The sequence below is a fragment of the Syzygium oleosum genome, unplaced genomic scaffold (assembly GCF_021117445.2).
Source record: "Syzygium oleosum isolate NSW1041296 unplaced genomic scaffold, Sole_v2.1 Sole_v2.18, whole genome shotgun sequence".
Taxonomy (NCBI): Eukaryota; Viridiplantae; Streptophyta; class Magnoliopsida; order Myrtales; family Myrtaceae; genus Syzygium; species Syzygium oleosum.
The window spans coordinates 7,950,583-8,022,671 of NW_026607502.1; the positions used below are offsets into that span (position 1 = coordinate 7,950,583).

General features: G+C 39.1%; 4 protein-coding genes and 1 pseudogene across 7 annotated transcripts; 2 read left to right on the forward strand and 3 right to left on the reverse strand.

The window, feature by feature from the left end:
* Positions 1-8,446: 8,446 nt before the first annotated feature.
* On the reverse strand, positions 8,447-10,285 carry LOC130140375 (tetrahydroberberine oxidase-like). Its single transcript, XM_056319561.1, has one exon. It carries the CDS (start codon positions 10,191-10,193, stop codon positions 8,586-8,588), a length of 1,608 nt encoding a protein of 535 aa, XP_056175536.1. The 5' UTR covers positions 10,194-10,285; the 3' UTR covers positions 8,447-8,585.
* A 10,896-nt stretch (positions 10,286-21,181) lies between these two features.
* Positions 21,182-28,522, reverse strand: LOC130140382 (berberine bridge enzyme-like 26). The gene is made up of 3 exons (XM_056319590.1): positions 27,813-28,522; positions 21,467-21,628; positions 21,182-21,353 (listed from the first exon to the last, which is right to left on the reverse strand). Exons 1-3 carry the CDS (start codon positions 28,520-28,522, stop codon positions 21,182-21,184), a joined length of 1,044 nt encoding a protein of 347 aa, XP_056175565.1.
* Positions 28,523-28,739: 217 nt separating this feature from the next.
* Positions 28,740-30,494, reverse strand: LOC130140377 (tetrahydroberberine oxidase-like). Its single transcript, XM_056319566.1, has one exon. The coding sequence runs from the start codon at positions 30,419-30,421 to the stop codon at positions 28,814-28,816; it is 1,608 nt and encodes a 535-aa protein (XP_056175541.1). The 5' UTR covers positions 30,422-30,494; the 3' UTR covers positions 28,740-28,813.
* Positions 30,495-41,090: 10,596 nt separating this feature from the next.
* LOC115689437 (primase homolog protein) lies at positions 41,091-53,830 on the forward strand. 4 transcript variants are annotated; one of them, XR_008818429.1, is made up of 14 exons: positions 41,091-41,287; positions 41,419-41,564; positions 41,752-41,807; positions 41,901-41,952; positions 42,044-42,154; positions 44,122-44,202; positions 44,656-44,736; positions 45,801-45,866; positions 45,959-46,075; positions 48,934-48,981; positions 49,074-49,159; positions 49,607-49,667; positions 50,217-50,413; positions 50,540-50,687. XR_008818429.1 is itself a non-coding variant. In XM_056319745.1 (14 exons), exons 1-14 carry the CDS (start codon positions 41,143-41,145, stop codon positions 50,897-50,899), a joined length of 1,275 nt encoding a protein of 424 aa, XP_056175720.1. In that variant the 5' UTR covers positions 41,091-41,142; the 3' UTR covers positions 50,900-53,830. The 4 variants fall into 4 exon arrangements, 3 of the variants coding, with proteins under 3 accessions (XP_056175720.1, XP_056175721.1, XP_030471324.1); XM_056319745.1 differs by lacking the exon at positions 50,217-50,413 and adding an exon at positions 50,764-53,830 and having other exon boundaries at positions 50,540-50,628; XM_056319746.1 differs by lacking the exon at positions 50,217-50,413 and adding an exon at positions 50,764-53,830 and having other exon boundaries at positions 41,425-41,564; positions 50,540-50,628.
* Positions 52,340-57,068, forward strand: LOC115668560 (uncharacterized; annotated as a pseudogene).
* The last annotated feature ends 15,021 nt before the right edge of the window (positions 57,069-72,089 follow it).

Consider the following 72,089-nt stretch of genomic DNA (forward strand, 5'->3'; position numbering starts at 1 on the left):
GAGAATTACATGGCTTCTTTGCGAGTGGAAGAGGTATTCGTCAAGGAGACCCTCTGTCTCCATACCTTTTCACACTTGTTATGGAAATATTCTCTGGAATCCTCAATGCACAAGCTCGGCTCCCGGGGTTTAAATTTTACTGGCGATGTAAGTCCACTCGACTAACACACATGTGTTTTGCCAATGATGTCCTTCTTTTTTATGAAGGGAAACACCACCTCTGCCACCCTCCTTAAAGAAGGTATTCAACTCTTCTCCAAATGGTCGGGCCTTTACCCGAATCCTAACAAAAGTGAAGTTTATCTTTCTGGTGGGGCGGCAGATACTAAGGATCAGATTCGGCTTTCCCTGGGATTTAATGAGGGCATGATCCCTTTCCGGTACCTCGGTGTACCCATCATTGCATCGTGAATGACTAAAGCGGACTGTACTTCGTTAGTTAACTCTATAACGGCTCGGGCACGCTCTTGGTCCCATCGGTTTCTTTCATTTGCTGGTCGACTGCAATTGATCAGGTCCGTCCTCCATGCTATCCAAGTGTATTGGACTAATGTCTTCACTCTCCCTCAATCTGTACTGTCTAGAATAGAATTGATTCTTCGACAATTTCTGTGGAAAGGACCTGAACTGGGTATCGGGGGGGCTAAAGTCCCTTGGAGTGAAGTCTGCTTGCCCAAAGAGGAAGGTGGGCTGGGAATACGTAGGTTACTTGATTGTAACCGAGCAGCGATGCTAAAGCACATATGGATTCTATTCACAGATAAGGAGTCCTTATGGTGCAAGTGGATCCACTCTACTTTCCTCAAGAACGAAAACTTCTGGTTGGTGCCGAAACCCACTTTCTGCTCATGGGCTTGGAAGAAATTACTGGATATCCGGCTGCAATTTCGGATACATTTTCGTTGGCGTATAGGCGATGGCTCATCTGTATCTTTTTGGTTTGATAATTGGCACCCAATGGGCCCTCTCTCTGACCTTTTCTCTAATAGAGAAATCTACTCCTCTGGCATCCCAAGAAACGCATCTGTCCATGATTTCCTATCCTCTACATGGGATGATTCCTCTTTTATGGAAATTTTCAATTCGTGGACAAACCCGCTCCCCACGATTGTCGATATTCCTGATATATTCGTTTGGCAAGGCCATTCTTCTAGGACATTCTCCACAGCAACAACTTGGGAGTTGATCAGAATCAAGCGTCCAAAAGTGTTTTGGAGCTCCCTTGTTTGGGACCGTAGCATTGCACCAAGGTATGCCTTTTTGCTATGGCTCATCTCGAAAAATAGACTCCCAACTCAGGTTGTTTTACTCAACTACAACAGAATCCCGGAAGGACTATGTGCATTCTGTAAATGTAGACCGGATTCAATAGACCATTTGTTCTTTGGGTGCCAATGCACGGGTTCCCTCGCTTTGTTTTGGGCAAACACTTGCAATCTCTCCTGGCGGAATAAACCATGGATAGATAATCTAAGATGGGCTAGTAAATACATTAATGGTGACAATTTCCATCATCGGATAGCTCGGTTCTCTCTTGGCGCCTTATGTCATATTATTTGGTCTGAATGGAATCATATCCTTTTTCAGAACCATCCCCTGTTTCTACCGGCTATGCGCCATCATCTTGTAAAGGTTGTTCGGGACAGAGGGTTATCCATGAAACCTGTTCAAGACACTCGCCGCAACAGGAAGATCCAAACTAATTGGGGCATTTCATCGTCCATTTTCGCGTAACTTGTTTTTGCGTCATTCATTGTAACTTCTATAGTTAGTTGGCTGATGTTTAAGCCTTCTTGTTTTGCTTTCATACCTTGTTTAGCCGTAACACCTTTGCACCTATTGGGACACATTTAGGTGTCGCTATATGTGCGGGGTTTTTGTGTTCGGTTACCATCCTTGTAAGCATGGCTTTGAAAAGTTTATACAATACTTAACTTACCAAAAAAAAAACAAATAGATCTCTTCGCCAAAATGAACTCACTGATCCGGAAGATGGAGAAATTTAGCGCGCAACGCCCACATAGGCGAAGCGAGCTCTCGTGTTTGACTTTGAACTGTGGAGATTAAGCTCTGATGATGATGATGAATCGAGAAAAATGGAGATCCAAATGAAACAAGTGCATTGATCTTACCTTGGATACTTCGGAATGGCTTGAACGAGCTCTTATAAATCACAACGACAGAAAAACACAGGTCCAACACGTGCACACACGACTAAGAGAGAATGAGAGCAAGAAAATTAAAGATGGCCGAGAGGGAGAGATTGAGGATTCGGCGGGAAAATTACAAAATCGGTCCACAATTTATTGCACGAACGTTAATTCAGTCATAAACTTTTTAATTTTGCAATTGTAGTCCTAAATCTTTGCGCAAAATTTCAATGTTATCATTCTGATAGATTGTCATTGAAAATCACTTACGTGGCAATTCACAAATTGTCCATGTTAGTGTACCATGTAAGATGACCGGCGATGACTGGACATTACGGGAGCAATTTTTGGCTACTATTTCTAGAAGGATTACATTTGAATTTTGCGCAAATATTAAGTATTATATTGACAAAATTTAAAAGTTCATCACCGATTTGGTAATTATTCCGAATTCGGCCAAAAAGAGAGGGAGAGCAAGTGAGTGAGAAACAAATGTGTCCTTGCAAACTCTAATCTCCTTTTTCTTTTAGTACCTCAAGCCTTTAAGACAATTGTTGAATTGTTGATGAAAAATTAAGACAAAGTGAATGCCCCCTTCCCTCCTAGTTTGGCCGGCCATGCAAGGGCTCACCATCCTCATTAATGGATTTGTTCCCTTTGCCTGCATGAGGTCCTTCAATGCGTGCTCCTCTCTCATGCCTCCAAATTTCACTTGTTTCAATTCTTTCCAAATCCTAAATCTCTGTGGGTGGCCGACCAAAGCATGCTCATGGCTCTATCATTGGCCGAAATCACAATGTTCCTAATTGCAATGAAACGTAGCGAGATAAGTGAATGCTAAATAATACTGTCAATTTTTTGGGTTAGGGGTCAACTCATGTTTTATTAACAAATTAGATCCTTGATTTACATGAAACGTCATAGAGAAACATAGATGCAAATTTAGGTGTTGACAACTATCCAAAACTCCGGATTGCATTCTAGGAAGCCAGCTGGGAAAGTGTTGAGGAAGCCAAGGTCATCTACGAGTTGTGGGAGTAGTAAGCCGACTCGATATCGCTCATTTCATGGGGAGCCTTTAACCCGTGGAAAGGGAGCCTTAAGCCTATAGTTTACCTCACTCGGTAGGAGTCCAACATCACAAGTTCTTGAGCGTGTCTTATCAGAGCACTTTAATTCCTTTCCTTCTATTTAAGAACCCATGCATTTAAATCATAAAATTACCCAAGTGGGTCCATTTTGCAAAATCAAGTGCTGCAACTATTCCCAAAAAAAATTGCGTTGGACGTCCTTATTAGGTGAGGCCCATTTCAAAATTGCATTCGGCCTCAACTTTTGGCCTGTTTATTCAAAGAGAATTTTCCATATGGCTCATCCGACAAGACATGAGGCCCATTTTTTCCAGAATAAAAGTGAAGATTGCCTTCGGCCTATCTATCATTTGTAATGATTATTGTCCTTTAAAAATCCATTCGACCTTTTCATGCAATACTCTTGAAAACGCATTGCACCTCTATACTATTTGATGTAAAATCCGTTTTTTGACATAATATGACGATAGTGTATGAGCTTGCTCAAGACAAGTAAAGTACGGCGGTAAAATTAAATGGGGTTTCAGATATCCAGTGGGGCTTTAGGTCCATCCAATAGCATTCAGCTTTTATAAAAATTCATTTCCAAAATCTTTTTCAAAATTGCATTGGATCTTTATGCATCTCGCGATGGGTGAGGCCCATAGCTCATTCTGTATGGGTGCACTTGGGCATCTGACTTAGCATGTTTATCAAACCGTCCTTAATGATTGCTTGCATAACTAAACCTTGGCAAGAGATAAATTGAAGTCCTAAGTCCTAGATGTGTGCTAAAGCAGCAATGTATGCATGAAGGCAATGTGACAAGGCCTCCGGGGGACAAATGTCTATTGCCCTAATATCAGTATAAAAGAAGTCACATGGAAGTTTGCCTTTTGAATTTGATATGTTTTCTATTGAATGTCAACAATGTTGCCATGGTAGAGTCCCGTAGATCTTGGATTTGCACCAAGTCACGAATTTGATGATCAATGCCTAAAAATCATGACTACAAAATTGGTAGTGCAACATGGGGCAAAACCGCCTCGGAACATTTTGCCCTCCAAGATATGGGTTGATAAAATAGGATTGAGAATACATCTTCAAGAAATAGGGTTAATACCACGAAAAACCCCAAACTGATACACATGTGACAAATTTATCCCGAACTAATTTTTGGACCACCAAAAAACCCTAACCGGTACACTTGTAACAAATTTACCCTCTGTTAAATTGGATTAATACAACGAAATACCACAAATTGATAAACCTGTGATAAACAGAGGGGTAACACTCCAAACTAGTATACCTGTCAACTGCCACATGTCATCCAACTTAGCAATTTAACAGTATAATTTAACGAAAACTAACGGAGGGTAAATTTGTCACAAGTGTACCAGTTTGGAGTTTTTTGTGATAAAAAAATTAGTTTTGGGTAAATTGGTCTTAAGTATACTAGTTTAAGGTTTTTCGTAGTATTAACCCTAAGAAATAAAAGGTAATGTCTATTCCAACTCCATATGATTCTCATGATTGGATAATAACGAAGTACTTTTTTAAAAATCACCTCTCATGATTGGACTATAGATGACTAGAAAAGCATCCTTCATATTGCAAACATTGGATTTGTTGCATTCTCAGCTAATATGCTTCACTTAAGCACCCTATTTCGAACAAAAAAAAGTATATATTTATTATAGGTGGCAAAATTGGTCCAAAATTCATTCATTAACTCATTTGATAAATGAGTAGGCTAATTTAAAAACAAACAGATTTAAATTGGTTCAAGAAATAAATGGCTAATTACGTATGCGTCAAAATGGGTTTGTTCCTAACCCATTTGAGACCCATTTTCATTGTTGCATGATTGCCCATTAAAGACTCGCCTTCCTTGTCCTCTCCCTCCTCTACAAGCTCCCTCTACGTCCCCTTCTTCATTGCCTTCCCCTCCCTCGGCCTCATTTGGGAGCCCACCGTGTTCATTCCTAGAGACTGGGTCCGGCACCTTTGCGTCCTCACAGCCACCGCCGTCGTCCTCTGCCTCTCCATCGCCTGCAATTTCGACAGCATCTATGAGGGCAGCAAGGAGGGCACCGCAGCCGCCACTCCGCACTTGTTCCTCCTCGCAAGCCAGGTCATGGAGGGCATGGCGTTCTCGTCGCGGTTCTTATCGTTGATTGTAAAGAGGAAGAGGGAGAAAATTTTGTTTGATTTCCGAGGCTTGAGGTCATAGTGCTTTGCACGCCAGACACGCAACAATTTTAGTTTTTTTTTTTATCTTGCCTCTAGACAACCAAACAAAACTCCAAAATCCTCGACTCACAGCATCGCACCTCCGGACTCCCTCCCAGATTCTTCAGCATCTGCTAGAATTCACTCACAATTCCACTCGTGTGTAATAAATTGAATTTTGGTGAATTTTTTTACACAAAACAAAATTTGAGGTAGATTTGGAACTAGACTTAAAGTTTGGGGTTTTTTCTAATATATAAAAAAAGTTCGGGACAGATTTGAGACTTGACCTAAAGTTTGGGGTTTTTTTTAAGATAAAAAAAACTTGATACGGATTTGAGACTTGACCTAAAGTTTGAGATTTTTTACGAAATTAAGCCTATTTTCTTGAGATCGAGAGAGAAAGAGAGAATTCGATCATGGAGTAAAAGAGAGTGGACGCCCAAGTTTGTTTGTTCAAAAATTTTGCTGAGGTGGGGCCCGGTAACACGTGTCGCTAGAAGAATGACTTGTTTTTTGCTAGCGTAGAATCACAGTGGTACCCAATATTTTCTCCTGGATTAGAGTTGTTGGAAGTTGGTGGACCTGGTCAATTGAAACGTGGCAAGACTAAGCTTTCATTTTTCTTTTTTATTTCCACAATCTATTCACCGAAATATTCATTTATATATGTAAATATATAATAACATACTCTTCCCTAAACATTGCCTCTAATGATGACACGTAATATTCTGAATAGCCAAGAAACCTTCGTTCTTATTGCAAAGATTGGCTTTCTCGCGTTTTCCACAAAAAAAGAGTGACACCTAAGTGCTACTATCTAAGCTTATAGTTGAATAATTGCCCTTTTCAACTCAAGCATGCATTCAAAGGTAGTAACTTCTTCTTTTAGGCCCATTATAAACAGTAATTAGTTTCACGGTGAAAATTCTTTCCGATAAGTTTAATATCAAGTCAATAACGACCGGAATCAATGTGGTTTTTTTTTCTGATTAATAGTAATTATTTTTTGGGTTAATACCATGAAAAACCCCAAACTAATACATTTGTGACAATTTTATCCCAAACTAATTTTTTGACTACCAAAAATCTCAAACTGGTACACCTGTGATAATTTATTCCCGAACTAATTTTTTGACTACTAAAAATCCCAAACTGGTACACCCGTGATAATTTTATCCCGAACTAATTTTTTGACCACTAAAAATCCCAAACTGGTACACCCGTGATAATTTTATCCCAAACTAATTTTTTGACCACCAAAAATCCCAAACTGGTACACTTGTGATAATTTTACCCCAAACTAAGTTTTTGACCACTAAAAATCTAAACTAGTACACCCATCAACTATCACGTATTATTAATCTTAGCAATTTGATAATAAAATTTAATGGAAACTAACGGAGAGTAAATTTGTCACAGGTATACCAGTTTGAAGTTTTTTGTGGACAAAAAATTAGTTAGGGTAAAATTGTCATAAGCGTACTAGTTTAGGGTTTTTAGTGGTCAAAAAATTAGTTCGGGATAAAATTATCACAGGTGTACTAGTTTGGGGTTTTTCATGGTATTACCCCTTATTTTTTTCACGTAAGAGTCCAAACAGAGCGCACATCATTGGTCTTCTAAAGTTCGATATTGCTTACTTTCTCCTTCTCTCTAAGATTGAAAACACCAAATTAGACATGAAAAACAATTGGTCAATAATATTTTGTTGCAATCGGCGAAGAAGCGATTAAGATAATCAATTTTCGTATTTCAATATGGTCTCAATGAGATGACAAGAAATCGCTGTAGACATTGTTGCCCATTGGTGTTATACTTTGGAACTAGAAAAAAGTTATTTACTTCACACCTAGCTTCTTTGGAAATAGGAGAGGTCAGAGTTCCTCCTATGAAAAGATTTCTTTAAAAACCATGGGTCATCATACTGTTGTTTCAAGACCAACAAAAAGCTACTATTAGACAAGTATTAGTAACTATGAAGTTCATGATTAATGAAAACAACATATCGTATAAACATCGTAATCGCACACATCGCGCAAGCTTCTGTCTATTATTATTGCCAAAGAGATTTTTCTGTACAATTGATATATTTAGTATTGATGTGAGAAGTCTTTTCTTTTCCAAATAAAATTCTAGGTTTTGCTAAGAAAAGATATAGTATAAAGAAATATATGTGAGACATTAACCTAAATACGAATGTCTAATCATAGTATAATCGACTATGTTTATTTATGGAGTTTATACAGAGTGATATATTTTTAAGTATCTAAGTTTATCATGAGGCATATATGTATACACACACACACACACACACACACACACACACACACACACATATATATATATATATATATATATATATACATATACATAGTAAAACTAACTCAACTACGAACGGGCAAATAGCACACATCTTTATGCTTATACAAGTTAAATGTGAGAGCGAAAAGAACTTTTAGTTAATTAAGCGAAACTTTATAAAAAAAAAATGTCGTAAAAATCCATGTAAAGCATGCTTACAAGTACTAGCATCATAGTGAACTTGACCTTTGTTTTTTGGTTGCTTTGGTTTTCCCCCTTCGTACATTCCATTGTGTAACAAAATTGAAGGGAGCTTTTAGGAAATAAATCCGCTAATTTTTTGAAACATTAAGCATAACAGAAATACCCGATTCATTATTATTATTATTAGAAGCAAAATATACTTGAAATTGATTATAAAAAAGAAAAAAGAAACCCATGCCAAACATGGGTAAGAGCAATGGTTACCTAACAATTCATATAGGATTCAAGTAATCACTAAGTAGATAACTCTTCCCATTGCTTGAATACCACATTAATTAACAAAAAACAGAGAACTTGATCCCTTATTTATCATGGTACATATATAAATTTATATTATGCAAAATTTTGAACTCATTTTACTTTTTAATAATTCGTAATCTTATTTTAGTAATTGAATATTCGATATTTAAAATTTCAAACTAAAAATTTGAAATAAATAAATATTATTTGGCAAATAACCCGCACAAAGCTCGAACATCGACATCGTCAAATGTTCCATTAATTACAAAGTATCATCTTGTTATTGCGATGAATGCACCTAAACTCCACCGTTCTTCTTTTTCTTTCAAGATGAAAACGGAGGAATACTTTGCTCATGCCGGAAAAAGTTGCCCGGATCGACCGCGGTCTTCACACGCACCAACCTATCGAAATTGTTCTTGAAGTATTTCTTTCCCCAAACGCTCGCTTGCTTATAGCTCGTGTCGCCTTTCACGTTGTTCATTCCTATGTCGAGATCCCGGTAGTTGATGTAGGCCTCTCGAGGCGATTTCGACACATACCGTGCCATATAACTGTAGAAGCTTCGTATCCAACTCACATGCTTCGGAGCAACCTCGTTGCCTCCAGTGTTCCAGGCCGTAATGTGCTGGATCTTGTACAAAACCCCAGCTCTGTGAGGGAAGGGACTGGCAGATTCGGAGATTTCGGCCATCTTCCCGCCATAGGGGTTCCAAATCATTATAGGCACCCCTTGATCTTCCTCAAAGAACCTCTCCCACATAACCTCCAAGCCACTCTCGGGGATTGGCTCCTTCACATAATCCGATTTGTTCTTGAAGAATGTTTTGGTGTTGGAGCTCCTGTTGAGCAAGACTTCCAAGGGCTCTCCGCTCGCAAACCCTGCAAAGTTGACCACGGACTCGATCCAGCTCATCTCGGTGCAGTCCTGTCTCGTGATGTTAAGCTCCGGGAAGCTGCTTCTTGTCACCTCAAGGAGCGAGTCGACCCCGCCCAGGTAAAGGGTGTTGAAAATGGCTTGCATCGTCCTCGTCCCGTTGGGGCCGGAGTTGTAGCTCTGCAAGATCAGCCGTATGAATAGGTCGTCGGGGAGCTTGTTCGCAACAAGTTGCCACTGGTGCACGAGCCTCGTCGCATTTTGTTCCAATGTCCTCAGGACAGTGAACACAGTCACGGTTGATGGCACCGGGACCAGCTTGACTTTCCAGGACACTACCACGCCAAAGCTGCCGCCTCCTCCGCCTCGGATGGCCCAAAAGAGATCTTCCCCCATTGATTCTCTATCCAGGAGCCAACCTTGGGCGTCCACCAACTGCGCGTCGATTACATTATCGGCAGCAAGGCCATATTTGCGCAGCAGTGTGCCATAGCCTCCTCCACTGAAGTGCCCGCCGACGCCCACTGTGGGGCAGAGGCCAGCCGGGAAGCCTAGGGTTTTGCTCTTCTCAGCGATCCTATAGTAAAGCTCGCCGACCGTCGCACCCGATTGGACCCACGCGGTTTTGTCCTCTGCATCCACGGAGATCGATTGGAGATTCGCCAAGTCGACAATGACGAACGGGACTTCGGACATATACGAAAGGCCCTCGTAGTCGTGACCGCCGCTTCGGGTCCTCATTTGGAGCCCGTACCGTCGGGAGCAGATGATGGCAGCTTGGACGTGGGACACATTGAGCGGCGTCACAATGAATAAGGGTTTCGGAGCAGAAGGAGTCAAGAAGCGCAGGTTCTGTATGGTAATGTCCAAGACAGAAGAGTAGGAAGAGTTGATTGGAGTATAAACGAGTTTAGAGATTGCGGTTGCATTTTCGGAGTGAAGAGAAAGGCATTGCAGGAAATTATCAGGAGTGCTGATATCAAAAGCTAACAAAGGAACTACAAAGAGAAGGAGACATGCCAAGAGATGTTGCAAAGTGAAGTTTGCCATCTTCATTTGTGATTCTGTTCTCTTGAGCTTGCATTGCCAACTCTATCAAGCGTTCCTTATTTATAGTGCATGCGAGGGTACAGACGGCGAAACTTCGATCGTAGAATTCCACATTTCCCTTCCAATTGGTGGTAATCGAAATGGACGAAAATAGCTGAAATTTCTCCTACATAATGATAGGCATGAAAGTTGGCACGACAGTAGGGTTTGACTTTCTCATATCCCCGGCCATTGAAGACTTTGAATTCTATAGACTGTCTGGCACGTTGCTTGTAGAGATTATATTTGTTGCCATGGGAGAATGATGAAAATCTTTTTCTGATAATCGCACGTAGTTATCTGCAGCAGAAATATAAACCAAAGAAAACGTCAAAACTTGATTAGACAATGCCTTAAAACTGATGTTTCATATAGCAGAGGAGCCACGTGATTCAAGTATATTAGTCAACGTCTATCTGTAATTGATATAGATTTCTCTCATCTTGGTCAAAGTTTGCATCTGCCTTAGAACATAACCTTTGTACCGACTTGCGGGAATCTTCAACAATTAGACAATTTCAATCTTGCCAAGTGGTGTCTGTTATTACAGGAAAAAGTGTCAGAAAAGTCAAAACCTATTGCATTGATACCAACTTAGTCATAAATATTTAAATGATACTAATTTAGTCATAAACATTTTGACATAAAGCCAATTCAGTTCTTTCAACTGATTTTGATCGGATATTGTTGACGTGGATGTCGATCATGCCACATAGGTCGGATGACGCTGGTGTGGACAACTTTTATTAATATTAAAATACTTTTTTGAATTTATTTTTTTTATTTTTCCTTTCTTTTCTTTGTTTTCTTTCTGCCTTTTTTTTCCTTCCTTCCTTTTTCGTCCAGCTAGTCGCCGGACCTCGGCGATCAGCCAGAGGCGAGGACCAACAAGGTACCTCGCCAACAACAGCGAAGGCGGCCTCGCACTAGGCTGGCGAGGCTCGCCCTCACTAGAGGCCGCGAGGTCACAACCATAGACCTCGTGGCCTCTAGTGAGGGCTCGAGCCTTGCCATGGCCGAGTGAGGCTCGAGCCCTTGCTAGAGGGCACGAGCTTCTCGAGCCTCACCAAAGACTGGGCAAGGCACCACCTCACCGAAATTGGTGAGGGTGGCGAGGACGAGCCTCACTGGTCCCCACCTATGGCTAGTCAACGAGGTTCGGCAACCGACTAGAGGAGGAAGGGAGGGAAGAAAGGAAAAATAAATAAATCAATCAAAAAATCATTAAAATATTATTAAAAATTATTCACGTCAGTGCCAGCCGGCATCCACGTCAGTAATATCCATCCAAATTTAGCCAGACGAACTGAATTGACACTAGGTCAAAAAGTTTAAGATCAAATTTGCACCATTAAAAGGTTTAAGATTAAATTGGCACAAATGCAATAGATTTATAAATTTTCTTGCACTTTTCCTGTTATTACATAAAAAAAATTATTCACTAAATTGCTTTCTTGAAAATATCATAGTGATTATATATAATTTAGTCTGAAAAATATAATCGCTGACCTTTTTCCGGTCAATTAATCAGGTATTGTTCCATTGTTTTGACTTTGCTTTGTAGGTACGGCATGTATATTCAATATGGGCTGCTATTCAACATCTTGTTCGATTAATACTTCCGAAAATTCAAACGCCTAGAAGATTTTGTATGCATTTGATCCCAATAACTAAATTATTTTTGGCAAAGTACCCAAGGATTCACATTATTGAACCTTTTTTATTACGTGTCCGAGCATGATGCTTGGTTGCGCGGTCTGTCGTTTCTTTATTCTTCTTTTCTGGGCTTAAAATCAAATGATCCGTGTCAATTCTTGACTAACTACAAACATGTGATGAGAAGTATGACTTAGATGTACTCATCCTTGATTAGGATAAAATACTTATGGGGAAAATTAGTTGAATTTCTTTCCTACATTATTGTACAAAACTCATAATTCCACAAAAGAACTCCCACTTAATTAAGCATTTCCATTATTTCTCACTCGCCACAACTGCCATGTCATCATTGGACACGTGCCACATCAGCCTGCCAACTTTTAGCTTTCCGCTCACTCGACTCTTGCCGTGGCATCGGCATGTTTGCCACGTCAACGTCTTCTTCCTCCCGACCAATTGCTCTTGTAAATTTTGAAAATTCATTGCTAACTCAACTACTGACTGGCCGCTAGCATGTCTGCCACATCAGCGTCACCTTTCAGCCAAATGATTTCTCATGAAAATTTGTTGGAATGCTTGTCTCTCCCTCATCCTTGTGGCATAAATTTTATTTCACAAAATATGTGTATGATAAGATATTGGCCTCTAAAATTTTGGCTTTTTCAAGTTCGAGTCTGATTTTTTCACAAATCATTCAGCCAAAACAACTCAAGCTTTCCAACATTGATCAAGGACATAGTAGCCACAACATATGTGAAAATCATTAGGGGTGAGCAAGATGGACCGCCCAAATCGAGATCGGACCGAACCGGACCTGACTGGCCGATTTGGTCCAGTTCTCAAGAGTATCGGTCCAGTTCTCGGTTCCTAAAATTGGAACCGGTTTCCGAGCGGTCCGGTTCCTGGTTCCAAGGTGGGAATCGAATCGACCAAACCGGATCAGACCGGACCAATAAATATATATTTATTTATTTATTTACTTTTTAAATTTTTTGAAAAAATAGGAAACATAATCTAATTTCCCCAATTGCCTCTTGCCTTTACCAATTTCCCCAATTCCCTCTTACCTTTACCAGTTTACCTCTGCCTAATCCGTCACTCGGATTCATATATAGAAACCCTAATCTAATTTTCCCAGTTCACTCTCGCCCTTTCCTCTACCTAATCCCTCGCTCGCTCCGTCGTTCGAAGCCTCAAACGCCTTTCCCTCTCGCTGCCTCACCAGTCAGATCACGCCTCGCTCCACATCGATGCCTTTCCTTCTCGCCTCATGCCTCGCTTGACGTCGACGCCTTTCCCTCTCACTTGATGCCTCGCTCAACATCGACAGAGCTCAGCTCTCGCTTGACTCTCAGTCTCCAGCGGACAGCCCTTTCCTGATTTCCTGTAATTGATAAGTTTTTCTCACTCGACTTTCTATTGAAGTGAGGGTTTGTGTATAGTTTCTCTTGGGATCAAGCGATGGCATTCTTCTTTGAGATTTGCCCATTTAAAATCTATGAATGTGATTGGATTTGTTTTATTATATGGAAAAGTGAAGTCCTGTGGATTGTTTGGTCAGTTTGCTTTGCTTGTGCTCTGTGACTTTATGTCGCCTTGCTGAGGACATGCCTTGTGCGCAAACATAGGTTTAAGATGTAATAGCTCTCTCTATTCTAAGGCAAAGTAGCTAAGGATTGAACCTCAAAATATGAAAAAGTACAGCTAAAAATTGTGTAAATTGACCTTATCTTTAACACGAGCAAAGGCCTCTTTGGCCTCTTTCTTGAAGAGATGTGGACTTGTTGTGTATATGAGGAAGTATAACGTGAAGATAGATAATAGATACATCAGTTGAAAGATTTCATCTACAAATGCTTGCGAACTTTCTATTTACATAATCGAAGCCCAACTCATATCTAGTCACGCAAATAGTGCACATATATTCTTGGGATATTTGTGTGCATACACGTGTCGACAGTTCTTCTCCATTTAGTGGAGTTCTCTTTCCCAATATCCCAATCCATCTTTCCTTTAGAACCAGTTGATCAATTATGCCAAGAATCTGAGGAAGTCGTAATCTTCATAATCAGACACATTGATTGTATTGCTATAGGATTCAACATTAAGTTCGGGCAAGCAATGTTCACTTTACAGCCCAAACAAAAGTATATTGCTAATGGCAAGACAAGGTCCGACATAAAACTCGATAAAGATCATCAACGAGAAAAATCGTATGTGATAATGCTTAAATTCTTGATGCCAATCCTAATGGTACAATTATTACTAAATTTGGTGGGTGTTCCGGTTTGATGGCTCCAATTATGTTTGCTTGATTCAAGTGATCTATTTAAATGTCAATGGAAGTGGACAAATCCAATGATTCTATGAATCCAGTAATTGACTCACTGGAAGATGAAGGTGAAGAAGACCTTGTAGAGGGATCAGACACAAACAAGATATCTAATACTTGTCCTTCTGGTAAACGAAAATCAGTAGCATGGCTTCATTTTCGTAAAGGAAAAACTGAGAACGAGAAAGCTGAGATGTTTTGCAATTATTGTGGGGCACACTATATGTACAATGTTGATAATGGTACTTTTGCTATGTTGAAGCACTTGAAAAAGTGCAACAAGTATCCTTGCAATATAGATAAGAAGCAAAAATTTTTTGTTGTACGTGGAGTAGATGGGACTCAAATGACAAGGGGCATACCAGTACCAGTAGTGCTAATGTCTTATCGACATAAACATTTGATCAGGATCGTTGTAGGCAAATGTTTGTTCGGATGATCATAATGGATGAACAACCTTTTTCGATGGTTGAGCGTGTCAGATTCCATGATTTTATTAATTAGTTATAACCTCTCTTCAGTCACATCTCATGATTTACAGTGGCTAGAGATTGCATGAAGTTGTATCTTTGTGAAAAAACAAGTTTGAAGACTTACTTTCGCAAGCTTAAGTCTAGGGTCGCACTCACGACCGATACATGGAGTTCCATTCAGAATTTGAATTATCTATGTCTCACTGCACATTTTATTGATAACGATTGGAAATTACACAAAAAAATCATCAATTATGTGGTCATGCCTAGTCACAAGGGCAAGGATATTGGGAAAATGGTTGAGAAATGCATCTACGAGTGGGGAATAGAGAAAAAAGTGTCCACAATAACTGTGGATAATGCTAATTCGAACGATGCTGCCATTGGTTTTTTGAAAGAAAAATTATCAAGAGATAGGCTATTCATCTTAGATGGTGATGTTTTACACACGAGGTACACGGCTCATATATTAAACTTAATTGTGTGGGATGGATTGACCGAGGTACGTGATTCTATTGCACATATTCAAAACGTGGTTAGGTATGTGAGAGGTTCTCCCATGAGAGCTAAAATATTCCGAGATTACATTGAAAGTACAAGGATCACTTATAAGGGTTCAGTTTATCTTAATGTCACAACTAGGTGGAACTCCACTTACCCCATGTTAGACACTGCCTTAAAGTTCAGAAAAGCTTTTAAAAGGATGGAAGAGGTAGATCTTTCTTTCTTAACCGAGCTTAACTATGAAACTCCTAAAAATGAAAATTGGGAAAATGCCAAAATTCTTTCCATATTTTTGAAGAAGTTTTATGATGCCACCAACAAGATATCCGAGATTTTGTATATCACTTCGAATGATTATTTCAATGGGATAGCTACTTTATATAAAACTCTGAAACAAGCGGAGATGGTTTTGGATCCTAGGGGTGTGAAGATGAATGATAAGTTTGACAAACATTATGGGAGTTTCGAAAAAGTAAATATGATGGTGTTGATTACGGTAATTTTGGATCCAAGAAAAAAGATGAATTATGTGCGGTATTGTTTGAGACTAATCTATTATGATAGTGCGAAAGTTGATGAGATGTTCGATAAGGTGAGGATTGCCCTAGAACATTTGTTTCATTTTTATGAAAAATATTTTCTTGGTTCCGTCGACAGAAATTTGGGTGGTCAACTTTTGATTGATACTGGTAGTAGTTGGGATCCAGATAGTCATGTGGAGAGTGACAAGGATGAACTTGATTTGGCTGCGGATTTTGATTCGGAAAAGGCGTACGAATTCTTTCTTCACGAGGAGAAAAATGTGTTCGCGGGTAACTTATCTGAGCTCGATAAGTATCTTAAAGCCGAACATGAAGAAGGTCGTGATCTTGACCTTTTGACGTGGTGGAAAATTGCTGCCCAAAAGTTAAAAATCCTCTCTTTGATGGCTTGGGATATTTTGTCTATTCCAGTAATAACCGTTGCTTCGGAGTCAACATTCAGTACATCCGATCGTGTGCTTGATGGCTTTCGAAGTTTTTTGACTCCTAGAGTTGTGGAAGCTTTAATTTGCACTCAAAATTGAATGAGAGTGGTTACCATACCGATTAATGTTGAAGAGTGCATCGAGAATACGGAAAGGTTTGAGTGGGGTAAGTCATGAATATATCTTTTATCTTGTTATTCTTTTGTATATCTAACAAGTGAATGCTTTATTTAATATTTTGTTTTTGTTAGATATGGACAATGTTCACTCGAAGCTTACCGGTAAATAGAATTTGCAAGTTGAAGTGGAAGAAATATATGTGGTGAGTTTTTCCATTAATTATTTGAGTTCGATTGCTAATAATTCTAATTTAAAACTAATGTTCAGTGATGATATATAATATATTGCAGGACTATCAATGAGTTTAGCCGTGGTTTTTAGGCACTTGGCTTTGATCATATTTTGCTTACTTGATCAAAGAATCTGTTCTTCCAGGGGTACACAATTGTGAGTGATTCAGTGAGATACGTGGAATTTGGCAGTTTAATGTTGAACGTCTTTCTCTTGCTCTTATTGTAGAATTTGATTTCGTTTTTGACTCCTCGGAGAGTTTGTTCTAGATTAGTTATGACCATGTTTTCTTTATTGTCTGTACCGGTGATATGGTGATTGGGCTGATGCTTTTTGGGTGATTGTAGTATGTAATGTTGGGCATGAAGAGGTGGCTTTTGTCATAGATATGGAACTTAGCTCAGGGTCTCGTTTTCTGAAGGGAGAGAAGATCTCGAGCAAGCCACTGAATTTTAGAGGTACAAAATTATACTTGCAAAGTTCGGAGTCATGTCCACCTACACACACGCACACGCACACGCACACGCACACGCACGCATGCACGCACAACACGCACACACGCACACGCAACATGCACACACAACACGCACGCGCACGCGCGCACGCGCCCACACACACTGGAGGTAGAAAAGGTGGGTTGGTTTGGTTGATTCCCTTTGTGCTGTCATAAAGCAAGAACAAGATGAAGGTAAGATTCTCGATTCTCGTTATCCCTATGCTCATCAACAGCATAAGAATATATCGAAGTCCTGCGAAACTAGTAGCAACACTCGTTTATTCTGTCTTTCTCTTGCAAATCTAAGGTAGCTACTTGAACGAATTGAATCTAATCGTCTTTGCACTTGGCCAGCTTTTATACGTGATGCTTTTGAACTTTGGTCCTGCCTCAAGATTATCCAGCTCCATTGGAGGATAATTATGAGGGGGGAGGGGACGTATGTGTTTAATTGAGCTTCCTCTAGTTTTCTTCAAAATCTCCGGTAATGACTCCCTCTTCTCCAAATTTAGGATGTGGCGTCTCTGTAATGACTTCCCTTTTCTTCAATTATGTAGTCATGTCTTCCCTCTATTTCAAAGTATAGATATATCATCTATGAACATTGAGCAGCATATGCAGGTCCATCGTCTCTTCTGTTTTTTTCTTGCAAAACTGAACATTGATTTTCAGTTCATTCCAATAAGTATTGGTTCCATTGGAACCGGACCGGATCGGACCACCGAGAATCGGTTCCCAATTCCTAGTTTCAGGGACCGGACCGGGAACCGATCACTCTTAATAATCATACAAAATTAAAACCATTTTTGGAACACATTATTTTTATCCTTTGAGGTGTCGAACATGGAGTGTACGCTCAAAACATTTGGACATGGCATCTAGTGGATACATATGAAGCATGGGAAACAATCAGCATGCTCTGATACGTATTTCAGGTTTCACGGAATCATAACTCAAGTCCCAAGAATCCAGACTGCTCCACGTAATGTTGGTTCTCTCAGTGCCAATTGGAAGTGAGATCATAAATTGGACTAATGCCGGTACATTATCAATGGCAAAAGGACACTATAAGTGCCATAACTTGTGTACGGAGATCACTTTGGTGCCATAACTTTTTTTCGGATTACTTTGGTGCCAAGTCGGAGGAAAAACGATCACTTAAGTGTCATAAGTGTTTTTTGGATCACTTCAGTGCTAAAATTTTTGAAAAACGATCACTTAAAGTGCTAAAATTTTTTAAAAATGATCATTTAAGTGCTAAAATTTTTGAAAACGATCACTTAAGTGCCAATCTCCGGCGAGCCACGTCGCCTCAGAAATTAATAAAAAAAATGCCACATCGGATTTCCGGCGAAAAATTGTGTACGGCAGACCGGAGTTGGCACTTAAGTGATCGTTTTTCAAAAATTTTAGCACCTAAGTGATCGTTTTCAAAAATTTTAGCACTAAAGTGATCCAAAAAAAACTTATGGCACCAAAGTGAGCGCCGTACACAAGTTATGGCACTTGTAGTGTTCTTTTGCCCATTATCAACATATATTCCCTCGATCCAATTGAATGCTTGCTTGGATTTTCTCTATGGGGGAAATTTGGTGTTGCTTTTGGTTTAGGAAAATGACACTAATAGTTCCTAAACTTTTGCCGAACGTGTAATATCATCCTTAGACTTTTAATTCATTTAATATGATCCTTAAATTATTCCTAAATATTCAATGTAGTCCTTAAATTATTGCAAAATGTACAATTTAGTCCCTAAACTTTCAATTTGTTCAATTTAATCCCTCAACTTTCCATACAAAGTCAAATTAGTCCTTCCGTACTCGTCGCAAGTTTTCATAATTACACTATTGTCCAAATTTGCAATTTTTTTTTATTTCAATCCACTTCCTACATAAAAAAAATGCTACCTTTTCAATACCTTTTTACCTTTTTGGTCTTTATAAATATTATGATAGTTCCATTTACATATATTTTAGCTTAGGATCTTTATAATAATAAAAGTGAAACCCCTTTTAGAGTTGTGTTAGGTTGATATACCTGTTATTTGATATCAATAGATATTCTTACTTATATTAATCAAAATCTTGTTCCTAATTTTTCAAATCGACAAAACTTTCATATATTTGTATTTCGTGTTTTTTTAATTAAGTTTTCTAGCTTTTCTTAATTCAGAAAACACGAAACCTGAAAAAGCTGAAAATTTTAATCTTTTCAAAATTTTTAGAGCAAGATTTAGATTAATAGAAGTACAAGTATTTATAGATAAATTATCATCGTTTCAGATATTCTTATAAAAATACTTACACTTAAAATAGCAAGAACATCAATTTGACACAACTCTAAATTTAGTTTTAAATCATAGGCTAAGATATACTTAAATGGAACTATCATATTTATAAAGACTACAAAAGTGAAAAGGTAATAGAAAGGTAGTGTATTTTTTTGTTTATGTAGGAAATGGATTAAGATGAAAAGATTTTCTAAACCTTGATAATAGTGTAATCATGAAAACTTATGAATAGTATCGAAGGACGGATTTAACTTTGTATAGAAAGTTGAGGGACTAGATTGAATAAGTTGAAAGTTTAGAGATTACATGGAACATTTAGGAATAGTGCAAGAACTAAATTGAACAAATTAAAAGTTCAAGGATGACATTACAAATTGAACAAAAATTTAAGGATTATTAATGTCATTTTCCCTTTCGGTTTCTCACCATCACCCTGAGCACACCCACACCCCTTTTCACTGTGACTTCCATGCCCTCAAATGTGACTTGCACTGTCAATTCTTTTAGTAAAGAGAAGTTTCTATCTCAAATGTTCCTCCAAAGGAGCTTTTGAGGTTTGTGGATTGGGCTTCACTCAAGCTCATTAAGGGTGGCCAAGTCCAAAACCCCACACTTCGCATGTAGGTTATAATTTTTGTAAAATCCTGTTTGAGTTTTCACGAGACGGTGGTAAAATATGCACTTTTTTAATTGGTTAATTTTAACTTTTAATTGTAACTCCGGTAGATAATGAAATGTCTGTTAATGTTTATTTAAAGATAAAATATTTCCATTTAATTAATCTGGATTTTAATTTAACTTTTTCTTAAATTACGATAGTTTCGTTTTTTTTTTTTCATGTTTGGGTATTCTATTTTGTCCTTTTTTTGTTAAGTATGTGTGCTGTTGTCACTTATTATATTTTATGCTTACACCTTAACTAAATGTCAAAAGAGAATACATCTCACTCAATCCTCCAAATTACTTTTCCTTATAGATATATTGAAGAACTGGACATATTTTTGATGTTATGACGGATCTATTTAAAAATGCAATTGCTATTTTAATTGCGGGAGTATAATGGCCTAATTATCATGCGAATTCAAGAAATGAATTAAGCATTGCAAAGACCTAGAAATATGCATTTCTATGTATTAAATTGGATATTAGGACAACTTAGGGGTTTAGAACTCACAGAGCAATTTGATGGAGTTTCGGACCCGCAAAATGCCGAAAAACCAAGAGATGAACCACCAAAATGTTAAAGCCACTTCAAATCATCAGATGAGACAGAATCACAAATTAGAATGGCTTACTTATGGTGATTAGTTCCAGGGTGAGTAGGTTCCAGACGTGAAAAGACTTGAAACTTGGAACCTACCCTGTCAGGGTCAATTCCTAGCTATTGAAACTGAGATGCGACCCCATTGACCCGGAACCACTCACCCGCCAAATTCATTTCGCATAAAAATGAGACCATCACAATGTAACTCTCCAAATGTCACGCCCCGAACCCTAGGGCGTGCAACATCCCTGCCGAGGTCGAATTTGGTGCGACGTCCCAGGACGCGTCGCCGACCCATCACACATACAGAGATCATTGCACATGCCGAAGCAATATAAACACCCGTACAAATAAAACACTAGACCAAGGATAGCACAACCAAAGAACAGCATTATACAATATATACTTGCATTAACCAGAGAAACATATACATTGCCATTGAACCGAGCATACAACAGCATTACATACAAGCTTTAACAACACGAGCATCCAAAAACCACCAACACAACAAAAGGGACAGGTGGTTGAGTTAACTTAGCTCCACTACAGGCCGACCTATCTTTCAAAAAGTGACCGGTCAGACCTACTCTACACAACCCCTAAATTAGTTCGGTGGCATCTAAGGGTCATCCTCCACCCGGCCTTCTCCTGAGTCCTCTAACTCATGCCCCGGAGGAATACACGGACCACGGTATGGAGGGATCGCCTGCAATGGATGCACAGCCTGCGGCTCCACCGGGGGCACCATGGGCGGCTCCTTAACCGGCTCCTTGGGGTCAACAACTCGCCATCTGGAGGAATTATCGCCAAAGGGTCCCACTCACTAACACCATCAAAGGGGATGTCAAAGCTTCTTAGCAGACCGGACTCCTCTAAACCATCTCGATAAGTCCAAGCTATGTACGAGTAAAGCTTCAGGTATAATCCGCCTTCGTCAACCCAAACAATGCTTAAGTACTTGATATAAGCCCGGTCGTCTCCTAAAGGGTACTCCACCTCCTGAGTATCCACATGTCTAGGGATCCCAAAACGAGGAGGCGAACTTCCTAGATTCATGACTGGGGGTCTGAAATGTTGGGTTTTAACAACCATGAGACGAATCTCAGCGAGTAAAACCCCCTAAACCTAAACTAGGCTAACATGCACCTCCTGACAGGCAAACAATTACACACAACCAATAGTGATTAACTATTAAGTGACCTAGGCTCTCGGCCCCAGATCGAGCACACAATTGATTCTGCAGGTTAGGCATTTCATAATAATACTCATGGCACATACGCGATCACACTTAGTCACACGTACGCCATACGCATGCTCATACCTATTAGTGCCTGCCTCACATACGAGTCACCAATACGCACAACTGCCAATGCATTCTTGCATACATATGCCACCAATATGCCATGCTCATGGTCTGGCTCAATAATGCACACTGGCACAGTACTCATTTCTCAATTAGAGCTTGACACACGTAAAACGCATCAGGTCTATCAATCAATACCAATACTTTCAGACCCGCGTAAAATGCATCAGGCCCAATGTCTCTAGCCCGCGTAAAACGCAACAGGCGCAACACCGATCTCCATAAACGAGCCAAAACCGGCGTAAAACGCATCAGGCTGGCCGTCTTCCGGTAGAACCAGGCATCGTCCCACGTAAAACGCATCAGGACGGGTTCAACACCCCGCGTAAAACGCATCAGGGCTTATTGTGATCACACGTGCACACAGCCAATTTTATCTAAACCCCGCGTAAAACGCATCAAAGCAATTAGGGTGATCACATGCTCATGCCAGGCACGCATACTCGCACAATTCTCGTTTCAAGCCAATGCTCAGCATGCGAAATGCGTGACCATGCAATCCCGCACTTGGGAAATGATGCAACGTACAATGAGCATCAAATTCCAATCATAGGCACATAGACAATTATGCCAATTCAACATGCATCTCAACATGCCTAATTCACATCATGACGTGCTCAAATGCCACCAATAACTTGATTAAATGCCCCGACAACTCAATCCAACATTCGGGCAACAACACAATACATAATGAGTACTCAATTCCAATCATGGGCACATAATCACATTATGCCAAGTCATGCTCAACGATGCCACGACGTGTTCCAATAATAATATGACATGCTCAACTTGGTCATAATGTGTCCAACTAACACAATAGCATGCCCTAATAACCAATTCAAATCAATCTTACATGGCACAATATTGGCATCCGATCACGTATACTTAGTCATGTGAAATTGTACCATTAATGACCCGCTAACCTCCTCATTACTCGGCCACTCTCAAAACGCGACATGGCATCACACAATTGAGCAAAATCAAGCATCAATCAGCCACTAATCGGCCAATCTAAGCACTCTCAACAATTACACAATTTAATCCCAATTTTGTCTAACTTAATCTAATTCCGTCCCACGGGGACAGCCATGAACCAGCACATTCCAAGCTTCTGATTCGCTTCTAAATCACCATATTAGGCCAACCAAATCACCACAATATCAGCTGTAATTAACTAGCCACTAATTAAGCCTAAACACACCATGATTAACCCCTAAAATCCACTTAATCCCATATAGAAATGCTTAGTGGCTTAATTAGGGTTTAGGGGTAATTACTCACCTAATCCTAGGCTCCAAGAGGTGGCTGAACCGGCGGGGAATCGGGTTGGACGGCCGGATCACGACGGCACAAACGGCGGCCTTCCGCGGCGGCGCTTGGACAGCGGCGGTGACCGGCGGCCCTTGGCGGTGACCGGCGGCCCTTGGCGGTCACGACAGCGGCAAGGTGCTGGTCGGTGGTGATGGTGGACAGGGGAGAGAGAGAGAAAGGCGGTCGAGTGAGGCGGCGACGGCTCACGCGGACAGCAGCGGCAATCGGCCTTGGCAAGAGGCGATCCGGCGAGCGACGGCGGTGGCTCCTTCCACGCGGCCGAGGGTTGGTCCGGCGGTCCTTACACCGAACGAGGGAGAGAGAGACGTGACGGAGAGAGAGAGAGAGAGAGAGAGAGAGAGAGAGAGAGAGAGAGAGAGAGAGAGAGAGAGAGAAAGAATGGACGGGCCGGACGGGCCGGATGATGGTGGTGCACGACGGTGAAGCGGGCGAACGGACGGCACGGCTTCGGCGAGCGGCGGCTCACGCGCGGCCGAGAGAGGGGGAGGGAAAATTGGCGGGAGGGAGAGAGGAGAGGGGCTGGCTGGTGGTGAGGTGAGAATGAGGGAGAGAGAGAGAATTATTGGCCTGAAAAGGTGGTTTGACCAACTTTTCCTTAATTTCAATATTGCCCCTCATTCACGTCCATAAACTCCTAAGCCAAAATATTCAAGGGCATTTTAGACCAAATTTTGCTGAATTATAGGGCTGATCTTATCCATAATTTAATCCCCAAAATATTTTCCAATAAATCCCCAAAAATTCGGAATACCAAAAATAGGCCTAGGGGCAAAATCGTCATTTTCCGATTTCGGGCCGAATTTTCATTTTTCGACCGTACTGACCCCAAATATAGTTGGCCACACTAAAATGACATCGTCCTCGCAAAATAGTCACACACGACCCCGAAATTCGATGCCCAAGTCCAGATCCAATTTCACGATCAAAATTGCTCAATTACAATTTTAGGGTCTTTCACTAACGGGCGGCTGCTTAGGGGTTACGCGTATCGATCTAGGGTTACTCGAGTCATGATGGTCTCGATTACCGAGAGAACGCGAGGAATTATCACTAGTTTCGGAGGTCGCGATAGGTCGGATTAAGTTCGGAATTTGTTCGCCACGCGTACTCTCGGTCATGCGAAATCACCCGCGATCCGATCGTACATCATTGGCCAAACTAAATCCGTCACCTTCCTAAGACCAGCCCACATTGACCTAAAATATTTCCTCGTCGTTTCTCGGAATCGGTGCCCGATTCGCGATCGGGTCCTTAGTCCACGTACCGTTTTCCTAGTTAGTCATTCCCTTCCGGTTAGTATCCCGAGAGCTCTCAATTCCGGGCGAGACTTACTAAAATTAAATGAGAATAATATCAATTTCATTGATCTCGGAAATGGGTCGAAATTCAGGATGTTACACCAAATCACCAAAACAACTGCCATAATCCAGGACTTGATATGCCTACATTAATACCTCGGTTTGGTTGTGCTTGCATAAGTTTTTGCACAAATTACTCAATATCAAAAGTTTAGGGAACTTTCCCTTCTTTAATCATGAACGTAAAGATGGCGATTGCTAAACACTGAATTGAAACACCAGTACTAGGATAAAGATATCTTTTTGTCACCAGTTACAAGGAGCATTCAAGTAAAATAAAATAAACAATAAAAAATTCAAAACAAATAACAAAAAGTATGAATTATAAGACTTCATTTCTTATTCGTCCATAAAAGATTATTCCAAATTATAATCACTAGAAAACAAAACAAAATAACAAGCATAGTAAATTACTTAACAATAGTATTAAATAAAAGTCATTAGTCCTTGAAATAAAACAAATTAGTGGAAAACTCACCATATATATTGATTCCACTTAAGTCTTCAATTCATAAACTCTATTTATTGATAACAATCTCCTCGGTAAGATAATCCATATATGAAAAAAAAAAGATTAAATAAGGCATTCACTCATTAGATATACAAAGGAATTGCAAGATAAAATTAAATATAATGACTTACTCAACTCAAATTTTTCCTCATTCTCAATGTACTCTTCAACATTAATTAATACGGGAACGTCTCTCAACCAATCTTCATTGTAAATCAAAGCTTGCACCACTTAAGAGTCAAAGAACTTTGAAAGCATCAAGCCCAAGACCCAATGTACTAAAAGCTCACTCTAAGGCAACGGTAGTATCGAAATAGCCAAAACATCCTGATTCATCAAAGATGAGATTTTATACTATAAGCCGGTACTCTTCCATCACATCAAAAGGTCAAGATCAAAAACATCTTCACAATCAGCTTAAAGATAATGATAAAGCTGAAATTTGTTCTTATCAAACACTCTTTTCTCCTTGTTGATAAAGTTTTTCAACCGGCTTCTAAAATTGAAATCAACTTCGTTGTTACCACCATCACTATTGTCATTGCATCCACTAGGTACACTATCACTAGAACTCACATTTTGATCACCCAAATTTTGGTCGCTAGAATCAAGAGAAGATTGCTCATAAAATATGTACAAACACTACAAGTTGTCCTTAACCTTATCATGCATCTCTTTAGCCATCACACTATCATCATAAATTAGTCAACAACAATACTTCACAAAATTCAACCTTTTTCTAGTATCCAACGCAACAGCTCTCATGGGAGAATCCCTCACATACCTAACCATATTTCAAATACGTGCAACAGAATTATGTACCTTGATAAAGTCATCTCTTACAATTAAGATTGATATATGAGCCATGCACCTCATACATAAAAATTGCCATTTAAGATTAATAACATTTTTGTTGAAAAATTTTCTTTCAAATGATTAATGGTAACATCATTTGAACTACGATTATCCCTGGTGATTGTGGTACTTTTTTTTGTACTTCCAACTCGTAGAGGCATTTCTCAACCATCTTTCAATCTCCCTGCCCTAGTGACTAGACATCACCACAAAGTTGATGTTCTTTTGTGCAACTTCACCTGTGCAAGGACCATGTTCCTCATCTTGAAGAGTATGCTTCTCAAAATGCTTTTACATCACCTTCTCAGGATCCTATCTCGAGCACCCAATGCTTCATTTACGTGATATTTACGTATCAAACCTTGTAATGAGACCTTTCTAATGAGCTCAATATTGACGAACTGAATTGAAAAATCAAGGATTTAAGATTTTGGCTTAACCAGGGCAATACACTCAGGTCTATGAAATGAATATCGTATTAACTATCTGAAGCCATAAAAGATTCATTATTTGTCATAATTAAGAGATATGAAAATTTTCATGCAATTTCAAGAAATCTAAGTACAATTACGGGCATCGAGACCATATAAAATCTTAGAGAATGGAGTCATTTGGATGTTGGACAATGAAGAAATCGTTGGTCAAATGTTATGGAAAATGTTAAATAAGTGCCTTTTTTTTTTTGGTCAGAAAATAAGTGCCCTTTGAACGCTTGTTTATTGGATCTCATTAAATATGTTTTGGAAATTTCAAATTCACTATTTGACGTAAGTGATTTTTTTATAAAAAAAAAATGTGATTATTTCATTTTAAAAGTGCCATGAAATTTGTTATTTTCACTTGTAGTTAATTTAACTAGTGTCCTAGGGATATAACGCGTTTTCCCTTTCCTCTCTAGGATTCTCTCCTCTCCCTTCTATCCTCACACCGTTTTCTTCTTCAACTTCCATGGAGGGGAGGGTTCGAGCTAGATCTCCCTCCCTCCCTTTTTTCCTTTTTCTTTGGCTGATTTGGTTCTTTGTTCTCTTTTTCTTGCTTTCCTCTTTGAGGAGTTTTTCTCTTCTGATTTAGTCTAGATCTAGAAGTTTTTCTCTCTTGTTTTGGGGAGATTTCTATTCCGATCTAGTCTAGATATGAGGTCTTTTTGCGTTTATGATTTTGAGGTTTCGCATTTCTCGGGTTTCGTTGTTGTACAAGTCCAATTTCGAAGGATATTAGACAAGTTTCGTGAAGGTTTCCCTCTCACGGGTGTTAGATCTATGCATGTTCAACATTGTTACTCTGCACGGCGATGGTGTTAGAGATGCCGAACCTAGGCACGCACTGCCGAAAGGTAAAGCCGCAAAACCAAATGGAGATCTCTGTGTGTGCTCTTTACTAAAGACGAATTCGGTGATCGGCCGCCGATTTTGGTTTGAAGAAGTTCCAGATCTGCTCTTTTGAGCGTATGACCCATATCATTGCTCTAATGATTCATTTTCTTATATGGAACTTGTTGTGTTGTCTTGGTTTGCAGTTGGACTGCGTATTTCTATTGTATATTCATGGGAACGAATAAAATGTTTCTTAATAAAAACAAATAGTGTCCTAGGGACAATTATCAACGAGACCCTTAACAAATAGCCCGAGATATGATAAAAATTGCCATGTGAAGCACCCTAAGAAAACCCACACAAAGTTCAACCATCGACATTGTGGAACGTTCCATTTATTACAAAGCATCGTCTTATTATTGTGAGGAATACACCTAAATTAAAATGAAAACGGAGGAATACTTTGCTCGTGTCGGAAAAAGTTGCCCGGATCAACCGCAGTCTTCACATGCACCAACCTGTCGAAATTGTTCTTGAAGTACTTCTTTCCCCAAGCGCTTGCTTGCTTATAACTCGTGTCGCCTTTCACGTTGTTCGTTCCAATGTCGAGATCCCTGTAGTTGATATAGGCCTCTCGAGGCGATTTCGACACATACTGCGCCATATAACTATAGAAGCTTCGTATCCAACTCACGTGCTTTGAAGCAACCTCGTTGCCTCCATCGGTCCATGACGTTAAGTGCTGGATCTTGTACAAAACCCCAGCTCTGTGAGGGAAGGGAAGGGCAGATTCGGAGATCTCGCTCATTTTCCCGCCATAGTGGATCCAAATCATTTGAGCCACCCCGTCATCTTCCTCAAAGAACCTCTCCCACATCCCCTCTAAGCCACTATCTGGGATTGGCTCCTTCACGTAATCCGATTTGTCCTTAAAGTATAATTTGGTGTTGGAGCTCCTGTTGAGCAAGACTTCCAAGGGCCCATCGATCGGAAACCCCGCGAAGTAGAGGATCGACTCGATCCAGCTCATCTCGGTGCAGTCCTGTGTCGTGACGTTGAGCTCGGGGAAGCTGCTCTTCGTCACCTCGAGGAGCGCATCGACCCCACCGAGGTAAAGGGTGCTGAACAAGGCTTGCATCGTCCTCGTCCTGTTGGGACCGGAGTTGTGGCTCTGCAAGCTCACCAGCATGTTCCAGATCTGCTCTTTTGAGCGTATGACCCATATCATTGCTCTAATGATTCATTTTCTTATATGGAACTTGTTGTGTTGTCTTGGTTTGCAGTTGGACTGCGTATTTCTATTGTATATTCATGGGAACGAATAAAATGTTTCTTAATAAAAACAAATAGTGTCCTAGGGACAATTATCAACGAGACCCTTAACAAATAGCCCCAGATATGATAAAAATTGCCATGTGAAGCACCCTAAGAAAACCCACACAAAGTTCAACCAGCGACATTGTGGAACGTTCCATTTATTACAAAGCATCGTCTTATTATTGTGAGGAATACACCTAAATTAAAATGAAAACGGAGGAATACTTTGCTCGTGTCGGAAAAAGTTGCCCGGATCAACCGCGGTCTTCACATGCACCAACCTGTCGAAATTGTTCTTGAAGTACTTCTTTCCCCAAGCGCTTGCTTGCTTATAACTCGTGTCGCCTTTCACGTTGTTCGTTCCTATGTCGAGATCCCTGTAGTTGATATAGGCCTCTCGAGGCGATTTCGACACATACTGCGCCATATAACTATAGAAGCTTCGTATCCAACTCACGTGCTTTGAAGCAACCTCGTTGCCTCCATCGGTCCATGACGTTGAGTGCTGGATCTTGTACAAAACCCCAGCTCTGTGAGGGAAGGGAAGGGCAGATTCGGAGATCTCGCTCATTTTCCCGCCATAGTGGATCCAAAGCATTTGAGCCACCCCTTCATCTTCCTCAAAGAACCTCTCCCACATCCCCTCTAAGCCACTCTCTGGGATTGGCTCCTTCACGTAATCCGATTTGTCCTTAAAGTATAATTTGGTGTTGGAGCTCCTGTTGAGCAAGACTTCCAAGGGCCCATCGATCGGAAACCCCGCGAAGTAGAGGATCGACTCGATCCAGCTCATCTCGGTGCAGTCCTGTCTCGTGACGTTGAGCTCGGGGAAGCTGCTCTTCGTCACCTCGAGGAGCGCATCGACCCCACCGAGGTAAAGGGTGCTGAACAAGGCTTGCATCGTCCTCGTCCTGTTGGGACCGGAGTTGTGGCTCTGCAAGCTCACCAGCATGAATAGGTCGTCGGGGAGCTTGTTCCCGAGAAGTTGCCACTGGTGCACGAGCTTCGTCGCGTGTTGCTCCAAAGTCCTCTGGAGTGTGAACACGGTCACGGTTGACGGCACCGGGACCAGCTTGACTTTCCAGGACACTACCACGCCGAAGCTGCCGCCTCCTCCGCCTCGGATGGCCCAAAAGAGATCTTCCCCCATTGATTCTCTATCCAGGAGCCGACCTTGGGCGTCAACCAACTGCGCGTCGATTACATTATCGGCAGCAAGGCCATATTTGCGCAGCAACGTGCCGTAGCCTCCGCCGCTGAAGTGCCCGCCGACGCCGACCGTGGGGCAGACGCCGGCTGGGAAGCCTAGGGTTTTGCTCTTCTCAGCGATCCTATAGTAAAGCTCGCCCAACGTTGCGCCCGATTGGACCCACGCTGTTTCGTCCTCCGCATCCACGGCAACTGAACGAAGATTCACCATGTCAAGCATGATGAATGGGACTTCGGACAAATATGAAAGACCCTCGTAATCATGACCGCCGCTTCGGATCCTCATTTGGAGTCCATACCGCCGGGAGCAGATGATGGCGGCTTGGACATGGGAGACATGGAGCGGCGTCACGATGAGTAAAGGTTTCGGAGCGGAAGGAGTCAAGAAGCGCAGGTTCTGTATGGTAATGTCCAAGACAGAAGAATACGTAGAGTTGATTGGAGTATAAACAAGTGTAGAGATTGAGGTTGCGTTGTCAGAGTGAAGAGAGAGGCATTGCAGGAAATTCACAGGAGTGCTCATAGCAAAAGCTACAAAAGGAGCTGAAAAGAGCAGGAGACATGCCAAGTGACGATGCATGGTGAAGTTTTGCACCTTCATTTGTTATCTTGGTCTTTTCAGGTTGCATTACCAACTATCTGAAGGGTGCCTTATTTACAGTGCATGCGAGTGCACAAATGGCGAAGTCGATTTTTTATTTCACACTTCCCTTCCAATTGGGTGGACGAATTTGTCATAGATAACGACGTGCATGAAAGTTTACACGAAAGTGTACCGTTTGACTTTCTATCGTCTTCCAGATTAGCACGGCATTGATTCATGTGATCATGAATGGTGTAAGAAAATCTTAGCAATGACCTTTTTCCGGTCAATTAATCAGGTATTGTTCATTGTTTTTGCTTTGCTTTGTAGGTTCGGCATGCATATTCAATATGGGCTGCTATTCAACATCTTGTTCGATTAATACTTCCGAAAATTCAAACGCCTAGAAGATTTTGTATGCATTTGATCGCAATAACTAAATATTTTTGGCAAAGTACCCAAGGATTCACATTGAACCTTTTTCATTACGTGTCCGAGCATGATGCTTGGTTGCGTGGTCTGTCGTTTCTTTATTCTTCTTTTCTTGGCTTAAAATCAAATGATCCGTGTCAATTCTTGACTAACTACAAACATGTGATGAGAAGTATGACTTAGATGTACTCATCCTTGATTAGGATAAATATACTTATGGGGAAAATTAGTTGAATTTCTTTCCTACTTTGTTATGTGCATGAAAGTCGGCATGATAGTTACGGGTGTATTTATCTGCAACAGAGATATAAACCTAGGTTAGATAATGTCTTTGAAACTGAAGTTTTGTAAAAGAAAAGTCACATGATTCAATTATATTAGTCACCATCTATATCTAATTAAAATACATTTCGCTCTTCTTGGTAAAAGTTTGCATCCGCCTCGGAAAAAGAAAATCTTGCCAAGTTGTTTCTGTCATTAAATGAATATATTGTTCGATTGATTGCTTTGGTGAATCACGTTATCCGCGGACACGTATTAAGTGTGCATCCTTGCGTACAATGGGGACAAGTGCTAGAGCGAAACGAGATATCTTGAAAGTGTTAATCTTTAAAGTCAGATAATGACAAAATGTTTACAGTGGTTTGACTTTAATTAGGGTTGCGTGATATGTATTTATAGGACTAATTAATTATAGTCAGACTACATATAGAAATATCATTATAGACCCTATAAAACATATCAATTACATATTAATAATCCCCCCTCAATTCAAAGTATGAGTAATAACTTAGAGATTCGATCTCAATCGCGAACTAGGTAGTCCCTTGATGAAGATGTTCGCCAACTAATCCGCTATAAACACATAGCGAACATGTGGGTCGCCACAAGCAACTCGCTCTCGAGCAAAGTAAAAGTTCAACTCGATGTGTTTGGTGCGAGCATAAAACACAGACTTGAGAGCAAGGTAGGTGGCAGGTTGTCACAACATTAGTGAGAGGAACAAAAAGGGGACCCTTAGCTCACGAAGTAAATGGCGGATTCATGTAGTCTCAACAACACAGGGAGATATATAGCACAATACTCAGCCTCTAAAATAGACGGGCCACACTAGGTTCTTTCTTGGCATTCCATGAAACAAGATTATTGCTGAGAAAGACACAAAAACCTGAGGTGAACCGTCAAGTATTAGAGTACCTAGCCTAGTTTTCATCCGCATAAACAGTTAATGAAGTGGAGAACATCGCTCATAATAGGCAACCATGGGTGGATGCACCATCTACATACCTGTATTAGGGGTATTAATGGTTCAAGTCGGGTTTCCATGATACCCAAATCGAACCGAATCATATGAAAGTGTATGTGTTTTGACCTGACTCGAGACTTGACCATTGGTTCGGTTTTTAAGTTCATCGCACGAAACCCATTTTCGTTAACTCCTTTACTCTCTCCTCCCGTAATTTATCCATTCTTTAGAACCAAAGAATAAAAATTGAATCTTTTCAAACTGACCTCCTTCCTCTGTTTTTTCTTCACAAACGACGATAAGCCTCACAAATTGAGATGAGAAGTACAATTTGGATAGATTCCATCCTTGATTAGGATACAATATTCATATCTTATTGGTAGACAATACAAAAAAAAATGATAATTTTCATTAAATTTCCATCAATAAAGCGTCAAATTTATAAAATTAATAGAAACTTATTCTTTAATCTAGTTTAATTAAAGTTTCCAAATTTTGTATTACTAGTGGTACCTTTATCTCATAACAATTGATTTAGGTTGGGTGTAGAAAGTAATATTTTTTTAAAGATATTTTTATATAATAATCATAGTTCATGTTCTATACAAAGATGAACAGGCGCGGGCGAAGTAGGCGCACCCATGCCTGCCCATAAAATGAATTTTTCGACCCGTTGGGCGTACCTATGCAAAGTTTTCAAGCCCGGTCAATGGGTGGGCCGAGCTTAGGCAAGGAACCTGAGGCCGACCCTGTCCATATGCTTATGTAAAAAATAAACAATTATATTGTATTAATAATTCAACTTTGATGGTTAAAAAATTATCAACGGTAATATGATAACATAAGATTAATTATAATATAAAATAGGGAAATAGTATAAAACTCATAAGTTGAAGTAGCAAAATAATTATTTATTCATTTAGTTTATTCATATTTATTCATATTAAAAAGGCTCGATTCGCTTGGGCGGGCTTGGGCACTTGCCGAGACCCACAAGTTCAGGATTAGGCATTTGGGCCCAACGGCAGGTCTAATTTAAACTTTACATACAATATTCAGCAAAATTGTTAAAAAAATTATAAATTTATTGCATTTTTGCCAATTTAATCATAAACATTTCATCTTACTAATTTTTTTTTTGGTCAAGTTCATCTTACTAATTGAGTCATAAACATTTTCACGTTTTATCAATTGAGTCAATTCGGTCAATTTTAGCCAGAAATCGCTAACGTGGACGCCATTAGTCTTACGTGGCATGATCGGCGCTGACATGGATAATTTTTAATAATATTTTAAATATTTTATTTCGAATTTTTAATTTTTTTCTTCTTTTTTTTTCTTTTACTTTCTTTCTTTTTTTTTTCTTTTTCCAAGTCTGGTGAGGGTCGTGGACCTTTGCCTAGTGGCCGACGAGGGTCGGGCGGCCCTCACCTATGACCAGCAAGGGTCGGCCGACAACCCTTGCCAAACTTGAAAGAAGAAAAACAAAAGCAAAGAAAAAAGAAGAAAATAATAATTAGAAAATTATTAAAATATTACTAAAATTTGAAAATTTAAAAATTATTAAAATATTACTAAAAATTATCAACATCATCGCCGGCTGTCCTATGTGGCTCTACTGGTGTCCACGTCAACGATTTCCAATTAAAATTGGCCGGATTAACTCAATTGGCAAAACGTGAAAATGTTTAGGACTTAATTGGTAAAATTAAAAGGTTTAGGGCTGAATTAGCAAAAGTATAATAGGTTTATGACTTTTTAGATAATTTTTTCTACAATATTCACTGTGCTATAGTCATGGTCACACTAATCTTTCATAGATTGCTTGATTGTCGTCACATTCAGAAAGCATGATTAAAATTATCAGTCTACTAGCATGAATCCAAATTACTTTGGGTCATTTGAAAGTGTACTTATCTAGAATTTTGAGCCAATAAACGCATCTGAAATTTTTATTGATTTTCGATTATATCAATACAAATTGCCATTATAACTATGGTTGGTAAATTAAAGTAATATGAGTTGTTATTTTTTATATGTATAATTTAATGAAATTAACTATACATTAGGCATAGCATAGCAATAGTATTTTAATTATTTGGATAATTAGTTAAACTGTTATTGTTTTTGTCTGTTTCCTTTTTTTTTTTGATACATTTCTCTTTTACCGTTTGTCTCTATAAATGGAGAAAGAATTTTGTGGGACATCGCACATCACGTGGCAGCAATATGTAGTGTAACCAATCAATTAAAATGGAGATGCACACATACATACATGACACTATGTAGGATGAGATTCATAATGCGGACAATGGTGATTGATTAGTTACACCACATTATCACTGCCGCATGGGAAAAAAATCTGGCTGTTTAGACTGGTCGACTTCAATAGACACCATGCCAAATGCCAACCATTGTAAGAAAGATCTCAATCCTTGAAATTACTTTCTATAGATAAATAGATATTTACTTATCGGCATCGACATAACAAAAGACTATATTCATGGGGTGAATATAGCTTTATCGTTGTGATGCCAAAAATTATATCGAGATCAATAAATTATAAAATTAGTGCTTGAAAATTGTCTTAAGTACGTAGTGTTAGAATAAAGGTATAATAAAGTTACTTTTCCGAAAATGGAGTTTTTAATTGAACCACATCACCAGCAAAGGGACCTTCTACAGTCCTCCCATGAACGGACGAGGTATTTTACGATTCCAAATGTAATTTACGAACTTGAATTAGCAAAAACGATAAAAAAAAAAAAGGGAAAAGTTACTATTAATAGGAAATATACAAAATGGGAAGGTTTTTTATGCATTGCGTTTATGATTTTTTGCGAAACAACTGATATATTACGAATGAAAATGTAACTTACGCAAGGAAAAAGGTACATTACGAACCAGAAAGGCATAGTATGAACAAGAAAGGTTTTTTTTTTTTTTATGAAATGAGAATTTAGAAAGTGTATACATTACATACCATAAAATAAGAAATATTGATATTTGAAAAACAAAATGGCAATTTGTGGTGCTCAAAGTTATCTTTTGAACCAAAAGAAGTTAAATTCATTATTTGTTTACGAAAATGAAAGTTATCTTGTGAACCGAAAGAAAGACTTCGGCACATAATCGTCCTTGACAATAAGATAAGAATTATTACTACTTTAGCGACGAAACAGTAATTTATGAAATTAAAGGGTTATCTTATGAAGCTGAAAGAATAATTACGAATTACTTGTGTTAATTACGATATAATGAGGAGTTAAACTTTAGGATAAAGAAGGCAATTTTCGAATATGAAAGTTTTCTTATGAAACAATATGAAAAATTGCGCACATAACTGATTGTTAAGTGTTGGGTTTTGGACTTGGGCTGCCCATAATGGGCTTGACCGACCCAAGCCCAACCCATTTCTGTTTGAAAGTTCCCACTTCAATAATTTCTCTGATTGGAAAAGGTGTTCATGTGTCTGCGGAATTCTGACCAAGAAGAAACAAAGGAACAAGAGGAAAAAGAATAGTGATCTCCAAGCAAGTTTTGTGTGGATATTTGATTGTGAGCATATGGTGAGTCCAAGTGCATGATTGCACTTTCGATTGGAGGAGATACACAAATTTTGTATGGACCAATCTCGACTTTTGGGATCGAGTTACGATCCTATGAAACCCGCCATTGGAATCATAGCAACCAAATTGTCTCTTGCACTTTTCTTTTCTTTTCTGTATCTGTTAAATGATACATTAAAGTGTTTTGAGTATGCAATCCATGTTTGACACCTTGAAGGATAAAAAATGGCATGTTCCGAAAATAGTCTTATTTTTGTACGATTTTCAAGTATGATATGGCCAATATGTCCTTGAATAATTCTGGAAAGTTAAAAAGTTATTTTGGCTGAACGGTTTGTGAGAAAAATGGTCCCGAACTCGAAAATGTCGAGAATTTCGAGGCCTACATCTTTCTGTACAATTATATAAATGCAATGAATTTATACCTTCAGAAAATGCATGAAACAAGCTTCTCACAATATAAAATATATACATATATGTGTGTATATATATAATTTGAAATCTAGAGAATATTTTGTGAATTTTGTAAGTTCACATGAGAAATTGGCCACGAGGATAAAGACGCTAACATATTAGTCATGTCATCACCACATCTTTAGTTGAAACAATACAAACTTGGTCGTATCATGACAGCCTAACACGGAGTGTCGCGTCATCTAACGTAGAACGTTAGACAAGTTCACGACGTCATTGGAATGTGGACTGATGAGAGACTGACACGTGGTAGACGGACGCCACATCAGCGGCCGACTCAGTCGCACATGCCACGCACACGTCCCTTTTCACCACACAAGGCCCAGTCGCTGCCTAAGGCGCATGCATCGCTTGTGACCTTTATCCGATGATGTTTTAGGTCCCGAAAATTCTTGCAGATTCGTTTTGATCTACAAGATTTCTGTATCGACCCGCACTTGGTATGATCTCAATCATTGTGGTCATGATTGGTGGGACGAAATGAATACATTTCACTAGTGTAGTCTCTCTCTTTGCTTGTGGCATGTATTCTAGAAATTGTTTTCGACATGATCGTATATCAATTAGTAGCATGATCATTCCACTAGTTGTAAGGACAGTGCTTTGTCAAGACTTCTTTGAGTTTGCAGATAAATCTTTATTTAAGAAGCTATGTCACAACTTTCGGGTGATCTTTATTTAAAAATATCCTATTTATTTTTGGACATCGGTTTCACTTTTAGGAACCGGGAACCGAACAGATACTTCCGGGAACCGGACCCCACCGGCCAGTTCAGTCCAGTTCGGGCGATTCCCGCTTTAGGCGATCCATTTTGCACACGCTTAGTTTCCAACCAAGATCCTTATTTATTTGTTTCTTGCATTCTCTGTTAAATTCTTGAATTTTACCTCATTGGGTATATAAATTTATATTAAGTTCAATATAAATGTCCTCATAATATATAGAGTATGTGTGACTTTGTTTAGTGAAACCTATTCATGTAATAAGAACGACGTCTGTTCAAATTATAGACATTTTATATAATATCTCTTGGATGAATTATTCGGTTTAATTCTCCAAAAGAGTGAAATGAAATGCATCTCCTTTAGTTACACAACTTGTTACGTCCCGGGTTTTGTGCATACGTATATTGATAAACGTATTGTGACGCATGTTTATTCTCCTTTTTGTTATTAGTGCCAGTTATTTTAAATTATGTCATTTGAGGTTGTTTTTTCATTGAGCTTAGCAAATACTAAGTAAACATATTCGTCAGATAAAACTCACAAAATGCTGGTGAAATTTTTAAACTTAAATTTTTGCTAAAATAGACGTACAATAGAATTATTTTGGTACCCGTATAATAAAAAAAAAAGTAGAAAAGAAGACTTTGGTTACTACTATCTTCATTACAAATTCATTTTTATTTTTTTAAAAGTACATAGATTTATTTATTCTGTATTATGCTCTTCAATTGATATTTTCATTCAATCTTAATGTCTAAGTTTTAAACTCGTGTCATCTCTCCCCCGTCCATTATTTAAATCGTGTTTGAATTGTAAGATTAAAAACAAAAGGGGTTAAAAAATAATAAAACACATTACGAATTTCTCTCTTACCTATTTTATAGATTTATTTGTTTTGCTAGATATCAGCATATTTAAATAAGTGGAATTTTGAAGAAGAAAATGAAAAATCGACATTGAGTACGTATTCTTATTTGATATTTCCTAATTTACTGCATCTTAATTTAATGTTTCCTAGGTCCTATATCTTAGTCCGTCTATAAATGAGAGATGCATTCTCAATTGTAAGCAAACATATATTTTTTTTTGGTAAGGGTAAGCAAACATATTTTGAGTTGATAATATCTAAGAATTCCTCTCAATTGAGCGATTCCTTCAGGTCTCTATTCAATTTGTTGTGATGCACTTAAAAGTTTGTTATCCTTGGTTGGTGTAACTCTTCTATCCCAAATCTTTTTTTTTCCCAAACACATCAAATTCTTTTGATCCGTAAAAAATAAGTTCAGTATCCTCACTTAGTCACCACGCATCAAGTTGATATCAGAGCTTCCAAGTTGGGCTAGTTGGGTGAGTTCTTCCATTCACGTGTCACACTTCCATTTTGAGAAAGATAAGTAATCCGATTTCTAAGTCAAAGATGTAGAAAATCCTCAGCCTCCCCGATAATGAGGTGACTTTAATAATTCATATTATCAAGCTAGATTATATCGTAATTTCTACCAGTATCATAACACATTTCTAAGTATTTACATATTATGACGCCTAGTAATAAATTGGAATTATGACAATGACACGAGATTGGTACCACCAGATGGCGCATTTTTTTTTTTCTAGAAAAAACCAGAAATCGTGGTCAGTGTTACTCACCGAGACAATGAGAGGCAAAAACATAGTCAAGACTTGAACGAGGTCCATTTGTTTCGTGAAAAATTTATTATCGACAAACAGTTTCCTCATTTGTACGATATATAGCTTAGAAAAATGAGTTAACGGAAAGGATTAATGTCACGAAAAACCCCAAGCTGGTACAATCGTGATAAATTTATCCCTAATTAATTTTTTGACCTCTAAAAACCCCAAACTAGTAAACTTGTGATAAATTTATCCAAAACTAATTTTTTTACCACAAAAAAATCCTAAATTGGTAATTTATGACAAATTTACCTTCGTTAATTTCCGTTAAATTGGAATACTATGAAAAATCACAAATTGGTACACTTGTGACAAATGGATTGTAAAATCCCAAACTGGTACACATTTGTCAATAGTCACGTGTTATCAAACTTAGCAATTTGACGATAAAATTTAACGGCAACTGATAGATGGTAAATTTATCACAAGTGTACCAGTATGGAATTTTTTATTATTAAAAAATTAGTTTGGAGTAAATTTGTCTCAGATGTACCAGTTGAGGGGTTTTTCATTGTGTTAACCCTAACGGAAATTCTTTTCATTATCAACGGTTAATCATACTTAAAATTAGAAAAATGATTTCATCTTTTAAAAATTAAAAATCATTTTCCAACAAACGACTAGATCTCAACACTTGGAACTAAGACCTTAAAACTTGGGCATGGGGACCCCGACACTAGTGCTTGAATCCTCAGTGGCTGAGCCTGGGTCCATAGAGCATGAGCACTAATCCACTTAGCTTTGGATACCTCGAGGTCGAGCACGGGACTCGGTGCTCATGCCCACGCCCCTGGCTATGCCCAAGTCAATTAAGGTCGAGGCCAATTTCATGGATAGCTAGGCTCAAGTCTACATAAACTGGACCTAGATTGCTTGAGGCTAAGCCTGAGACCCTAATGCCTCCCTGACGGCTGTGCCTCGGTATGGTACTGGCGGCACCTAGCTCCCACGCCTAAGTCACTGGCGTTTGGGCCAAGTCCATTAAGTCACACCCAAGTCCCTGAGTCCATTGACTAAGCCCAAAAAACCCCGTCTCCTATGATTGGGAACTCGACTACCGGGCCCAAGTCCCCTGACGCCTGAATTGTGGTCCTCTACACTTGGGTCGAGGACCCTTAGGGTTGTGCCCAAGTCCATTGAGCTCAGACCCAAGACCTCGACACTCGTACCCAGGTCTTCGGTGGTTGTGCCCAAGTCCCCATAACCCCGATGGCTGAGCCCAGGTCTACTAAAATAAGATGAGCTTGAGCTTCATTAAGCATTCAAACTATACTGAAAACAACATATTCCATTACTTCAAAAGTTTAGTTAATGAAGAATGATGCAATAATGTATTTTATATTAACTTACTAAATTCTCACCTGTATACTAACAAAATTGCCAAATCTCAATACATGAATGTGTGCAACGTGATAGGTATGATGGTAGAACGGATGGTCTCCGTCATAGAAAGTTATATTAGGACTGTAAAATTATCTAGTTTTTGAATACATTTGGACTGTAAAAAATTTACTCCACAAGCCAAATTAAGATACTGACAAGTACATAGCTTGCCGTATTGGCAATTTTGTTCATTCTATTAACATATAAATGATCTTTCCATTTGAAAGACTACGCATGAGAAATTCGAATTTTTGTGTGTATGATTATTTTTTTATCAAAATCCTTTTTTCGTGGTCGAAACTTAGCTAACGTGTTTGGAATTTGGAAATCCACAGTTAACGAATTCAAAGTTTAAACCAACAAAAAAGTAAAAAAAAAATTAGGTATGCAAAACTTTTATTCTGTATTCATAGGTGATAAAAAAAAAGAATTAATAGACAGAGCTAAAATTGTAACCTAAGTGCAATTTCATTATTATCATTTATGCTGATTTCGTCAACGATTCTACACTTTCTTTACGAGATCGCTTGCGTAAAAGACCATGAACAATATATATCTTTTTAGGAAACTAAGAATAAGTTATTTCACACGATAAAAAATATTTGAGTTGATACTACGAAAAATTCTAAACTGATACACATATGACAAATTTACCATAAACTAATTTTTTGATCACAAAAAACCCCAAACTGGTATACTTTTGACAAATTTACCATAAATTAATTTTTTGACCATTAAAAATTCTAAATTGGCACACCTGTGATAAATTTACCCCATGTTAGTTTTTGTTAAATTGGATTAAAATCTCAAACCGGTACACTTGTGACAAACGAATGGTAAAACCTCAAATCGGTACACCCGTCAACTGTCACCTGTCATCCAACTCACAAATTAATGATAAAATTTAACGGAAACTAACGGAGGGTAAATTTGTCACAGATATACCAGTTTGAAATTTTTGATAGTCAAAAAAATTAATTTTAGGTAAATTTATCACAAGCGTACCAACTTGGAGTTTTACGTGGTATTAACCCAAAATATTTAGGCTTAGCCAATCACCGAAAAGTGTTATTATTTTCTCGAAATATTATTTTTCGAAAATGTTTTCAAAAATAATTCCAATTCTTTTTTTCTCGAAAGGAGCAAAAGGGCGCATCAAGATATGTCTCCTCCGTTCCATTTCCACACTCTCCAACCCTCCACACGAGTCGCGGACAATGCCCTTCGGTGTCGCGCCCCCGCACCATCATCTCAGTTCTTGCCCCAGATTGTTCGTCAGAATCAAGCCCGATGAATCTTTCGGTCTATCCACAGCTCTGCGTCGCTCTGTCCGCTGTTCCAGGACGGAGAGCGTACCACCCGGTACTTCTCTTGCCTCAAGTCTCTCAGATATGTGTCGTCTGCGAGTCTGCGAGTACCCTTCAGGGCTGTGAGCTGTGGCTCTTTTACTGGGCTCTCTTTTGTGGGGCGTGAATTTGATGCTGACATTGTAGCTGCAGAGGCGAGACCGCAGCATTCTAAGGGTGGGGCTGCTGATATGGCGAAACTGAGAGAGTTGGAGCAGAAAGTTGAGCTTCTTGGTATTGGCTGTGAGGATCATAGCAGACCCGGATTTTACAGCAACTTGTTTTGTCCAAAGGTTACTCATTTCGCCGTGGCCGTGTTATTTATTTATTTTTACTGTCCTAGCTTTCTAGAACTGCGCACTTATTAAGTCAAAGTGGGGGATGTTTATTCCGAGCATGTTGGTGCCTCGGTGTCTCTTTATGCTTGAGGATTCCGGTGGAATTCGGTTTGTGACCCGTTCGTCTTAATGTGCGTTGTAGTGCCGAGGGGGACGGAAAGTTGAGAGAAGCCTCTCTTTCCATATCGTCCAAAGCGGGTATGTTGATTCTATGAGTTTGATGTAAGTTTTCATCCGGCTGATGTGTATTGCTCTAGTCATTGGGATTTTGCTTCTGTATCTGTCTTGAAGGGAGTTCGCAATGTGGAGGTGTTTCCGAATGGAATGTGGATGGGCTGGTCAGGTAATGTGATTGTTCTTGATGGATTGTCATGAGTTTGTGAAGCATTAATATGAGTGCTTGGAGTTGGACCCAACAGTGACTTCTCATCTAGGCCTTTGCAGACAGTGGAAATTCATGTGATGGAGACTATGCAGCCCTAAAGGTCAGATCCACTGTACAGATGACAGAAGAGAGCCTAAGGTTGGAACCCTTGAGCGATAAGGTACACTCACTAATTCTAATTTGGCATTGTCAATTATCTCTTTTAGCATTTGGGGAAAATTGTTTGTACAATCCTGTGTTTTGGTCTTGTGTAAATTATTGCCAAACCTGCATTATGAGTACTTGTGCTTTGTGGCATTTGAAAACTCATCAGAAATGTCTGACGTGGCATCCTGCTGGCCGTTAGACACAGCTGAATCTGAAGTAACATGCTTGGTTTGTAATGTAGACAATACATCAGATTTTTAGATATTGAAATCCCAGTGCACTTAAGTTAGGGCTCTGGTTTGTAAGAAATGCAGAAGAAAGACTTGGAGAATCGAATCTTTCACCTTTTCTTTGGGTCTGGGAAAGGTGACTCAATTGAATGGATGATTTAAAAAATCTCATCAAAATGATTGTTTATAACATGCAAGCTTCGGATTTGTGAGAGCATACATCAGCCAACCTTGATTCAGCTACCAATAACAATCATGATGTGCTCCAATTGCCAGATCTCTCAATCTGTTGTAAATTTTTTATTGGAAAGCATGGTTTTATCATCGAAGTTATGATCCACACAGTAGGCCGACAGACCGTTTTCCCATGTAAACAAGTAGAGAACTCCTAGCCTTCATCACTTGCCATCAACAACCACAAAAGTGGAGTCTCTAATGATGATTGGCCGTGGGTACCTCTTTACTTTTGGGAGTTTGAAACTTCAGTTGTGAGGTCAAATGAAGGAAGCCTATCTCTCTCTCTCTCCTTGATTTTTTTTAAGAATAGTACAATATTGTTCATTTTTGTTAGCTTTTATCTTCGGATGAGTCTCGTGGGTTGTTTTTGATGAAGATGTGCTAGCCCAATATCATGTCCAATATTGCTTACAAAGTTTGTGAACAATAGACGCGTAGAGTTGGTGTTATACTGATCTACAAAGTAGGAGGACCAAGAATGTCTGTTTTATACTATGGGTCAGTAATATGCCCTCATATCAAACTGTGATCAAGGGTCACGGGTATGGTAATTTTGTTTAAGTAATTTATCACATGAAGAGTCAAAACTTTGTATATTGATGTCTAATTCTTGGGGAGACTTTGTACATTAGCATTGACCGTTTACAAAATAAAAGTCATTCGGCACACATTCCCATTGACATGATGCCACAAGTTTGATTAGTGCTATCACCTTGAGAAATCTTATGTTTGCACGGTGGCACTAAATGATAAAGAATCTCAGTTCTTAATCTCATAGCGAGGAATTATATCCATGTAGGCTTTGGATTTGTCCTTAAAATCAACGTTGGCAAATGATGGCAATTACCACCCAACAATCAGTTGGAGCTTTCTAGTGGTTAGAATGTAGAGTTTAGAACATGAACAATTTTTGCTCATTTTAAAGAAAGTCTAGGTCAAGCCACTATTGATGAGGGTACGAGCGACATATCTTACTGCATGCTACAGACTAGTATGCAAAAAAGTACCGGCGTCTATAGGGTACATTGTACAGCTAATTTTTTAGGTCAAATTGTGTTGTTGTCTTGTTTAATAACATGGTCAACACATATTCGTGGATTCTTTTTCAATGGAGTTGAGCATAGTTTACATGCCAATAACTTGATTTACTTTCCTCATTGTCTTCCTAGATTTTGACATATTGTGTTTGCATGGTGCTTCCTTATTGTCCTTACCAAAAATTTGACATTTGTAGCTAGCTCAAAGTCCTCACTAATTGCTAGTGTGCATAGTAAAACATTTTCCCAGCTGATTGATACTGTTAGTATTAGTAAAGGAGCATCTTATTCACAAATGACAACCTTTTCCTTTGTTCCTTGTTTTTTTTTCCTCACTTTTGCAACCGTTGCTTTTGAGTTTAAGCATTTATTATGTTCTCAGGATTTGTTGAATTGGTTCTTGTGTTTATCTCTGATGTGTGGGTATAATTCCTTGTGATGAGTGCTACTTATTTTTAAGATTCTGTTCCCTTCAGATTATTGGGTACTTTGCGGAACGAAAAATATCGGTGGAAACTCTTCAACGAAATGGAGTCAAACAACTATCAGGCAAACAGGTTCCCTATTTTAATTGCTTCTGCTATTACTTGCAATGTGATTCAGGTTAGACCGAATGGATCCAGAAGTTTCTGTTTGCCAAAAGAAAAAAGGGCGGCTATTACGATTGGTTATACTTATCTACTTGATTAATTATTATTTAATAGATGCTGTACTTGATAGAAAACTTTACCATCCCCAAGATGTTCTCATGCAAATTGTGGAGTTTGCCTCTTACTTATAGTGCTGGAGCAATGGACTTAAGATTGAGATGTTGTATCAGCTCTCACTTAGCTTAGATATACTGATATCATTTTAATAATATGGAAATCTTGCACGGTTTTTGGTCACACTTTTTAAAGCCTGTACTGATAATATATTTTTTAAGAAACTAGAAGATAACAGTTTTAATGTTTATTTCTGATCTGAAATGAGTATCAGATGAGACTAACCACTTTGAAACTTTCTTCCAGAGTGCTATTTCTTTTCCTTACAAAAGGAAAGGAGAACTTGTTGGTTGCAAGTATCGGACCTTGGACAAGAAATTTTGGCAGGTAGATTCTCTTGCCTCTCGGTGTCGTAGGGACATTTCGGTTTAGAGTAATAAAATTCCAGCATGCATCTTAAATATATTTTGGTATGTTGAACTGAAGAAATGGAATTGCTTATGGATGCTAGTTTACGTCTACTGAAAACCGAGAAGTAAATAACTGAAAAATGAAATGGAAAATCATTGATTAATAGCATTTGGGAGATTTGATGTCACATATTTGGGATAAAGTAAATAATTTCAGGCTGTGAGAAAAATCTATTCCTTGGTGGCATAGATTTCCAATCAAGTCCTTGAACTTTTTAATTTTCTAATCAAGTTCTTTCAGCTCCAAATCTGGTTTGTCAGAGCTGACATAGATTGTCTTTACCTGCATTTGGAGAAGAACCCAGATAATCATTTTTTGGGTACCTACAACGGGTGTGCTCTGGTGATTATCCAGTGTGCTTTGAAACCTAGGGTTTTTTTTTTTTTATATTAGTCAAGGTGACATGACATGGATGTGCTATGGATATTGCGCCCGTAGTAAACATTTCAACTCAATACCCGCTCATACCATCTCTTCAGTTTATTTAGTACTGCTTCCATTGAAACCATTTATGGTTTAACAGTTTAATATAAACTATCAAACATTTTTGGTGAAATGGTAAAGTATCTGAGAAAGTATGCATGTCTAATGTGTATATATATCATGTATTGGTGCTGAAAGTCTTGTTTTATTTGAATATAGAAGTACTGGCTCAGTATTTTGTTTACTTAGTTGCTCAATCTGTGTATCTAGATATAAAGGTCTGGACAAGCCAGAAATTAAGATGCATACGAGCATCAGAAACCGGTTTTCTAGTCCGAATCACGTGGTGTTTCATATGTTTAGGACTCTATGTGGCCTTCATTAGAGAGTAGACGGATCTTTTCATCTGCATCGAGAAAAATGTTCTTCATGTTTCAACAATGGACCTTTCTGTCAATACCACATATCAGTTTCCTTCTGGTCATGCTTCAATATTTAAATTTAAGAGATTTCTGGAAGTTTCTTACAAGAGCTGTCTTTCTGCTATGGACTTTCAGGAGAAGGGTACCGAAAAGGCATTATATGGACTAGATGACATATCAGAAGCAGATGAAATTGTCATTGTAACTTTTTGTTACCCTCTCTCTCTCTCTCTCTCTCTCTCTCTCTCTCTCTCTCTCTCTCTCTCTCTCTCATATATGAATGTCGGTTATAGGTTGAAGGTGAAATTGATAAGCTCTCATTGGAGGAAGCTGGTTTTATAAATTGTGCAAGTGTTCCTGGTGGTGCCCCAGGAAAAGTTTCCAACAAAGAATTGCCTTATCCGGACAAGGTTGGTTACTAGTTTTAGGCATATCCTATTTTGGTTTGAATTTAAAGTTACTTTAACATGCTGAAACTTAGGTCTTTCCAGTTTCCACAACTGACCATCTCTTATCAAGTGAAAGTCTCCTATTATTGGTTGTATGCTAGTGAATCATATCCTTTTATGGTAAACTTAGATTTCACAGATGGGAGTGTGAAAGTATACTAATGATATAGCAAGGTCCCTTTGCCAAGACAGAAAATCTGATAGTTGTCTAGCATCTGTATCGCTTTCTCCATCTTTATATTTTTCAATGGCCATAAATATATAACCTGAGGAACATCAAATTTTTTTCTCGAGTTAAGTTTCTATATCTTGCTTAATTTTTCAACCTGCTTTTTCCCTCTCTACTGCTAAGAAAGACACTTGTGATCCTGACAGTTTTCATCATCTTGTTGTGTCTCTTCCTGGCTACTTTGAAAGTCTGCCGATTAATCTGCTTTCAAGAATTAGAAACATGTAAAAGAAATAAACTACTGTAGTTTCACGGCTTTTTAGAAAAAATTTCCTCCTTATTTCGAATGAAGATTGTTGGTGGTAAAGAGGCTTTTCCTTGGAAAGCTATTTGGAAAGTAAGAGTACCGATTAGAGTCTTTTGTTTTGCTTGGGACAACTTGGGAACGTATTCTCACCTTAGACAACTTGCAGAAAAGAGGGATCGTGCTGCTTAATAGATACTATCTTTTGGCAGAGACTGTGAGACATCTCCTCCTTCATTCTTCCAGACCTCTTATTCCTGCATTGGACTATCTCAGGTTATAGAAGGTTCTCTGAACAAGAATTATAGGCTTCGTAGGGTCTGTTTTGCCTTGTGTTTAGAAAAGGAATTCTTCGACCTGTCTTGCTGCTTTTTGGTTGATGTGGAAAGAGCAGAACAAGAGAATTCTTGAATAAGAGGAGATGCTTATATTTTGGAATTATAGAAAGCTTATGTATATGCTTTGTCTTGTAACTGAGCTCTTTTAGTTTTGAGTTCCTTTGGTAGATGGTTTTGGCACCCTCTTGATGCCTTTCATTACAGACTTATTCACTGCCATTCGCCCTGTAGACTTTGACCAACACAATAACTACATGGAAGTTGGTGAATATAAATAAGGAACAACTCCCATCAAATGGACAAGACAACAGTTTTGTCGATGCTGAGTATAGTAACATCAAGCGAGCAAATTACCATTCCACTAAGCCAATAGGGCATTCACTTGCTGCATACAAGAAAAGAAGGATTTCTTCAATTACTCTCTCCCTTTTTTGGTTGATACGTAAAGAGAGGAGCAAGAGAACCTTTGAAGAAGCAGAGCCTTCCCTTTTTGTAAATTTTGAAAATTGGGTTGAAGTTGAAAATTAGGTTAAAGTTTTAATCTTTTGGTACAGTGAAAATATGCATATGGATCTGCTCTTTGATTGACATAGTACATGTTTTGTCTTGTCACTGATTACTTTTTTCGTTCGTTGAGCTCTTCTTGTGTATGGGTTTGCAACCCCATGGTGTCCTCTAGTCGAATTGCTTTTACCTATCAAAAAAGAGTAAAACCATTAGACATTCCATTCGTTCACACTCGTAACCCTTTTAATCATCTCCCTTGGATTTGTCATGTGATCAAAGCTAATGGTCAACACATCTCTTCAGCTAATGAGCACAATCCCAAGTAGCTCTTGAGATTGGGATTCATTCCATTACATTAAGAAGTCTGTTCTCTATATTCCACTTTTTATTATGTTAACAATCGACACTGCAAGGAAACTTCTGACATGATACACATTAGGAATCTTTGCATCTGATGGCTTTGTTTCTGGTTTGGGTGGGGATGACTTGTGTTAGGTTTAAAACTTTCTGGAGTATTTAGCTTCCACCAGTGCTTGTAAGCTACTTGTCTTATCCTATCTATCTGATACTTGAAATGGCCTGTAGTACCTTGCTGAAACTTTGAGTGCTTGCCTAGTTGCAAGACTAGTTCATTGACAACGTTGAAACTAAGGGAAATCTAATCCAATGAATCCATTCTAAATCATGAAAATGGCGGTTGGCAGGTAACGGGGGAGATTTGTCCAAACAATCTGCACAGCTCCTTTGGTAATTGGCTTTGTTGAAATGCTAATGTCACCTATCGATCTCTCTTGCCATATAGCCTGAGACCTTTTAGTCAGCTTTTGGAGTGCGAAGCTTATATGAAGTAGGTTTATTTGGTCTTAACTTCTTATATCAAGAATGACTGTTGACACGTGAAGGTCGCCTATCACATCTCTCTTGCGATAGTGTGAGACTTTCTGGGTCAGCTTTGATAGTGTGAAGCTCATATGAAGTAGATCTATGTCAACTCAGTGTCTTGTATCCAAAAACTTGCTGAAGCAAATCAATTGGTCTTGTTTTGCAATGATTGATGTGCTGACGAGTTGCGACAGCGATATTTTCGAAGAGGCAGAGAATCATTACTGTTACAGTAAGTTTCAGTGGCTTTTTGAGTGATATGGAAGATTTCATTGCAGAAACTTTGGCAATTGAATGAGAACTTCCTTTTGAAGGATGTGTGAAAACTGTAACTTCGTCGTATCAGATAATCGTATGGCTTTACATCTGGCAGTGGTGATTTCTATTTCCATCTGCATTAGTTCTGATTGGTGGAGGCCATACAACTCATGTAGTATGTATGAATGTGGTTGTAAGTCAGGGTCCCACTATCAGAAATAAATGATTTTCTAGTGTCGACACCAGTGTTGCCTTTTACCTGCATTGCTACTAACTTTTTGCTGTTACATTGTTGGAATTTGATTATCATAATTAGTGAACTATTTGTTACTCATTCCGCTGTTCATGTGAATTTTGATAGGACACGGCTTATCAATACTTATGGAACTGCAAGGATTACTTGGATAAGGTGTGTAAACTCCGTGTGTGCCTTTCTGGTGCACATTTTCATTTCTAAAAGATTGCTTCATGTATTTCTTTCTGTTGTCTAAAACATCTCAGGCTTCTCGAATAATCCTGGCAACTGATGGCGACGCACCTGGTCAAGCTTTGGCAGAGGAGCTTGCAAAGCGCCTTGGAAAACAAAGGTCAAAGTTGTTTGACTGATTATTTATTTTATTTACAATTCTATGGTTAACCCGGTCCTTTTTTTGGCATGAGCTGCAAACTTAGTTTCCATATTATGATAAGTAAACTGGTAGGTAGAACTCTATTGGCATTTTGTGTTAGTGCAACCCTCTTGAGGCTATTTAATTGGTGAAAATGCTCACTCTACTGAATCACCCATATTATTAAAACGAAAAAGAAAGCATGAGAAGTTATCTAGTGAACAACAAGTGTGTGCAATATCTCAACGTACAGTAGTTACTAGCTATTGCTTTGTCTTCGAGCAAGCCTGGGCTTAAAGACTAAGGATATCCATTTGTGACCAGAAGTTAACAGGTTTTGGTCATGGAAACCACCTCTTTGTGCCAACTTTATCAGTTCTTGTTTTCACCTGGAAAACTTACTCCTTTTATATTATGAATGTTTAGATGTTGGAAGGTAAATTGGCCAAAAAAGGACGACTTCAGTAGATTCAACGATGCAAATGAGGTTACACTCTCTCTCTCTCTCTCTCTCTCTCTCTCTCTCTCTCTCTCTCGATATTCCAGGCAAGGCCTACATCTGAATGTTGTAGTACTGTTACCGTTTCATCTTTACCTCATCAATTAACCAAGAGAAAGAGTAGCACATGTTGGGGAATGGGAGTTTACAGAATGCCAGTTCTGTGGAGCATGCATGTTCCAAAAGTTTAGGCAAGAATCCTGGAACTTGGGTAATAAGCAACATAGTCATTGCATGTCCTGTATCTAGTTAAATCTCACTAGCTATCTTCTACCACAGTAAAATAGCTTTTGGTTTGTCTCGACTGATGAAACGCTTTGATCTTTGCACAATGGCAAGGAGTCAATTGCGTTCCGCACAGGGTCTTAAACATTGGACATTCAGATTGTTGGCATCTAGTGGGCATTGTTGTGAATCCAGAAAGCCCAGTTTTTCTTCTCTCTCTAGTGTTTCGAGAATATTTCCTCAGTCAAAATAATCTCTGACTGATAAGATAGTTTAATTTCAGTGATTATGAAGCATTTTGGGTTTTTGCAGTTTGTCATGGTTTCTATATATACAGTCGCCGTGGTTTTTGTCTTCCATGCGACAACAATTCAATGTAGAATGCAAAACTTTTAGCAATCGTAATGGTTTGCTGATGCGATGCAAAGTGCAATATATGTAAACACTTTATGCAAACTGTCATTACACCTATACTACTTGCAGAAAATTGTATTTCAAAATGTCAAAAGGTGTGTCGTTCGATAATTTATACTCAACAATGTGTTTCCCTTCTTATAATTAGTTAACTTTGGGATCCTCCGTGAGTCTAGAGCGAACTTCTTCTGATGTGTTGTTTAAAAATTGTTGTGTGCTAGGTTCTCAAGCATCTAGGACCTACTGCTCTCATGGAAGCAATTGAACATGCAGATTCGATGTCTCCCACATCCTCCGGACCAAGTAACAAGTAAATATCAGAGCGGATCATTCTACTGGAAGTTATGAAGTCTTCTCTAGTCTTTCATCTGATAATGTATTACAACTCTCTCTCTCTCTCTCTCTCTCTCTCTCTCTCTCTCTCTCTCTCTCATATTGTGGATAGGGGTGTGCAAAAGAACCGGGAACTGCCCAGAACTGGACCAGATTGGCCCGGAACCGGCGGTTCCCATGGGGACCGGTCCGGTTCTCAGTTTCAATTTACTAGAACCGGTGAGTACTGGTCCGGTTCTCGATTCTAGACGTGGAACTGCTCACCTCAGACCGGACCAGTAATATATATAAGATTTAAAAAAAAAAATTTCCAACCTAAAAAAAAGAAATTTTTTTAAAAAATGAAAACCTTAACATCCCTAATCTAAAGCTTAATGCTCGTCAACTGAGTGCTCGTCTCGTTTCACATTCACTTTGTTTGAGTCCTCTCACTATCTCTCACTCATGGTCTCGACTCTCAAGCTCGATGCCCATTGACTCACGGCTTTGACTCTCAACTCCCATTAACTCATGGCCGTGCCTGACCATTCATCACCTCCCTCACTCACTCTCGGTCATTTTCATTTGCGTGAAGTTTGTTGGGATCGGGTCCATGGAGCTAACGAGTAGTTCCCGATTCCAATTTTTCGAAACCGATATTTAGTGGGCGGTTCCCGATTCCAAAGTGGGAACTGCCCACCTGGATCATGCTCACCCCTAATTGTGGATGCCATTGTTGTCGTTACTCAGCAATTGATTTTATTTCTACTTTCATGCGTTATCCAATTTGCCAACAGAAGCATTTCTACTCTTGTTCGTCCATTTATCGATGGTTTATGTACACGTCATCTTTGTCATGTAGTTAGCTTATGTGACTGCATTTGGACGAAAATAAGGAATTTGTTCTAAAAATATTAGGGAAAATTAGTTTAGAGACCGGATCTTTTACAATAGAGAGGGACAAGTGCACCAAAAGTTATAGAACTTGTCCTGAAAGTGTCATTGAGTCCTGAAACTTTTTTATAAAGTGCAATCAAGTCATACAACTTGTTAGATTGGTGCGATCAAGTGTTGCCGTCCTTTATCCAAATTGACGGCCGGAAAATAATGAGGTGCTTTCTTTTTTGTTCATTTATCTCTCCTATGTGGTAGGAAACTTAATTGAGACTTCCGTCTGTGCATAGAGACGCCGATTTATTGACCTTTAGTGATGCAAAATAATGTCATATTGAAAGCATACCTCAAATTGAGTAGATAAACAAATTGTCTTTTGGGTGTTTTCCCCAAATTGAACCAAATAGCCCCAAATTCCAAATTCCCCTTCTTCGGTCGAGCCCTAAATTCCTTCTCTTCGTTTGATTGCACAATCAAATACGGTCGTAGGAAAGAAGCTTGCAAAGTTGACGGCAGTGCATTACAATTGATGAAGCTCATTCCGTTGGACATTAGTCAAACCAAATAGCCCCAAATTCTTCTTCTTGGTATGATTGAGAGACAAGTGAGAACCGAAAGAAAAGGACTCGTAGAAAATTGAATGCATTGCAAATCACGGAGCTCTTTCGTTTGGAGGTTGTTTGAACCAAATATCCCAAATTCCTCTTCTTCGTCCGAGCCCTAAAGCTCTCTTCTTCGTTTGATTGCACAAATACAGAATCGAAGGAAAATGATTTTGAAAAACGAGGGCATTACAATTGAAGAAGTTTGTTCTAATGGAGGTCGTTGCAATCTCTTTCACATAACACTAGACAAAAGAACTGCATTTGGCTTTGAGAGGATCGATAGTTGGCTTTGAGAATATTGACATTTCGCACAAGTCCTATTTTTGGTTTTGAATGATCGGAATCTTTAATTTGTTTGGATCACTGGCTTTATTTGTTGTGCATTATTAAAAAAAATGGTGCTCATCAGATTTTTTTGTTCTCTCGACAACAAAATCCTTAACACAGTTTTCTTTGGAGGTAGCTTTCAAGTAGGACCACCCTTTGAATACAGAGGTGGAAGGGTCATTGTTGAAATAGACTTAAGTAAGAATTCACTCTCTCGTACAACTAAAACTATTGAGGTTTTGGTTAGGTGTAAAATACACAAACTCTATTGCAGAGTTCTTGGAAGTACCGCTCTCAAAGGTGATCTTTGGTTTTTATGGGATAATTATGCTATGATAGATCTCTTATATTGTGAAATCCTTGACCTGTATGTGGAGTATTATGGTGATGATGAAGTGACAAGTGTTGAGATAGGACAGCTGAGATTGTAGATTGAGATAAAAATTGAAGATTTGTATGATGTGAATGTAGAAAGGGTTGATAATGTGGCTAGAAATGTGTTTGATGTGATTAGGAATATTGACGACGATGGCAATCGGGCTGTACTCACCTACGCTCTAGGCCTAATGCAGGAAGCTCCGTTCCTCAACGAGTTATTCCCTGTCTGGGCAGCGTTCCTGATGATCAACCTCGGGAGCGCCAATTCTATCTCCGCATACAGTCTCGAAGACAACGAGCAGTGGAAGAGCTACAATTGGCAGATCATGATCAAATTGATTTGGTTGTTATTTTTGATAGACTGGCACTTCCGCGACACGTCCAACACGGGGTTTGGGACCCCGTACCTCGTCCTCGTCTTGACCTTGAAGGCCGACGAGAGGGCTTGGGCCTTGATGGCGGTGAGCTGCCAGTCTTTGGAGAGGGATACAAAAGTGGTTGCCGATTATATGAGCGTGGAGCACGAAAGTGGTGAAGTCGATCCGGTTCGCTTGAGAGGGTATACGTATTTGGTGAGGGGTGAAGAGGAGAGATGGGTGAATGGCTTCGTTCGTACTAAGCAATTTATCAAGAGGTGTCTAGGGAAGGAGGAGGCTGCGCTGGCATGGGACCATCGGACCCCATTGGACAACGTCGGTGGTCGCAGGTTGCTTGACTCCGCCACAGGCCACCAGGCTTTGTGTAGGTAGCCAGACTTTGCCATCGATACTAAGTTGCCAATCGCTAGAATTTACTTTCGGCCACTAGATGCATTCCCCGTTGTTAATGACTAATATTCTTTCCTTGCGACCAAAATTTTTACAATCCAAACAATTGAAAAGGAAAGAATGATGCAATCCATTTGAGAGTTCCTTGTCATGGAACCAAAGGAGACTTATTTAGTGAATTTGGGATTTATGATACAAAATACGTGGTATTTCTCCTATTTAGCTCTTAGGTTACCCGAAGATCAAACTATCAACTTTGAACTCTTTACCTTCTTTATATGCTCTTTATTTACACGTAGTTTATGGAGTTTATATGTTTTTTATATACACGTGTCTCCTTTTACATATTAGTTTAAGCATTTAGACTAGACTTTCTAACATGATATCACAACTAGGTTTTGTCCTAATTATTTTGCGTGTACAATCCCCATTCGTCATATTACACGTGTTGTTTCTAATTTGGCTTGAATGTGAGAGGGGTTGTTAAAGTATTCCACATCGCTTGTCTACAATGTTCATATATTTTTTATATACATATAGTTTCCATCCACCAGTTAACTGAAGTTTTTGGGTTCTCCTTTCCAACATGAATAAAGATCACTCAAAGAGAAAGTCATAAAAAGCATGAAAGGGTAGTACAAAAATTAAGGCTAGGCCTTCTTTGTATTTGTAAGTCCCTATTAGTACTGTCTTCATGGACATGAGGTTCATGAGTCTTTTTTATTTTCCTTCGAACTCATGATTGCTAAGAGAATGTCTACGCCCCTATTTATGGACTACCACAATCAGGTGGCCTCTAACTCAGAAAGATACTAACAAGAAAATCAAAAACCGAAGAGGATTTCTCTCTTCAAGAAAGTAGTTTATGAATCATTTATATAATTAACATAAAGAAACACATACTTCGTAATTCAACAATGTGATTATTGTTTATGGGGCCGAAATCTATTTTTGAATTTTCAAATTCCGCAGAATTGGGATTGTTTGGTGACAAGATATAAGTCTTACGTTCTTACCATTACTCTGCACTTGGATTCTCAGGATGATGCACATGCGCTTCAGCCAGCGACTCGTAAATACCAAACGATGGCTTGAAAATTTTTAAGTATAAATAACGGAGTGCCACCGTTTCCAACCCATTTTCTGAAAAGGTCTAGATTTCTTGGCTCTCTCTGCACACCCAAAATACAAAATCTTTCGTCATACACCAACACGAGGGGCTTGCAAAGACGCCAAATGGGAGCGGGGAACAAGACCCTCTCTGAGGCCACCGCGGTCATAAAGAATCTGCGCACTCCGAAGGCAAATCTGGCCAAGATCGAAATTCTCGTGTACCTCACAGCCATTTTACTAATCTTGCTCAACATTTTCGGCTCATCAAGGCGTCGGCACAACAAACGGAAGCTCAGGATCCTGTTATGGGCAGCATACACCCTCTCGAGCTACCTCATCGCATACACGCTCGGTCTCATAACCGAAGCGCCGTTCTGAAACGAGCTGTTACCAGTTTGGGCCATTTTCTTGATGATCTTCTTTGGGAGCTTGGACTCCTACTCCATCCACAGCCTCGAGGAGTGCCAGCGGTGGAAGAACTACGGTTGGCAATATGTGATCAAGTTCACCGGGGTAACCATTCTGTTGTTCATGTACGGGATCACGCCGTGGATGATTTCGGCACTAATTATTCTAGGCTTAACGGTGCCGCTCAAGGTCAGTAATAGAGCAGAACCTCTCCTTACTGCGAGCGGGTATGGCCGACAGATGACCACCAAATGGGTGGCTGACTACATGAGCTCTGAGCACCACTTGTCGGAAGGCGACCCTGGCCAGATGAGAGAATACAACTATGTTGTGCGAGTGGGAAAGACAAGTTCAACGTCATTAAAGAAGCCCAAAGAAGAAGAAGCTGCAGCACGATGGGAAGCGCCGAACTACCGGGAGTCATTGGAGATCACTGACAGAGTCATCACCATCGAGAAGGTGTGGAAATACCAAGGATGGCTTTTGAGATCGGACGGTGGGGACAAAGACAGCAAGCTCAAGGATATTTGCCTCTCGTTTTCGCTTTGTAAGCTTCTTTGGTTATTTGGCGGCTATTCACTGCCCAAAAAAGCTCACGAAAAGGCGTGGAAGTTGATTCAGCACTTGTACGACAAAGGAAATGGCTACGAGCGAGCATTTAGGGTCGTTGAGCTAGAGCTTTCCTTTCTTTTCGATTCTTTCTACACCAAATACCCGATCATCTTCCTGCCGACCGGTTGGAAACTAAAGGTTATAGAGCTCTTGCTTTTGGTCACTGGTTCTCTGCTAACGATTGGATTTTGTTTCAAGTACAACTCGGATAGACATGAAGATGAAGTTCAACTAGCTACTCGAGGAGGGTTGAGCATCGACGTTCTAGTGACGGCACTTATTCTAATAGTACTTACATGTGGGGAGCTCGTGCAGTTTTTCTTCATGGCCATCTCGGATTGGGCAAAAGTGTCATTGCTATGCAACTACGTACAAACTCCCTCGTGGCACGGGAAAAAACGGATCGAGAAGCTGATAGGACTAATATGCCGGATGCAATTACTGAAGCCTTGGGAAAGGAAACGTTGCCAATACTCGCTTCTCGAGTCGTATGATTACACCCCTCCGAGGTGGCTATACAATTCCTTCACAGTTATGTTCATCAATCTTATAAGGGACGGTCAAAAACACAGTGCGCTCGCCGAATTGTCCTCGGAAGTGAAAAAAGCTGTTTTCCGTTCTTTAATGTCGAATCCCGGGGTGTTGGAGAATGGACAAGCTTCTTTGAGAAGAAACAACGTGGCAGATAAGCTTGCGTGGGCATGTAGGCTCGAGATGCAAACTCAAGTGATAACTGTTTGGCATATCGCCACAAGCATTTTCGAGCACATGGTGCCGGTTTCAGATTTGATTTCACATTAGAACTTCCTCGTAGCGACCAGCTTACTCAAATATCTCGCTTACTTGGTAGCGTTTTGTCCGAACTTATTACCTGATCACCCTTACGATTCAGAGTATGCTTTCAATGAAATCATTATTGAAACAAGATGCTTGCTCAAAGGCCGCAAGACAAGAGAAGAAAGAATCCAAACATTGAACAGGATCCGCAAGACGACGCATAAAAGCGGTAGAGTGATAATCCAGGGCGCGCAGTTAGGGCAGCTATTGCTGAAAGAAGAAAAATGTCCGAAATTCATTTGGAAGGTATTGGCCGAGTTTTGGGCGGAACTTGTGGTGTATGTCGCTCCATCGGACAATGAGAAAGCACACGCGGAGCACTTGGCGATGAATGGGGCGTTCGTGACTCATTGTGGGCTTTGGTCTCTCATGTCGGCATCAAGCGAGAACCTCCTGTTGAGCGATCTCTACTCTCAATAAAAGTTGAAGCTGGCCCATTTGATTGTGATTGTGATTGTGCATGTGGACAGACCGTAGTGTGTCTCCTTTGGGATTAGTCAAGACAAAAGTTTGGATACTCTATTATAAAAAAAAATATAAGTAAAATGAAGCAAGTGGCTAGAGTTATATTATTTGAGTGGTTTTACTATGTACAAGTTTATAAATAAGAGGGTCCATGCTTTATGTAATTGAGATTGGATGGGTCATGTTTCATTAAGTGTGATTAAAACTTTTTTATCTATCTCTCCTGCTTGTTCGATGTTTTCTTCTTAAGCTATATCTTTTGTAAGGATCTGTCCGAATGCTTGGTCCTTAAAATGTTAAAATTTCCATTAGTGTTAATTTGCTACTTTTGGTTACTCAAAATGATGGCTCTGTACCTCTTGTTTACGGTCTTGCCGACGTTGACCAATAAAATGAGTCGAAGAACAGAGCATAAGAAAACTATCTTAGGATTTACATCACATATTCGCCATATCCTAACCTGTCTCCATTAAATGCCCCGTACATATAATGAAACATAATCATACATGATCGGGCACACCATATGAAATACCCACCAAACCTTAAAATGCATATCTATTGACACTTGTATTTATACCGATGAGTCAAGCATGCATCTTTGTAAAAATAAAAGTAAATAATGAATAATAGAAAAAGAAAAAAATGAAATATTCATAAATCAGATAAATAAGTCAATAAAGAGAGAAAGAACCAACTCAATTGGGCCCCCAGCCCATCAATCATTTTGGTCAAAATAGAGTTAATTCAACTCGACCTAGAGACCAATCCATGGAGCTTAAGCTCGCGCACCTCTGCCCATTAAACAATCTCTCTCTCTCTCTCTCTCTCTCTCTCTCTCTCTCTCTCTCTCTCTCTCTCTCTCTCTCTCTCTCTCTACAGAATCTGTAAAGTGGGAGAGGTAAGGATGAGCGAAACAAAATCGGTGCATGCGGTCGACCATGTCTGGGCTCTCTCTAGTTTCTCTCTTATCAACGACCTCAGATTCTCATATTAAAGGATCACTTTGCGCTAAGGGGGAGGACATTAAACGAATCAATAAAAACCAATTTTGAAAATACTTCGTAGAGAGAAAACCGAGAACATTCGAGAGTAGAGAGACACTCTGCAGCTTTTTCCAATGGTCTCGTCGTCGACGCCAGCTTTAGATTCGAAAGAGCACTAAGGTGGTATTAATGTAATATATATGTACTATGGGGTCTTTTTGTAATTATGTTTCTATTTGTACCGGCCTTAGATTCGAAAGAGCATTAAGGGTGGTATTAATGTAATATATATGTACTATGGGGTCTTTTGTAATTATGTTTCTATTTGTATCCTTGCTTTGATTAATCACTCCTATAAATACATATTATTCAAACCTAATTGGGGTTGAACCACTATAAATATTTTGTCGTTATTTTCTCTTTGGCTCTAAAAATTAACATGGTATCAAAGCAAAAAAACAAATCAAATTCTTCAATATCTCTACTCCAAATCCATACTTCCTTTGCTTCAATTGCTATCTCAATAATGTTCGATACATCCCCAGATTTTTCTTCTTCTTTACCACCTCTTTACCCATCATCTTCTCTTTCCATTAATCCCAATTTCCCATCACCCCTCAACAACATTGCGCCCACTTTCACCTCTTCTTCCCTCTTCTCTGCTGCTCCGATTTATGTTGCTACTTAAATTATGACCGTGCAATCAATCCCACCGTCTCTCGTTCTTCCCAATTTGACAAGTCTCATCTTCATTAATCTTGATGGAGACAATTGCCTCCCGTGAAAATCCCAGTAAATACACTGAAATCCGGTATTTTGTATCCCCTCGGGTAATGAACATTATCGATTGAGTCTAGATATAGTTTTCGATACATCGGTCTGGGTACACCTCCTTCCGAGCCCGTACTGTCATATCACCAAACCAGCTGTTTGTTCGATAATAAGCTGGTCCCTCAATGGGTCTTGCACTTGATTAACTTGACCCAATTGCCTCCTAAGCGGTGAAGGATGTCTGGCTACAAAGTCCCTCCTATACTGTAGTCGATATGGCTAACACCCCGGAATAGGTACAAGAATAGTTCCGATGTTTATCAAGTTCACTACTCAAGTAGGGAAAGCAACATTGCTATAAAATTGGCCTAACAGTTTTGGTATAAAGTGGCCATGTTTCGGCTCCCTAAATGTCTATTCCCAATATCGGCGCATTCATATTCGCCGTCGCAACACTACTTCCGTTAACTTCTTCGTGTACGTGGCCTAACGGATTAGCCGTCCCACTAGGACCAGGCTTATCTGTGTCATTATGATCATTCTGACTCTGGTCATTGGTAGCGTCAGGTCTTTGAAGTACCCTGACCGCTTGTGGCATTGTTTGGCATATATTCCCACCAATAGTAAATTGAGAAGAAGTTGAAGGTACATACTTGGGATATATGATTGACCTGATTGACCTGATTGCCCTGAATAGGGAGCGGCTGGCTTGGCTGTCTTACCTTTGACACAAGTTCCGCCACCAAGTGGGTAATCATCAGACTAATCACCCCAGATATATGATTGACTATATGATTGGTCAAATCATTATGTTGCTCTTCAAACATCCTCGTCATAGTGGCCACCATGATAGGATCTGGGGCCAACTGTCTCCTTTGGTCTTCGGTGAGATTCTGGGGAATGTCCATCGGCACAGCACCTATATTGACGTCGTCTACTGGATCAGCCTTCGATGCCTTAGACAGGGATGACCTTTCATCAACTTGCTGTGGAGATTGGTTATCCTCGACAGCGGCGCTACAAGTCTTTTGATTCCTTATTTTTTCCATCAATACTTTCTCAAAGCGGAACACAATAGTCTTACCAGGTGTGCTAAAAAATATTTCGGCGAGAATGATCTCCGACGAAATACCTTTCACCGAAGTTGGCTCTTTGGCTTTTTTGTGTGTATAAGATTCTGTGGTGGTTCGGAAAGGAAGAATTCGGTTCTAACTAAACAAAAACTAAGGATAAAGTAAACAACAAGTGCAAACAAAAGGGTAAAGGTAAATGCGAATGCAAAAGATAACTTGTGAGATTGAAGATGTGTTGTTTCATTGATTGATTGCGAATCCTTTACAACAATACTCCGTCGGATGTTTATAACTAGACTAGACAAATAACCGTTGCGGCGGTTATTCTTTCAAATTCAAACTATTCCCAGAACACTCGGGATGTTTTCCTAGCAGCCGCATTTTGTTATCCACATGGCGGTTGAATTTTAGCCTCCATGGATTCTTTGGTAATTTGTTTACTGTTCACTTATCCTGTTTTTCTGAATCAAGGTTTGTGCTGAATCGTCGATAATCACAGCCATCCTTATCCACGGACTTCCTTTAACTCATGGGCCGACTTTCTGATGGCACTTCTAGGTTCTATCGGTTTGCCGCGGCCCATGAAGGTTATTTATGGGTGTCAACAGATCAAACCGCGGGCAGCGTCTTAGCCGAGTTTCTCCTACAGTTACAGCAAGTGCCTGGAGTGTTTTCGATAGTCCGTAACGATCCTTCGCTTTGTTTCTCGCAGGTTCCATGCGGTCCCAACAATTTCCAGCGAGCCGACATAGCAATTCCAACGATCAGTCTCATGAGCGCAGGGGCAACAATTGACACAAGAAGACAAAACTGAAGAGTAATCGGTGGAGAGTTGTTCTATTGCTAAAGGGACTTCAAGTGCTGGAATTTGGGAGCTCACTATTCGGTCCAAGCTTAAAGAGAAAAAAGCCAAAAGTTGACATCAGCCGCTACCAGTTCAAGCCGTCGTCCCTGCAGCACCTTCTACGGCTTGATATCACCAGCAAGGCCTCGTTATTCCCTAAATTCTCAGTGTCCGTTTTCGCAGGTTTCGTGGTGAGCGACTAACGAGTAATTGGTGATTCTCACCGGTTCCCAGTCGAGCACCGTGATTGTCCAGCATCTTTGGTGCTCTTTGCCTCACCTTGACACAAGAAGCCCTTGTCACCGATCACCGTAAACCCCCTCGTCAGGGACCGAGAATCCCATATGCATGAGCAATCTTCTCACTGAACAACACCGCGAGCCCCGACCAACACCAGCCCACGAGCCTCACCGTGAACACCATTATCAGCAAACCTCGACTGAGAGATCCTCCAGACAAGCCGCCAGACCACCAGCCACAAGCCGTGAGCCGCCTCATCCACAATCCGGTTAGATTCCGATAAGATTACGCAACCCAAATTAGATAACGATTCTATCCTATTTGATTTGAATTGTTCAATTGCTATTTACAGATAGACTGTGTTATATAATTCATTTGATCGAGATTTAGGCATTATCTGATTAGGGCGTTATTGAATAGAGTCAATTTAATTATTTATTTGATCCGTAAAGATTTCAGATCATTTTTTAAGGGCCGCCTTTTTTCCACTTCTAGTTTGGCTAAAACACTCTCCAACAAAGTGTTTGGACTATTTCACCCATTGTGGGTTCCACCCTTCAACACTTAAACCTTCTCTTGATGTCTTTTTTGGTTTTTTTTTGTGGGTCCCACTTTCCTTCCTCTTCATCCTACGTTTCAGCATCTTTCTCTCTCTTGTAAAGAAAATGCCACCATAATCACCTCAGTAAAAGCACAAAACTCAGTTGAAGGATATTTTCTTGGTCTAATTGGTGGTTGTGCAACATACGAAAGCCCTTCTCTATTCAAAACCAACCCAATATAATATAGAGGAGGGATTCAACCAGACTTTGCACCATCACCAATAGACTTTACTAGCTAATATGCGAAAATGCGTTTGGCGTGCCCACTTGTTTTCCACTTTATCAAAAACCGCAAACAAAATGGTAAAAGTTTCAATAAACCTATTGAAATGAGAAGAAAACTGAAATTTATTGGATAAAATCCCTTCATTTTTTACTGAGTCCGAACTATAACTAGACCAATATGTGCATCTTGAAATCATTATGCCAAATTGATTGTAGAAATGAAAGAGGTCAATATAAACCAATCTAGGGAAATTTTCAATGAAAAGAATGCTCAAAATTCGCAAAAAAAAAAAATAAAAAATGCATGCTCTATTCGAACAGAGTCAAAGAAATCACTAAGTTCAATCGTTAGATGTTAATGGGGTGATAAACATTTTTTCGTTTGGTGAAAGCAAAACTCTTTAGGATCGAAAATTTCAACTAATAGAATCCTCAGAATGAGAGAAACTCGGCAATGCCAAAAGGCCTCACTAAAGATTATCCTCAAAAGCATAAACTTTAATCAGATTCAACGGTGAACAAGGAATGAATCAATACCTACTTTTCCTAGACATAAAAAAAGAGATGAAAAAAGAAAAAGAAGAAACAACACCTTAGACTTCATTGACCTAAACCCATCACAAGGAAAATTACAACATTACTCAATACTAACCAACACTTTGAATTTAATCGATTTATCCGGCACCCACCATGAAAAACGATGCAAAAACCACCTGAAACATCAAAGAAAAGAAAGTAAAAGAAGAGAGATAGAGAGATGGGTGAAGATGAAGGAAAATGGAATCCGCAAAAGAAGATTCCAAGAAAAAGCACACTAAGAGAATGGAGATGAAGTTGAAAGGTGTGACCCATAGTGGATAAAATTGTTACAATATTTTGTTGGGGAGTGTTTTAGTCAAAATAGGAGTAGAAAAAGCGCGCCCCTTTTTTAATTACTTGCACTTTATATTGGATAATTGTTGTGCCTAAGATTGCGATAATCTTTAATTTAACCTGTGAGATGATGGGTTATTTTTTAGATTATCGTAATCTTTTATTAAAAATCTTCGTGGATGTCGTGTGCGGATTAAGTAAGATTCTATCTCTAATTTAGATAAATTTCCATGTTTTAAAATATCAAAAAATCCAAAAAATATTCTGTGCATGTCATATAGATTAATTGCATTGCATCATCACTATCATGTCATCATCACGCGTCACGTATGTTGTGTTGCATGTCATCTCGCTATGTCATTCCCATATGCTATGTCGCATGTCATGTCATCATATATGCCATGTCATCGTTTGCATGTCATTTAGTGATTGTATGTTAAGTTCATGAAATTGTGAGTCATGCTAGAATAGTTGCATACCAATTTTTGCCCGTCATTAGAAATTGAATGTTAGGTCATTTAAATAAAAATTGCGTGTCACGTTAGAATAGGCATGCTTTGTACGTCATCGCATTAGAGTAAGTGCATTACATGCATTGCACATAGGTTAGTCATAATTTAAATAAGAGAAAACCCTAAAAAAGATTTGAGTGAAATTGCGTGTTAATTAGAATTCATATTTAGAGCGATGATGTGATTTTTTAATTAACATTGCATATGCTTTCGTTGCTTTGAGGTAGGTGCACCCTCCATATCTTGCAATTTATTCATCGCTTTTGATTATTGGGTGTTTCATTACTGGTTGTGCATCCCCTGACCACCTCATATGTTAGTGGATAAGTTAAAATCAATCAAAGCTGCATGCTAAACATTTTTTTGAATAAAAGAGAAGAGGTACCAAAAGGGCCATTCCAGTAATCTAGAGTAATCAAGTCCTTGAACTCATAATCTTTTATTCATAGAAGTGAAGTAATTCTCCAAATACTTTATTTGACTATCTAATTGACTTGCCAAAAATGAATTAGTGGCAACTCCTAGATAAAAATCATTTGTTTGTTAAATAATTTGAACCTAAGTTGCGAATTGATATGACTTGGGAGAGCCCGAGCTAAGTTTAGGCTAAGCAATCCATTGGCGACCCCTAGGTGGTGCGACCTGAGGTAAGGTTGCGACAACTAACGTGTATGTTCAAAATCAACGTGGTGTCATGGAAGTCTTTGGAAGCTAGCTTAGTTAAATCAGTGGATATGAGGAATCAGCGGGGATGCTGATGTTCTTAGAGATATTTGGAAACTGATATGGTTAATCAGCGAAGACGAGAAATCAGTAGGGATGCTAATGTCCTTAGAAGTCTTTTTATGCTGAAGCAATCAAGAGGATCATTGGATGATTGATTGCAAGTCATCTACACGGTTTGTCAGTCGACAAGATCAACAAACTAGTAAAAATCTTCACGTCTTGATTATGGGTAAGGGATTGTGTTGATATTTAGTTTTGAAAGGTGTACGTCACTTGATCAACTATTTAGAACATTGACAAAGCCGTTGACAAGGTTTGGAATTTGCATCAAAATCACCAGAGTTGATCAAGAGCAGTTGTGGCATTAATGAGCAAGTTTGACAAAATGTACATTGACACTTTTCTGGGATATCACCACGGTCAGAGAGATGTTGCCGATGTGATAAAGTCATTTTGACGATTTCTGGCTACAACTTGTTGTAAAATAAATGGCTTCGAATCAAAAGAGCAATCAAGTCGGACTTTGAGGCGTGATATCACTTTCCTTAAGGATTTATTTGCCCCACAATGTTGCTAATGGTCACCGGCAAAAATCCTCCAGGATACAACAAAGTCTCAAAATGAGAATACTAGATAGCAATTCTAGTATTTCTCTAGGGTCTCTCTAGGAAACAATTGAAAATGATGGCTGTAGTTTTCGAAAGAAGACTTGAAAAATTGATTTCTGTTTTTTTTTCTTCTTGCCAAAAACTGACATATATAGAAATCGGTCTTAAAGAACATAGACAACTCTTCACGAAAGGTTGCAAAGCTAACAAAGATATTCCTTCGGAAGAAGTTGCAAACTGAACAAATGCAACCATTCAGAAAAGATTGAAAACTGAACAAGTATAATATCTAAAAGTTGTCTTGAAAAGACACATGTAAAATTCGGAATAAAATAAAATAAAAATATATATAAATAAAATTCCGAATTTCCATAATTTCGAAAATTATTTAATAAATAAAAAACAACCTTTCAACTAATAAATATTAATGAGATAACCTTATGAAATAAAATAAAAAATAAAAGGGATTAGTGCTAATTAAACCGCGGCCGCGCAAGCGTGCAAAGTGCTAAGTGCGCCTAATAATTGCGCCAAAATCGCGCAATTAATCACGCACCCGCACGCGGGTATTGTGTGGACTAGCACACACCCCATTGCTTCACTCTAAGGAGCAAGAAGATATTCATAGTTATAAAGTGGCCCACTTTCTCAAAACTTTCCTATATGGGACAAAGGAAAGAGCATTATTTTGTTTGTTTTACAAACAACCATCCAACAATCCCCCACTTTGTTTTTAAAACAAAGATTTCATGAATAAAAACTTTTAAAAAAATTTGTTAAATAGCGAAAATTTATATGTGCTAATCTACTATGCCATAAAGAAGCAGACTCAATAGTATAAGCAGAAGATACGAAATTATTATTGATACTTAGTTGATACATGCCGTCATTGGCATAGCCCTTCCCCGCAAACATCCCATTCTTCGACAGGATAACCTTGTCGGATTCAAACAAAATTCGAAAACCCCTCTTACAAAGTAAATCAATTGAAACTAGGTTTTTCCTAATTTCGGGTACATAAAAAACATTAAGAAGAGTAATCTTCTTTCCAGAAGTAAGGTCAAGTTCCACGGTGCTTTTGCCAGCAACCTTTGCAAGAGCATTATTCGCCATCAGGACCTCTTGAACATTTGTGTCGACAGTCTCTTCAAATTGCTTGAACATGTATTTGTCCTTGCACACATGGATTATCGCTCCAGAATCTAACCACCAACCGGATTGGATAGTAGTAGAATTGATCTCAAAAACCATAGCCATCGAACCATTGATTTCAGCAATGTTCATATTTGAAAACATGGTTGAAATCATAGCCACATAGTTCTCTTCAACCAAATCGGCATCTGCCTTCACCGTTGGAATGTTCTTGTCCTTTGATATGCTCTTGCGGTGAATGCAATCCTTGGCATAGTGTCCCTGTTTGCCACAAACAAAACAACAACCCTTCTTCTTCTTGTGTGTCTTCTTAAATGTATGCCCATTCTTTACTTTAAAGTTCTGGCCGATTTTTCTTTTTCTCTCCACATCATTTACTTTGGAATCATACAAAACAGAATTATCACGTATACGTGACTCTTTCTCAATACGAAGATGTTTCTGTATTTGCTCCAAGGTGAAGTCCTCTGACTTATGCATCAGCCTTTTTCCGTAGTCTTTCCAAGTTGAAGGCAATTTTGCAATAATTGCTCCAACTTGAAAGGTTTCTAGAATTTCAATTTTGAGGGCACGAATTTTGTTGACGAGCACTTGTAATTCGTGGACTTGTTCCAACAAGGGCTTAGTATCAATAAACTTGAAATCAAAATACTTTGCGATCAAATACTTACTGGTACCTTGCTCTTCCGCTTTATACTTGAATTCCAGTGCGTTCCAAATTTCTCTGGCCGACTTCATCTCAGTGAATAAGTCATACAATCTATCAGACAGTGTATTCAGAATGTGTCCACGACATAGCAATTCGTCCTCCTCACGTTTCCTCTTTTCCTTGTTAATCCTTTCAATAGCTTCCGCACTTGGCTGTCCTCCTTCAGTAGTAGGCTTCGGATCTTCAATAGGCGCCAATTTTGGATCCAGAATATAGGATATCTTCAGGGCAGTGAGTAGGAACATCATCTTGTCCCTCCAGCGAGCATAGTTGTTCCCATCGAATCGATCCAGTTTGACCATGTCTTGGTTCATGATTTTGATTGTCTCCGACTCCATTGTTGAACATAAATAAATCCTTAAGATTGTTGTAAAATAAATGGCTTCGAATCAAAAGAGCAATCAAGTCGGACTTTGAGGCGTGATATCACTTTCCTTAAGGATTTATTTGCCCCACAATGTTGCAATGGTCACCGGCAAAAATCCTCCAGGATACAACAAAGTCTTAAAATGAGAATACTAGATAGCAATTCTGGTATTTCTCCAGGGTCTCTCTAGGAAACAATTGAAAATGATGGCTGTAGTTTTCGAAAGAAGACTTGAAAAATTGATTTCTGTTTTTTTTTCTTCTTGCCAAAAACTGACATATATAGAAATCGGTCTTAAAGAACATAGACAACTCTTCACGAAAGGTTGCAAAGTTAACAAAGATATTCCTTCGGAAGAAGTTGCAAACTGAACAAATGCAACTCTTCGGGAAAGATTGAAAACTGAACAAGTATAATCTCCAAAAGTTGTCTTTACGAAATATAAATAAAATTCCGAATTTTCATAATTTCGAAAATTATTTAATAAACAAAAAACAACCTTTCAACTAATAAAGATTAATGAGATAACCTTACGAAATAAAATAAAAAATAAAAGGGATTAGTGCTAATTAAACCGCAGCCGTGCAAGCGTGCAAAGTGCTAAGTGCGCCTAATAATTGCACCAAAATCGCGCAATTATTCCTGCACCCGCACGCGGGTATTGTGTGGACTAGCACACACCCCATTGTCTTCACTCTAAGGAGCAAGAAGATATTCACAGTTATAAAGTGGCCCACTTTCTCAAAACTTTCTTAGAGCATTATTTTGTTTGTTTTACAAACAAACATCCAACACAACCTGCTGCTGGCAACGGTAGAATCAATGGCTACTTGAGGATTTCGATGGGCAATGGTCATTTGAGGATGTCTGGCTATATATTGAGTCCAAGAGAAGTAATTAGGTTGCAAGAAAAACGAACAAGATGAGTCATGTGCTTTGAGTCTTCTTCTTTACTCTGTTTATGTTGTTAGTTGCTGTTTACTCCTAATGTCAATGTCTGGGTGATGCTAATGTTTATAATTAGTGATAAGAGTAAGTGTACAAAAGTGATAGCAGTATGTGTGTCTTGATAGTGTGATTTACGGGACAGGCGGCACTTGCTGATTGTAACTTATCTTGAAGATTACTAGTGGATTCCAGTCTTGTTGTAGCTGTTAGATTTAAGAGTGGATGTAAGCTTGTGGATAAAGCCGAACCATTATATATCTGCTTGCAATATCTTTTCTCTCTCTTCACCATTAGCATTACTTGCTCGTAATTATCACAATCTATTAAATAGCAGCATGCGCACTTGATTTCTATAATTTGTTTACACAAATGTTTGTAGTTGAACTTATTATATTCTGCAAATATTTTTCATAGTTTTCAAACAACCTATTCACCCCTCTTTAGGTTGTATTGTTAGCCCTAATAACACCTTATTTTCCCCTTTTTGATTTTCAAAGGGTTTTTCACGTAAAAAATTTTCGTGTTTTCTTATCTATTTTTTCTCTTCAACGATTCACGTCCCTATAAGTGGGGCAGAAGTACACAAGAAAACTTAGACCAAATTTGGAAGCAAGGAAGTCCTAACAATGAAGGCAGCTAATGAGGATGAGAAAGTTTAGATTCTTTCCTTTCAAAACACAATGGCTAAAGGGTGAGTTTGATCACGAGAAGAAAGGAATGCTTAGACGAAGAAGTTTGTCAAGGAAGGAATAGTGGAAATGCGGAGAACAGCATAAAATTTTGCTTGATATGCTAGAAGAATGGGACTAACACCAAATTGGGAGAGAGAGAGGGAGGAGAAAATTAGGAGGCAACAAAGGGCTAAGAGCAAGCTATGAGACATGTCAAGTACTTCACTTTATTTCTTTTCATTGTTCTCTATTTTCATTTTGTCTTAGCCTAAGTATGTGTTATTATTTTAGGAATTCATGTCTTTTGCTTTGGTATAAGAATACTAGAAGTGCCAAAAATTTCATACATAGCTCACTTTGGTACCAAAAGTTTTCACTGAGTGCCAAATCAGAGAAAAAATGATTATTTAAGTACCTCACATGAGAAGAAATTCTGTTAAACTCAAATGCACAATATAGTAGTTGTTTAGCTTTAGCATTTTGTGCATTTTTTGTCTATGCTTCTTTGAATCGAGCCACAGTAGCTTGCCTATTATCGTGTTCCAATTAAACAGGAGCCCTAGCTAGTACTGCTAGTCCGTTTAAATCTCGTCTCACAATAGAATATCAGTTGCTTCAATGTAAGATTACATCCTCTATTCCCAGTAACCATAGTTGCTACCGTTAAAGTATCGTGGCTTGCTTGGAACTTGTGAATCATGTGCATAAAAACCAACAAAGTTAGTCATAAATAAAGATCTTTGTGCTAAGAAGTAAAACACTTTAGATAACAAGTGACATAGCTCTGCTACCAATTGTTAAGGCTAACTATGCAAACTATAGGGGGTGAATAGATTTTTTTAAGATTATGAAAATTTTTTGCAGAAATTAACAACCAACACTTCTAGAGTAGATAACATCAGGTGTGCATGGTGCTATCAAGAACAAGAACAAATACAATATAGCACACAACAAATTATAGTGGTTCGGTTTTATCCCCAAGTCTATATCCACTCTCTAGACTAACAATCTCGATGCGGGTTGGAATCCAATACTAATCTCAAAAACAAGTTACAATTATCAATTACTGATCCTATCAAATGATAGATCACACTATCGGGTCTCAAGTACTGTCATCACTTTTGTATACGTAATCTTATCATGATTATAAAGCAGGAAGAACAATCTATCGGAAATTTCAGATGAACAGATCACAATTTTGATTAGAGAGTGACAATGAACAATAATAGTTTTTTCTATTTTCTATCCAACCCCTTGTGCTTCATAGATCTTCCTTTATATAATCATCTTCAATCTTCCCATTGGAGATGGACTTGAAGAGCAAAGAGCCATGAAGAGTCATTTAGAGCTGTTGTCCAGAATAGGATCGCGCATACAACATTTTTTCTTGAAATCAGCATGGTTTCCCAAAATGAAGTCCGTTGAATCTGTCGCATCGCCAAATACTATAACAATCCGACTAAAAGGGCTATCCTCTTTTCTCTGACAATTTTCGGTTCTCCTATTGTGATCTTTCCAACTGCTAACAGTTATAATTTTCATCTCTAACGATCATTTTTTGATGGACGCATTAACAGCATCACCAACGACTCAATATCAGCACAACCCACTGCTCATAATCAGCACATGCTTTATCACTAGTTTGTTGATGAAGTCCGCGAACAAACTTAACTTGCAATTCTACTTCCTATGATACTTCTAAGCATGTCAGCTTCCAGAGACTCTAAAAGATCAATCACGGTCCATCCAAGTTCTCATGAGAATCTCGTCATGTCAGACTTGTTCACCTCTTGTTGAAATCTACATCACTGTAGCTAGTCTTAATTGAGCTCTTTCCAACAAACACCACGCAGATAAACACATATTCAAGAAAAATTCCACACAAACACAAAAGCACACGTCAATCTCTCGTCAGTGACATTCGGATCTCAACCCTCTCGACCATGGGCTAGCTCTCCTCCGTCCTGGGCACGGAGACGGGGAACACCCCATCCTCCATGCACGCCTTGATCTCCTCCCTGTCTGTGCTGCTAGGCAACCTGAACCGCCTCGAGAACTTGCCCTGAGAAGGCTCCACTCTGTGCCACTTCTCGCGGTCACTACGTCCGCCACTCTTTTTACTATCTCCATCCACTGTTTGTTGATCATTATATTTTCAAGGAGCATCTCTTTGATCGTTAACCCAATAAGTATCGTCACAACGGCAAATTTTATCCTAATATTTATCCTTTAAAAGGATTGAGAAAATTGTCCCAAAAATCCGAAACTTATTGCACTTTTGCCAATTCAGTCCTAAGCTTTTCAATTTTTCCAATTGAATCCTAAATCTTTTCACTTCTTGCCAATTGACTCCATCCTGCTAATTTTGGCCGGAAAATGTTTACGTGGACGCCAGCCGACCTACGTGGCATTGACGTGGACAATTTTAATAATATTTTTTTATGTTTTGATTTTTTTCCTTTGTTTTCTTTTTCTTTTTGTTCCCTTCTTCCTCCTCCAGCCGGTCGCTAGGTGTCAGTAATCGGCCATGGCTAGGCGAGGTTGGCCTTGCCAGATTTGGCTAGGTCAAGCTTCGCTTAGCCATAGCAAGGCTCGCCCTCGCAAGCAACGGCGAGGCTCAGCCTCGCCATGACTGGGCGAGGATCGACTTCGCCATGGCCTCGCCATTGTTGCATGAGGCCTCAGGTGAGCCTCGCCCTTGCCGGCCACTAGTGAGGGCGAGGCTCGCCTAAGGCCAGCGAGGTCGACCTCGTCGGCCCTCTCCCTCTGGCCGGTTGCTGATGCCTGGCAACCAGCTTGAGGTAGAAGAAGGGAAAAAAATTTCAAAAAAATTAAAATATTATTTAAATTGTCCATATCAAGGCCACGTAGGCCAGATAGCGTTCACGTAAGCATTTTGTGGGAAAAATTGGCCGGATGGACTCGATTGGCAAGAAGTGAAAAAGGTTTATGACTCAATTGGCAAGAAGTGGAAAGATTTATGACTTAATTGGCAAAATTGAAAGGTTTATGACTGAATTGATAAAAGTGTAATAGGTTTAGGACATTTTGGATAATTTTTCCGAAAAGGATTAATAAAATTCATAATACTTCATAGTTGATACTGATTGGACAGATGATTAAGTGGAGCTCCAGAGGCACCTTAAATTTCTCCCTTTCCAATGACTATTCTACAGCTAACTCTATCTTTGTTGGTGAATTTTTTTTCCTTGATAACTCAAGGACACCACCGTAATTAACTGGCTATTTGGTTAACCGGCAATTTGGGGGAGAAATAGCACGACAACCCATCATCATGGCCCACTACTAACAAACACGTTCCCTAGGACAAAAATCAAACCCACAGCTATCGATTTATGTGTTGAAAGTAATGAAATGCCTTGTAAATAGCTCGATTCTAGGGTGGGTTTCTTTATTGGTGAGTTACACGGGGGAAATTGTCAAATCAGTCACAAATTTATTGTACGGATACAAATCTTGTCTAAAACTATCCAATTTTGCAAATTCGATCATAAACCTTTACGTGAAGTCACCATGCAGTCCTTCCGGCCAATTTTTCACCAGAAATCCTGATGTGTCAATTTCTCATGTAGCACGGTTAGTAATGACTGAACTGCCATGTCAGCGATTGCCGATGAAAAATGACCAAAACAATTACATTGAAATTTTACACAAATATATAGGACTAAATTGATAAAATTAAAAAATTTAGGATTAAATTGGCATCTTTACAATATATTTAGAATTAT

Bases quoted from the DNA above. Each gene is read 5' to 3' on its own strand.
- LOC115689437 (XM_056319745.1), top strand. From the start codon at position 41,143: ATGCCCTTCGGTGTCGCGCCCCCGCACCATCATCTCAGTTCTTGCCCC. The intron at 41,808-41,900 runs GTATGTTGATTC...TCTGTCTTGAAG, and splicing joins TTCCATATCGTCCAAAGCGG to GGAGTTCGCAATGTGGAGGT. The intron at 45,867-45,958 runs GTAACTTTTTGT...TGTCGGTTATAG, and splicing joins AAGCAGATGAAATTGTCATT to GTTGAAGGTGAAATTGATAA.
- LOC130140377 (XM_056319566.1), bottom strand. From the start codon at position 30,421: ATGAAGGTGCAAAACTTCACCATGCATCGTCACTTGGCATGTCTCCTG.
- LOC130140382 (XM_056319590.1), bottom strand. From the start codon at position 28,522: ATGATATGGGTCATACGCTCAAAAGAGCAGATCTGGAACATGCTGGTG. The intron at 21,629-27,812 runs GTTGGTGCATGT...CCAACATTTCAG, and splicing joins TTCAAGAACAATTTCGACAG to ACCCCCAGTCATGAATCTAG. The intron at 21,354-21,466 runs GTACATAGCTTG...TAATTCCTCCAG, and splicing joins TTATACCTGAAGCTTTACTC to ATGGCGAGTTGTTGACCCCA.
- LOC130140375 (XM_056319561.1), bottom strand. From the start codon at position 10,193: ATGAAGATGGCAAACTTCACTTTGCAACATCTCTTGGCATGTCTCCTT.